Here is a 72,089-nt window from a genome sequence, read left to right as displayed (position 1 = left end):
CGCCGCTAAGCCCTGGGCTGCACACTGGTGAGACCGGTCAGTGACTTGGGCGCAAACCTGGTCCTGGGGGGACGGGGGGGTCGGCTTCCGGTGGCCGAAGAAGGTAGCCTTCGGAAGCAGGATCGACGCCAGGCTCTGCTCCAGAGGGGGGACCGAAGGAAAACCTGCCTCTGTGTCGCCATGAACCCGTGTGAACGGGGCATAGCGCGAGACTGGCGCCCTCAGTTTCCCTGGCTGAGAGAGAGCCTCCTCCACGAACGGCCGAAGCTCCGTGAAGCGCGGCCAGAGCGGGGCCCGTTTGGACGGCGGCTCCTGAGAATAGATGTCACCGCTCAGGAGGCCGCGAGAGGGGGCTGGAGGCTCCGCTGGAAGCGCTATGCCCCTCTGGTCCGCCGCTCTTTTTATGATCTCCGGCAGGTCCATAAAAAGAGCCTTGGTGGTGGAGGGTGGAGCCACCTGCGGCAGAGGGGAAGACCGCTGAGGCGGTGCCCCTGGCCGTTCTGGGGACTGGGAGAGCCGTAGCGGAAAGGCGTCGATCCCAGTCTCCAGATCCAGTCCTCCCAGTGGAGAGGAAGGAAACCCGGTGAGAGAGTCGTCGTTCGGGGGAGACGAGTCATCAGACTCGTGCCCGTCGAAGACGCTCTCTTCCAGCGGTTCCAGGGCGTCGACGGTGTCGCGTCCGGTCCGCCCACTGCCGTCCCCTCTCGTCGACCTCAAAGGCCAGAAAAGCGTCCGCCCGCCGTTGAAGCTCTTTAGAAGGCGAAGCGAGCGCAACGGGCAGGAGGCGTCGGGAGGTGAGAGCCTTGCCGCGGCGTGGGGCGCCGAGGCAGGTCTGCGCAAGGGGGTGGAGGTCCCGGCGAAAAAGTATGTAGCCGGTCCGGCAGGTGGGGAAGAGACGGCGCCGCTGGAGCTGGTAGTCTTCATTACCTTCTTCATAACTGCTCTTGCTTGAAGAAAAAGTGGGAGCAGAGCAACGGGTCCGCCCTGTTTTTATACAGTATTTGCGGACGTAGTTGAAGCCCGTGCGGCACGCAAGGGCGGGAAAGAAAATCTTCACGACTGCGCATGCGCGAAGGGATAAACCCATAGCGTGGCTTAGAGGGCGAAGCCTATACGAAATAGAACCTGTTCAGTTGTTGAGTACTGATTCTAAAAGTAATTATTTATAAGTCGTCTTTTGGTTGTTATTGTCTACTTACTGCAAGTGAGCAAAAAAGATGGTGAAAAGATTTCTCAGCTATTTGATTGTGACACCTCCTCTCTTCAATTGCCCTCTTACGGAAATGGGCCCATTAAAATTGAGAAACGAGATGCTTAACAAGGTCTCCGCTCTTCAGGATAACCTATTTAACCCAAAGTATTTCTACTTGACTGTGCTCAGCTGTGTAGTTCAGAACAGAAATGCAATTATTTCAAGTCTGCTATCTGCATTGGCTCCTTACATAGTCTTGAACTCCAGCTCTGTCACACATGCATCAGTAAAGTCTATTTTTCTCAGGAGCATATTTAAATGGAAAGCTTACACAAGAGAAAGGCTTTTAACTATCTGATATTGCATTTTAATTCCCCATCACTTAGTAGCACAACGAGCAAGAATATTGGCCTTTTGGACTTTTTCATGAATGAAAGGTCCTTGCTCTGAGAGCTTGCAATTTTATTCACAACGAACATTTTAACTTGTTATAGCAGAAAAATACCAGGTGTAACTAATAACATTATCTAAATACATTACATTACACCTGTGTTTAGCAAGGCAAAATGCTGTGAGAAAGGTCCGCCATTTCCCCTGCCAAAATATTACACGTCATGGACTCAATGACTTAAGACTTGCTCTCCTGAGGGAAGCTTTTGATGAAATGAAGCACCCAGATGAAAACAGTTGATGTGGAGTCAACCAACCAATGTGGAGGAGGAAGCATCCAAGAGATGGAGAGTATGATGATGATGAAGATGAGGTGAGTAGCAACGGTTCCGATAGTGGGAGGAGTTTGCTAACACGGCCTCTGAAACTGACTCTCTCTGCGACGCTGGTACCAATATTGATACTGATAATAATTCAGATGCAAACAGTGGTGCTGACGATGGGGTTGATGGGGAAGTGAATTCAGTAACTCTGAGGAAGATAACCCACATCCTGGATCATCAATGAACAGGGCAAGGGAGGAGGAGAATGAAGATGAGGGAAGCAGCAAAAAGTGCAGGCGCTGAGATGAGTTGGCTGTCCCCAGTGATGATGATTGACACTGACAATTGCATAATGGAGAAGATTTTAGTAGAGGTTATCCTATGTCATCCTGACTAATGATATAATAATATCAATTAATAATAGGGTGCATGTTTTGTACATTAAACCATGCTTATGCACAGGACAATAAAACAGAGGGAGTGATTACAGTAACAACTAGCAACCAGCCCACTGACCCATCATCCTGGAGGGGGATCCCTCTTTGAGCAGGCCCTGCCAGGTTTCTAATAAATAATAATAATAATAATAATAATAATAATAATAATAATAATAATAATAATAATAATAATAATAATAATAATACATTTATTTTATATAGTGCTTTTAAAGGTACTCAATGCACTTTATAAGGAAAGAACAAAGACAAACAATAACAAGATCAGTATAAACAACAACAATAACAACTAGAGATACATATTAAAAAGGTTAAGCATAACAGCATAGAAACAAAACACATTTCTTTCTTTTTTGCCTTCAAACTTTTTAGGCTTTTTTGGGAGCTTTTCCTCATCCTCATTAAGGGTCCAAAGTTTTCAATTAGTGTGGGCACCGTAAGACCCTGTGTGCATGCAGAATTTTTTTTTGTTAATTTGCTGAGTAATAGTCATTGCTTTTAGAATCTATAATCGATATCTCTAATCTCTAATCTGAGTATAGTAGTATATACTATGAAGGCACAGAATGCACTGGGATGTTACCTGTAAACTTTGATTCACCTACATGTTTCCTTTAAAAGAACAACAGGATCTTGATCAAAACTTTGACTGGAAAAAAAAAAAATCTCAAGATAAAATGTCTTAACATTACCCAAATTGGAGTTGAGTTGTTGGAGTTAAGGGAAACAGAATATACAAATGACCCTGAAACTTGATGGTTCAGTATTAGAAAACTGTATGCTTCTAGTCCCCTCCCGTGGATACGGATATAGAACATATGCACTGTAGATCTTTCACTTTTCATTCACAGAGCATGATTTGCATTTTAAGAGCATGCCGACGTTACAAAGTTCTTGTAGACCATACTACATGTTGAAGCATCCTGTGAACCCCTGCTTGCCCTCTTACTGATAGCGATTCTGGATAAGAGCCGATGCTTAAAATGCAAATGATATTCACAGGGTAGAGTTCACCTCAGCTGTTTTTGCAACATTTGGAACTTTGAAAATATGTCAGGGATGTGAAGTTGAGTGGAGAATGTTTGAGGAAGATGAGCAGGTCTCTGTCGGCCTATGGAATGTAGTCTGGCAATCAGCTTGATGAGGCCTGCAGTTGTGCTTGTGAATGGTTTTTGCCATACCGTAAACACTTGGTGCTGAAAGTTAAATGATGCACATGTGGATGCACATATGCAATAATGCACAGCTGATAACAATTACACTACTTAGCTGAAATCTGTTGCAAATACACAGCAGCAATACACATGTGTAACACAATTACTTGGTTAGTAAGCCCACCAACTAGGTTTTATTCTAAATGCTTGGGTATGCACATACCCCCACTACTCTCTCTACTATTCTGCATGACAAGTTCATGATGCATCATCTCCATCCAACTCTGGAAAGCACAAGATTATTGTAATTACATGCATGTGCTCTTCCACCCAAATTAGGAGCATTACATTTGTGACCCCTAAAATGAGAGAGCAACTATCTCTTAGCAACCCATACCAATAATAAAAAACCTCTAGTCAAAGGGGCTCATACTGGCAAATTAGTTGGGAATGTGCTTTTACTTTAATCTGCCTGCACAATTAGCATTTCGATAGGCTGCTGGAAAATAGGTGAAGGAGCCAGGCAGATGGTTCAAATTGATTCTTCCGTTCATATAGATGGAAGTCTGAAAAGTTAATCCTGAAATATACTGCCAGTGCCAAAGCTTGTCTCCTTCTGGCATTACTGCAAAGGCTATACACAGAGATGAAGCCATGCATTCAATTTATAATCACAGTGTTGATTGTAATATAAAACGTCAATGTGCAAATGTGTAGCATACAGTTGCCAAAATACATTTGTTAACAAGTAATTTATATAACTGTTTTTCTTTTTCTTTCCAATTCCTGTAAAAATCATTTTCAAAATAGATGAAATTATCTTTTGTAAATTTCTGAGATTCGGAGGTTTACTTTTTTAAGTGCATCATACAAAGTTCCCTATTAACCCTTACCTCCCAGTCTGTGAATCCCTGTGGGGATTAGCCCTTTACCCTGTAAGCTAACATTTTGGAGGGCTCCAAAAGCCAGGGCCATGAAGTTCAAACAGGCCCCAGGCCCCAGACCCCAAGCCAGCTCCCTGAAGGAAACTTGGGACTCATTGGCTCTGCATTTCCTCAGCTTCCTTGACAGTATTGGACCCCGTCAGGAGCATGTCACGTCAATGAAGGTGACTCAGAGGCGAGCAGAAGCAGGAGCATGGCGTCGTCACTAGGGAGCAGTGGTCCCCGGTGTAAAGACGAAGGGGTCAGAGGTGGGAAGTCTGGGAAACTCACAGTTTTGTTCTGTGAGTGTGAGTTGTTTACATGTTTATACTGAAAGAAAGAACACGGAGGCCATCTATCATACAAGCATTCATATTTTAGGCATTTATCTGGTCCATAATAATCCACAGTGAATTAGGGCCTTGGTGTCTTGCTCCAGGATGCTGGGATAAAATGTGTGGATGTTAATGACCACATTAACTGTTGCAGGAATTTGGTTGACCGCAGTGGAAAGGAACACTGCTAGACGTATTGCTAGAGCAGTGGCACATTGTTTTCTAACTGCGAGTGTAGATTGTTTTGTCTTTGGGTGTAAGTACTACGTGCTTCTCATTAGCTAACTTTTACCCAACCTTTTCAAATGTTATGAGGAGTTTAAAAGAGGTCACTTCATTAGAAAGATAAATGCTCCAGGTTCAAGGGCAGAGTGTTCTACTTTGCTGTGTTGTTTGTGCTCCACAGGCTTAGCCAATCCCTGGGTCAGCCTCATTTGCTCTTTGCTTCTCCCACTGGTGTTTGTCCTCCCTCCTTTTTGACCACCTATTAACAAACAGTGAGATAATGTAACTAAATACACATTGCAATAATAAAAGGGATTTATCAAACACTTGGAGAGAATCAGGAAGATGCTTCCTCTTGCTCTTGGCTTGCATGCTGATTAATGGGTGAAGCAGATTTTATCTACTTTATTAACTTCTCTCACTCCTCGACTCTTTTGCTCCCACTTCATCTTCCTCTCACACGTTCCCAGAGTCCTACCTCATCTAATGAGGACGTGCCTCAAATCTTTATTTTCAGCCCTGTCTTTTCTTCTCTCTCCAAATTGCTCCGGTGATGATGCGTGTTTCTTAAATAAACCCAATCTCCAAGATGCTCATTTTTCCTATTAAGATCCCACTGTGTTTGTCTCAGTGCAATTCACATTTCCTGGCACACAGACTCGGATCAAGTTACTTACGAATAATAGTCAAATCTTTTTATAAGTAGAAGAAACACATTTTAATTTTCATGCAAGCCAACACGGTGTCAGTCAGAAAGTTGAGGAAACACTATGAAATGATTGGTAAAACTTGGTTTCAAATCGTAATTTTTTTCTATGTGACATTAATAATTCATGACTAAGTAAGCAACAATCAAAGATAAAGTTTGTAAGAGCATAATATTTATTGTTGCTAATAGTATGGTACACACAATGGAAAACTATATATTGAAGGGTAACAAAAAGGTTATTGATTAATGCCATTTACTGTAAGATAAGTTATTCAGGCTCTGAGATTTAGTGCTTTCAAAACTCTCGTGTCCTGCTCAACTACAACTCAAAACCACTTTAAAACTGCAGTCTTAATCTGTGCTCTGAATACAGTATTTACATTTTTTTATTTATTTATTCAGGGAAGGTCCACTGAGAGGAAACCTCTCTTTTGCAGGAACACCCTGATCACATTCACACAGTTACACATTCATACCTGGAAGCTTCCCAGTACAACCACATTCTGATCTGCATGGCCACTGAGCAGCTCCACTGCACTCAAACATTTAGTCATCCCTAACATGTTGCCTACTAATCATGCTGCTGTAAAGGGCAACACATGCTGGCAATGTATGATGCACATCAAATCACATTTCTCCCTGTGTAAGTCCACGTGTGTTGAAGTGCCACAACCTTGTGTACCTCAAGACACGCCCCTGTTCTATTTCCCAGTGTTAACGTGAACCAACTCTTCAGAATAGCAGCACTTTTATACATTTGCTCCCCTGACTGGCACACAGATCAAAGCTGTGTGTTGCACTCAAGGGTTAATGGAGTGGGAAGACTTGTTTTGAATAATGATATAACTTAATTCCTACTTAGGCCTGTAGATGTCAATAATGGTGATAAATTACTTATAAATACATTTCATAGACTTCACTGTTTTCATATGATACTGTGGGACATGTCATGATGGTCTAAATTTCGTCCATCTGGTGCCATAAGGCTGTTGAAATAAATGTTGACAGTTATTTGCAAATAAAGTATTTGATCCAGCTTTGCATGCTGGTGTATGGTGTCACTCTCATGACTCTCACTACCTCCGGACACACTCTCTCTCTCTCTCTTCTCTCTCTCTCTCTCTCTCTCTCTCTTTCTCGCTCTCTGTCTCCCTCTTGCTCTGTGTGAGTCTCTCTGTCTTCTCAGTTTTGTGTCTTGGGTTACAGGGTAACTGGAGCTGTGTTAGTGTGTGGCGTTCCTCAATCCCCCAGAGGACCTCAGCTCCATGTTATGGTTTCCATCAGTCTTGTGCAGAGCTGGAAATAAGGTGTGTGTGCGTGTGTGTGTGTGTGTGTGTGTGTGTGTGTTTGTGTGTGTGTGTGTGTGTGTGTGTGTGTCTGTGCGTCCTATTCAAGTTCATCGTAGCAAAGGGTTGCCCGTTATTTCTTAACCACGATGATTCAGTTGTTTTACTGTAATAGTCTGAGACGGCGGATGTGCTTGACAAATGCTGCAAGTCAGCAGCCTGATTTAAACACTGCTACGGTTTATATCCGTAATACTTCACATCAACATATGACCTCATTCATTTCTTATTCTCCTACACTTATTTCTGACCTATAACATTTTCCCTCAACCTTTTTTTACATTGCATATACAGTAATAATGTCTCTGGATTTTGTTAAATGAAAGTGTGTGTGAAGCATGCTGTACAGTCTGCCCCACTAAATTTCACAAGGTCGATGGTACATTATGAAAGGAATGCCGTTCACCGTTGATCTCAACCTCTGACCATCAGTGTCATATAGTGGATGTTGGAGCTTTTAAGTCAACACCAATAAAGCATGAGTAGGTGATGAAACAACAAACAAAACTGCACTTTGGCCTGTGCTTTCAACATGCTGCAGGACGAAAGGTGTGGTGGGCCTCACACATGTGGGAAAACGACTACTTCCCTCTTAGTTTATCGTGGAATTTTAAAAGAGCAGGGGGACCACAGAGGGTGCCTCCATTTTCACTTTCTGGCCAACCCTCTATATCCTTCTATAAAGATAGCAAAAGTAAAAAATGCAATCTCTATTTAACATTTTTAGGCACAAGCTCTCCAGTGAGGTCACAAGTAAAACATGCAAGGTTTTCTTTTCCTTTGAAGAGGCAACATGTGCTTACTGTTCTACTCCAGTTGGTCAAGTTCCCTCCCCGTCACCTGCCACTCATATTGATGAACCAATTTACCTTTAAACAGCATATAGCCTGAGGCTGAGGCACATAAACATCTCCAAAGCCACCACAGGCACTGATAAAGCAGACAGTAAATGCAGGAAATCAGCAATAAAATGGCAATTATCCACAGGTTTCTAAGCTTCCTCGTACTTTTGATCTACTGTTGTTGCATTGAATAGCCACAACTCAGATGATCACTGACTAATGGTTTATGCTCCAGAACATCCTATAGGCCTACAGTTTTGAAAACAAAGATGGGTTACATATAGAAATGTATGCTGTTCATGTATATATTTTCAGGTCATAAACATTCAACATTTAAACTTAAACTTTATGGATGCGACTGAGGAGTGGACACAATCCTTTTAAAGGGGTGATAGAATGATTATATAGGGTATTTTACACTGTTCCTTAAGGTCTCCTAATAGGGTATGTAACATTGGTTGGGCTTAAAATTGCCCGAATGCTATTTTATTAGGCCCTTAACTACCCTGTGAATATGGCTCTATTTGGAACAAGAGCTTTTCTTCCAAATATGGTATGCTCATTAATATTCCGAATGAGCTACGTGCTGTTTGGTTTGAGCAAACTACATAGAAACACATGGGAGACTCTCATATTTCAGACACTGCAAAGTTATACATTGTTTATCTATTCCATTACAAAATTCACTTCTGAAACTTTTTTATGCGAGAAATCAACTATGTAAAGCTCAAATATGGGCCGCTTTACGAAAATGGATGGCTAATTGCAAATTTTGTCCGAAATTCTGCCTCGCCGCCCGGCCTGCCTTCCTTCACAGACCCCGGCCTGCTATGAGGTACTTGGAGCTCCGTCACGACTGGCAGCCCATTGCACTCCATACCTGCGCAAAGTCACCGTCTCTTGGGCTAATGACAACCAAATGCCCCTGCCCTGACAGAGCTCCAGAGCCTGCAACTCCCCTCTTCCTGCTAGCTAAATGCCCGGTGTATGTGAGTGAGAGCGCGGTCAGCGAGCTTGTTACGCCAGCAATCTCTTACCACAGGTTCCAGTTACTCTTTTAATGTGTGTAATTATAATGTGTTGAGTTATTTAAACAAACGATTGGGGAAATAAACGCCGCTTGTCCGCGAGTCCCATTGATAGAGCCTGCGGCTGGCTGTAGATTTGTAGCTACAAATCACGGATAGTTAGCTTCATTTTCAGCGTCATTCCGAGTATATTTACAGTTTGAATTTCATAACGCCAAGTATACAACATCTAACTAAATGTCTTATAAAGTTAACAATGGTGTCCGATTTCAAATTAATGAATATTTGTGAAGAGTAGGGCTTCCATTAGCTGCAACTGTCCCTTCAATCCTAGCTACCTGTGTAGCTACAAATCACGGATAGTTAGCTTCATTTTTGGTCGTAATTCGAGTATATTTACAGTTTGAATTTCGTCACGCCACGTATACAACATCTAGCTAAATGTCTTATAAAGTTAACAACGGTGTCCGATTTCAAGTTAATGAATATTTGTGAATTTTACAGGAATTTTAAGAGGAGGCTAGCTAGCTCTCATTGATAGAGCTACATCCAGCCGCAGGCTCTATCAATGAGACTCACGGACAAACAGCGTTTATTTCCCCAATCGTTTGTTTAAGTAACTCAACACATTATAATTACACACATTAAAAGATTAACTGAAACCTGTGGTAAGAGATTACTGGCGTAACAAGCTCACTGACCGCGCTCTCACTCACACACACCGGGCATTTAGCTAGCAGGAAGAGGGGAGTTGCAGGCTCTGGAGCTTTGTCAGGGCATGGGCATTTGGTTGTCATTAGCCCAAGAAATGGTGACTTTGCGCGGGTATGGAGTGCTGTGGGCTGCCAGTCGTGACGGAGCTCCAAGTACCTCACAGCAGGCCGGGGTCTGTGAAGGAAGGCAGGCCGGGCGGCGAGGCAGCTACACAGCACTGGCGCTGAACTCCGACACACAGTCGGACAAAATTTGCAATTAGCCATCCATTTTAGTAAAGCGGCCCATATTTGAGCTTTACATAGTTGATTTCTCGCATAAAAAAGTTTCAGAAGTGAATTTTGTAATGGAATAGCAGAGATCTGTGTGACCTAGCTATATTCAGAAGACTACCTGATCTCAGGTCAGTTGTGTAGCCTATGTAAATGTTGCGGCGTGACCGTTCTCTTAATACACCCAAGGGCTGACAAAGGTTCCGGTTTTTGGTAGGTTGACGTCAACTTCCAGCTTTGTTGAGATTTGCCCGTTTTCAGCGGCAGTTTCAAAATATGAGATTTTCATAGTAAAGGGGTGTCAATGGGATTTTGAGCTTCTATGTACAGTGCCTTGCGAAAGTATTCGGCCCCCTTGAACGTTTCGACCTTTTGCCACATTTCAGGCCTCAAACATAAAGATATAAAACTGTAATTTTTTGTGAAGAATCAACAACAAGTGGGTCCCAATTATGAAGTGGAACGAAATTCATTGGCTATTTCAAACTTTTTAACAAATAAAAACTGAAAAATAGGCGTGCAAAATTATTCAGCCCCTTTACTTTCAGTGCAGCACTACTCTCCAGAAGTTCAGTGAGGATCTCTGAATGATCCAATGTTGACCTAAATGACTAATGATGATAAATAGAATCCAGCTGTGTGTAATCAAGTCTCCGTATAAATGCACCTGCTCTGTGATAGTCTCAGAGGTCCGTTTAAAGCGCAGAGAGCATCATGAAGAACAAGGAACACACCAGGCAGGTCCGAGATACTGGTGTGGAGAAGTTTAAAGCCGGATTTGGATACAAAAAGATTTCCCAAGCTTTAAACATCCCAAGGAGCACTGTGCAAGCGATAATATTGAAATGGAAGGAGTATCAGACCACTACAAATCTACGAAGACCCGGCCGTCCCTCTAAACTTTCAGCTCATACAATGAGAAGACTGATCAGAGATGCAGTCAAGAGGCCCATGATCACTCTGGATGAACTGCAGAGATCTACAGCTGAGGTGGGAGACTCTGTCCATAGGACAACAATCAGTCGTATACTGCACAAATCTGGCCTTTATGGAAGAGTGGCAAGAAGAAAGCCATTTCTTAAAGATATCCATAAAAAGTGTCGTTTAAAGTTTGCCAAAAGCCACCTGGGAGACACACCAAACATGTGGAAGAAGGTGCTGTGGTCAGATGAAACCAAAATCGAACTTTTTGGCAACAATGCAAAACGTTATGTTTGGCGTAAAAGCAACACAGCTCATCACCCTGAACGCACCATCCCCACTGTCAAACATGGTGGTGGCAGCATCATGGTTTGGGGCGCTTTTCTTCCGCAGGGACAGGGAAGATGGTTAAAATTGATGGGAAGATGGATGGAGCCAAATACAGGACCATTCTGGAAGAAAACCTGATGGAGTCTGCAAAGACCACAGACTGGGATGGAGATTTGTCTTCCAACAAGACAATGATCCAAAAACATAAAGCAAAATCTACAATGGAATGGTTCACAAATAAACATATCCAGGTGTTAGAATGGCCAAGTCAAAGTCCAGACCTGAATCCAATCGAGAATCTGTGGAAAGAACTGAAAACTGCTGTTCACAAACGCTCTCCATCCAACCTCACTGAGCTCGAGCTGTTTTGCAAGGAGGAATGGGCAAAAATGTCAGTCTCCGATGTGCAAAACTGATAGAGACATACCCCAAGCGACTTACAGCTGTAATGCGCGCAAAAGGTGGCGCTACAAAGTATTAACTTAAAGGGGGCTGAATAATTTTGCACGCCCAATATTTCAGTTTTTTATTTGTTTAAAAGGTTTGAAATATCCAATGAATTTCGTTCCACTTCATGATTGTGTCCCACTTGTTGTTGATTCTTCACAAAAAATTACAGTTTTATATCTTTATGTTTGAGGCCTGAAATGTGGCAAAAGGTCGAAAAGTTCAAGGGGGCCGAATACTTTCGCAAGGCACTGTATGTCCTATTTACCCACCGAACTGTCGTTATTCAACTATGACAGGGTAAAATCGGTTTTGCATTCTATCACCCCTTTAAGATGTTTTAGGTAATTTATAGCAATTCTGATCATGTCTTTGGCAGCCGGCTGAGCAGTGTGGCCTACGTTTTTTCCCCATCTCTGTAGGCCTATCAATATATTTGGTCTTGTATAATGCATAATGTAAAAAAAAGAAGCAAATAATAAAAAAAACACGTGATGGTTTATTAAAATACTAGGCTACTACTACTACTACTACTACTACTACTACTAATATATTACATAAATATAAGTAAAGCATATTAATTCAGGCAGAGCATAGAAGTCGCGCTTGGTTGATTGGCATGTTATCAGTATGCTTTCCAATGGTTGGCTCATTGTGGCTACTAACGTCCAATTAAATGCATGCAGGTGTACAGCGCGGACATTTTAAATCGACACTTATCACTGGTACTGTGATGATGATGCTCATGCTAGCACCGTTTATTGCTGCCACAGCTGACTTGACAGGGTAAAACAATCGCCTTGGGCCGCCGCTGCCAGCTTTCCGGTGATCAGCTGGCTGTCAGACATCCATCACTTTGGACGAGCCAGGACAGAAGCCGAGTTTAACTGCGTTTGCTGTTGGACCACAGCCACTCTGCTGGACCTAGTCACTGGATTTCGACTCGCCATCATACCGGGGTCAAAGCTAAGTACCTGCTGCGGCGCTGATTGTGCTTTCATTCATTGGTAGTTGACATTGCATGTTTTGGCTAGTGCATCGATAAGCTAGCTGCATGCTGGCTGTATTGCTGTTAGCTTTGTCTTGGTTTAGCTTTGTTGCTCTACTGATGCTGTTCAGATTCAATTGGTGATGATGAGCATGACGCAATTGCTTGATTGCTCTAGCCTACATGCTTGCTGCTGATGTTGATGCTGATGTTGATTGTGATGATGATGATTGTGCTGCTGGCTGCTCAGTTTGCTATGCTGCTGAATCTTTTTGTTTTCATTTGCAATGTAGGTTTGTGTGTGTTCATTTGAGTTGAGATCAGTTCTTGTAGTTGTGTATGGCATGTGCTTGCTTTGTTGCTAATGCCCAAAATGAATTGCTGATTTGACCATGGGCGCTTTTTACCCTTGCACTTTGGTGTGTGTGTGTGTGTGTGTGTGTGTGTGTGTGTGTGTGTGTGTGTGTGTGTGTGAGAGAGCTCATGCATCTAGCTGATCACTGGGAATGCTCTACTCAAACTTTTTTTATGGTTGTATATGATAATGTAATCTATGGCAAGCACGTTAGCTTTAAGAGAGCAGAGGTGGCCTGATATTTTCCTTGAATCGGGATACTGTTGCATGTTCATCTGAGGGCAGCCAGGATGTTGTATGAGTTTTATTTTCGAACAGAAGGGCTTTGCTAGTATTTAAGGGAAATTGCAACATGCTTGTTGAACTCCCCAACGTCTGAAATGTGTATTTCCTTCAGCAATATTATCATTGTTATTATTAAGCTAGTAGGCTAGTAATGGGTTTCTGTTATTACTATAACACATGTAGCACATGAAAACATCTTAAATCCCCTGTGACCTCAGTGTCACATGACCTGCATGACATGTGTAAGACCGCCTCGGCCTTGACAGCCAGTGTGGCCTGCTTTGTTGTGGTCATCGTTGACAAATCAAAGTTCTCTGTTAAGTCTGCGGTTTGCAAGGTCATGGTCTAGATTGAGGTCTTTCTCTCATAGGATTAAGACAGCAGAACAACCTCCTTATTTTTTTAAACGGATGGCGTGCTAATCTGAGAGCTCCCTCTGTGATCTTGTGACCACAGTTTTGGGGTCGAGGTAGCGGGCCACTGAATCGCTCCTGGTAAAAATAAGTTTAACCCCATAATCCCTTGTGCAAACCACCACCTCCCCAGAGGCTCGGTTGTGTACAGAGCACCTGGCTCTTCAGAAGTACTGGAATAGTACCCATATATCTTCATCTAGGCTATATCTACTGTTTGTCAACACTAATATTGCAATCATTTCGCCATAATCAAGGGAATCCATTGTGATACAATGTGGCAAAATAACTTCTTGGTTAAGTGAATATAATACATTGTCTAATATCGGATATTTATTTCTCTGAAACCTTAACATAAGAGAGAGAGCGAGAGCACATTGTGAAATCAAACCTAGTTTTCATTGCAAGTAACACAAAACTGACAAATCATAAAAGCTGTTGATAATTGATACATAATTGATGCTTTGTACTTTTTCAGAAAATATTTACTCAAGTTCACTCCTAATGTGTGCATGTGTGTAGTATGAAACCTAATATTTGGTAAATTTGAAGCTCGGTATCAATACATCTTGTCACGGTTCTACCATATAGGCTAGTGATTTGAAAGGTTGATATTGTATCCAGTGCTTGTCTGTTTTGAGTGAAACCGTGTTCCTGCTGACAAGCTATGTGGAATAATATAACGGTGTGTAAAAAAACGTAATTAATGATACCCCGAAGATTCTTTTTCAATATGTTTTATCTGTTTTATATTTCATTCTATTTCTCTGTACTACTATTTGCCTGATTTTATGTATTGTAGTGCTGAATTGTTTTTAATTTATGGGATTACTATATTCTAAATCTATTGGTAGATAATGGCAGCTTTAACCATAGTAGTCTAACCCTTTAATACTCAATTACAAAAAGAAAAATGGTTATAGAATGTAAGCTTCCATATCATGATAAAATAGATTGTCCCTCCTATGTTGAAATCATAGACTGTATATTAATATTAACAGTCTATGGCTGAAATGTCAATACAAAGCCTATTACCTGTGATCAATAAGAAAATGTAACTTGTGAAAGCAGAAAAAGCACCTGCAACCAATAACTCTCTAAAGACTCTTTTTGTGCATTTGTTTTTTCCCCATGTTCTCCTAATTCAAGATGACTACTTTCCCTGCACTGTGGTTCATGTCACTGCTAACTCCACAGTTGGCCTGCGGCGGGTGTAGACAGACATGTGCTACCTCCATAACACATGGTGTTGCCAGCCGCTTCCTTTCCCCTGCCAGCAAGGCACTTCACTGGGGGGGTGTAACATGCTGGAGGCTCGCTCTGCTCCCCCCAGATCCTAACCCTGAAAATCCCCAAGTTAATCAGTAGGAGTCACTAGAGTAGCGATCCCTTGGAGCCTGCGAACATGCATGACCAAGCAAAAGGTAAAGGGAATTGAACCTTGTCCTCTACTAGTCGGAGAGAATTCAACCTGTAAGCCACCTGTGCACCCCTCAGTGGTGGCTTGGCTCCATTTAGGTGTGCCAGTGAGCCATGCCAGTGAGCCAAGCTTACATCTACTGTAAGTGGAAAGCAGCCATTATGAATTTGAATAATATCTGTTGTGAGGAAAGGCTGTAGTCAAACATGGGCTTAAAACACACTACCCATTTAGCTTTAAAGGGTTGATAGACTGGTTATATACAGTATTTCACGCTGTTCCTTAAGGTCTCCTAATAGGGTATGTAACATTGGTTGGGCTGAAAATGACCCTTTTGCTGTTTTTTTGGCCGTAATGCTACCCTGTTAAATGGGACTGGACTGAAACGAGAGCTTTTCTGCCTTATAGGGTCTGCTCATGAATATTTCGATGAGCTGCACGCTGATTGGTTGAGCTTAGCGCACACACACACATACACACACATACACACACACAAACCCTTTTTTCCTCAGCGGCAGCTTTCTTCACACTGTCCGTTAGCGTTCCAAACTACAGACATGTCCAGGCATGCCCGCTATGCCTCTGGCTTCAAACTTGATTTCTGCCCAGAGTCCCCGACACATAAACTCATCAACTAATCTTACTGTACAAAGCACCAGATACAGAGTTTCGTTACAGTCTATTCATCCTCCTGTGTGTCGCGCACACAACATGGGCACACACACACACACCTATGCTTTCGGCACTGTTCGCTGAGGATCCATGTTGGAAAAAAAAGTTAACGTACTGTGAACCGCTGCTGGCAGGCAGCTCCTCCACACCGCCCATTGCGAGTCCACTGCGCCACTGATTTAAATCCACATGTCCCGCTCAATTGTCCGATATCTACTCTACTACTACTACTACTCTACTACTCTACTCTTTCTCTGGGCCAGTATTCCGTATCTCCTGAGAGAGCTCCAGCCGGCGTGCAGCGGGGTCTGACAGTCCAGGCAGAAAGCCAGTGATCTGGGCAGGCACAGCGCCGCTGTCATGGCAAACTGTGGAGCTCCTGAACTCCGAAACAGTCGTACTAAATTTGCAATTAGCCATACATTTTTGTAAAACTGCCCATATTTGAGCTTTATATAGTTGATTTCTCGCATAAAAAAAGTCTCAGAAGTGAATTTAGTAATGCAACAGCAGATGAACAATGTATAAAATTTCTGAGATTTGCGCAAATGAGATTTAGAAGACTAATTGACCTCAGTTAGTGGCCTATGCAAATTTTGGGGCGTTACAAAGATAGAAGGTAGAGCCAAATGAGAAGGATTTGGGATGTTGACGTCAACTTTTAGCTTTGTTGAGATTCGCCCATTTTCAGAGGCAGTTTCAAATTGTGAGATTTGCAGAGGAAAGCAGTGTCAATGGGATTTTGAGGTTCTATGTATGTCCTATTTACCCTCCAAACTGTCATTTTTCAACTATGACACCCCTATATATCACCCCTTTTAAAGGTATTGCGCTTAGCATTGTGTCAGTGGCATGCTGTAGTCATACACATTCTCTTCTTTCTCCCACATGCAGACAAACAGATGTGGATTAGGTGGCTGAATAACCACAGTCATTGCCACTGGAGGTCTGGGTAGATGCATCATCCATTGTCATATTGCCATAATTTATGAGTGACAGCAGAGATATGATAAGAGATGTGGCAGAGTAAATCAGATTCCCAAAGGTCACTGGCAAGGTCTAGGGGAGGGGGTTCATTATAGCAGATTTTTATCAATGTCCTTCAATCATGTTTGTGTATGGAGGGACACAGGAATAAAGATGAAGAGAAACACCACAGTATTTGGATAGTGAACTGTGTGAACTGCTTGTGTTTACAGCAACTGTTATGTTTCCTTGGTGGCTCAAAATATGCGTGCGTGTCTGTGTGCCTTTGCGTGTTTGGTTGTAGGTGTGTTCATCTGCTTCTTTGCTCTGCGTATAGGGCGGACGGCCACAACTGTGTGGTTAACAACATGTGCTGGTTGCACATATCTGTGTGTCTGTGCTGTGTTTTCCTGAGATGGAAAGAGGAAAGGATTTGGACCACTGGTGGAGGGCAGCCTAATTCCTTCTCCCTCTCCTGGCCTTGATTCACTTCGCTCGCAAGTGTGACTGCAATTTGCGCGCTGTCTTCATGTTCAAATTTACGACCTCTCCTGGCTTTGCTTAACAAAAGAGGGGATTGAAGGCAGAAGGATCCATCGGGGCCCGTCAAGCCCAGTTCCTCTGAAAGCCACTTAATTGATGCCAGATCTTCTCAGGGGCCAATCCTAAATGTATCAGGAGAAGGAGGTGGATCTCCTCAGAGTAACATACTCCATACGTTCATGATGCGGAATTAAGCGTTGGCATGAAAAAATCTCAGAGCCCATCCTCTCTGCAAAGTACTAAAGCTACACCGTCTGGGCCTGCTGCAGACAATCACACTGGTAATGCATGTGTGCATTTATGTGTGTGTGAGTCTGAGCAAGGGCTTTCTCACAAGTGTCAGTGCCTCACTGTGGCGTGAGTAAGTAGGGTGTTGACCCCATCTATCCCTGGAGAGCATATGGATGCAATCACGCAGAGTGAGAGAGAGAAGGAAAGAGAGAAATTATAAGAAGAGGAAAGGAATAGTAGGAAAGAGAGAGAATGAGAGAAGAACGTTACATTGGCGTCTGGCTTGTGTATTTGGAAGACAGAAAATCTCCCTAATTCCTTGTTCTTCCTTCCCTTTATGGATTTGCCAGTGGAGGGTTTTGGTTAAGTCAAGCTGGTGGTTTCCTCACCCGCTCTTGTTAAGAAGGCGAGGGATGATTGCGGTCACTTTGATTCCACTTTTTGGACATAGCCAGTTGCTACTTAGAACAAAAATAGCACAATGCTATCCTTGTTTTGAATAATAGGAAACAATAATTTGGTAGTGACATGTCACATTGTGTGTGTGTGTGTGTGTGTCTATTTTGACAGTGTTTGGGAGTGTGATGAAAATGATTGCTCCAAATGATCAACCATAGTTTCACTTCAACTTTTATAACAAATTCATGGCAGCCATCATTCTGTATCAGGACTCTTTCTGGCATGTTGTCACACATGCAGCGGCCTGCATTTCTCCAGTGTGATTCTGTACTTTTAGTCTGATAAACATCTCGCCGTTCTCAGAGTCCATTACTTGCAATTTACTTCTTCCCCCGGCATGTGGACACTGGCAATTCTTATTGAAGTTACCTCACACGCTTGCTCGTCTCAGGCTGCAGGCTTCGTAGTTTACCAGAAAGAGAAGTTGTTAAACTGACTGGCTAAGTAATCACCAGAGAGATAACTCAATTAGTGTATCAGTGTAAACATACTTTAGGCCAGTTATGCTTTGAGATTATTTTTCGCAACATTAGCCAATAACACTCGCCCCCCCAAACCCTAAACTGCAAATGATGGTCTTTGAAAATGCCACATGTTCAAAATGCCTTGGAGTTTTTCGGTAAGACTTGGATTTTATGATTATCAATCAACACCATATGCTAATTTCTCAGTAAACGCAAGCTCTAATTATATCCTGCCACACTCAATGAAACCTTCTCCTTCCCTGTTGTTAACCCACATTTCAAGCCTGTCTCCATCTGAGCTAGCACAGCTAAAACAATGAAGTATAGTCCTTATTTGACTGGTAGGGCCTCTTAAAAAAAGTGACTTGTTTTTGGGCTATTTGTATGTCAGTCTGAGGAGAAAAATCAATGATGCTAATTAGTGTTCCAAAGGCAGCCTTTGCTGTGCGCTGATTACTCTGAACTAAGTGCCAGGGGATTAGGGTGGACTTGCCTCACAGACTCAGGAGGCAGAGGAGCTATTAATTAGAGAAGTGTGTGTGTGTGTGTGTGTGTGTGTGGTGTGTGTGTGTGTGTGTGCCTGCTTGCACATGTGGGCCTGTGAGAATGTACCATTATTTTTGCCTCAGCTTTTCTTAGTTAGAAAGACTGGACCATACAAACACTGCACTGTGCAGAGCTCTACTCCCACATCTACTCCTGTATGTCGATGCATTGCAAACATTTACCTGCCAGAAACAGATGGGTCAAGCAGGGGGGGCTCTCCAAACGTACTGCTCAGGAGGAGAGGTGTGTTTACATATGTGATTATCGCTTTGACCTCTCACCCTACACGGGGCCATTTGTAATAAAAACAAAAGGAGGCACCATGCAGATTTTGTGGCGCTTCACAACGCACCTCTCACGAGTAAAGAGGGCGGCTCTCGACTCCTCAAAGCACCTTGCCACTTCGAAGGTCACATGTTTCCCATTGAAAACTGTTAACTTCCATCGAGACATATTTCCGTAAGCCTTTGATTCAAACCAGAGATGAAGCAGGGTCTCTCTCTTTCTCACTCGTATGTTCCCTTTTCGAAAACGTCCATCCTGAAATCATCTCCACCAGCAGGAATTCCTGTGCTCTTTTTTTTTTTTCAGTCTGGTACCTCCATAGCTTCTCAGACGACGGATTGAAGGTTATTTTACACTTCATTGTAACTAATGGACCCCAAAAGCTTGACATGTGGAACGTTGCAAGACTGGGAATGAGAGGAGGCATGTTCGTTTTACAGAGCAGTTTGGGTTTACATATTTATTCCCACTTGTTCAAAACCAGCCCGCTTTTTAGAAAGAGCTTGGATTTCACAAGCCGCTGCACCCGACCATCTGTCCTTCCATTTGAATTAGACAAGCCCTAATCATCTCAAAGTTTGACAAATTTAATAACGTTTCCATGCTCAGATGTGTTGTTATAGGCCTTGCACTTCTGATGTATCCCTTTCATTCTTACTGGTCGTTTCGTTTAGTTCTCCATTGTCTGATCACGCTCATAGCAACGAGCTGCAGAACTGCGTTGTGTTAAAAGGATGCAGTCGTTCACCTTACCTCAGAGCACTGCTGCAACATCAATGTCAAGAGGGGATCTTCTTTATTATAACATTTTCAGTTGAACATATTGTGTCTGATACTGTCCATGTTGTTTTTGTTGTAGCTGAGATTTAATGGAAAATAGGACATGTAGCTGAAGTTGACATAATTTAATTTCTTTTTCCACATTTAACTGGTTAATCAATAGCTAGTGTTTGGAAAATCTGAGTGCCTCCCAGTCAATAACTATAACCCTGAGAATAGTTTTTGTCCATAGAGAGATTTATTTGCATGCAAATACTTTTCCATCTCTTTCCTATTGTTCCCACCTATTCTTCATGCATTTAAAAACCCCACATTTGGCTTTTGTGCAAAAAGTAGATATTTTTCAGTGCGTTAATAGTTATTCAAATCGCACAGTGCCTGGAAAAACATTCCAAGTCTGGTGTAAAATGAAGATGGAATCGAGTTTGTGAAATGCATGAGCTTGCAGAATTCAAATGAGTCAGTTGATAGAAAAACATTTGCCTGAGCCGAAATTGTATTTGTTTTATCTCCAGTTTTGACCGGTTTTATGCAGAGAACTGAATAGTAAATAAATTGTATGTTGCAACAAATTATGATTTTTATCTTCATGCCTACATGTGCTTTTATAAAGGCATATAATATACATGTGCTTCAGTTTAAAGGCATTACATCTGTTTTAAAATAATTCCAGAAAACTCATTTAAATCCCTTCCAGCAAAACAAACAGAATATCTGACGAGTCTCACAAAGTTTTTCTATCAAAGCCAGTGGCTGCAGCAGCCTCACACCGATGAAGTTGCTACTGTAGTGCAACTCTGTGGTGGAACTACTTGAAGTAGGAGTGGATGAACTTCTCTTTGGCTGCGAGTCTGTGGTCTTGGGATTTTCTTAAGCAGACTGAGATGCTTTTTGATGTCTTGGTGCAGCTGTACCCCGTGGTGTGGTGCTGAAGCTACAGAGAATCAGCTCAGAAACCCACTGAGAGGGAACACACAGTGCCACACAAAGGATGGAGGTGAAGGGAAAATGATGAACACAGTTTAATTGTTTTTGAAATAGAAGACCTTGGACTGCAATGAACATTAAGTGAGTGAATTCCTGACTGGCTGGAACTGTATCTTACTACCAGTTAATTTGGCTGCAGTGATCAAGTGGTAATTGAAATGCTTTCTATAGGATAAAAGTCAGACAATCCTCCCATAACAAACCATAAAGTTCTACTCACTGAGAAAAAGGGTTAGAATACAGAATTGCTGAGTACATAGTGTGTGCGATTAGACTTAAAATAATTCATGGCAATTTCTTCATTTTAAAAGAACTATGAAGAAACAATTGTTTTCATTGTCAACGAAAATGTCTTGTCTTGTTTTGTCCACAACTCAAAGATATTAAGTTTACTGTCAGAGGAGTAAAGAAACCAGAAAAAAATCACATTCATCCATTCACATTTAAGAAGCTGGAATCAGCAAATGGTGACTTTTCTTAAATGACTCAAACCGATTTATCGATTATTTAAATTAATCTAATAGTTGAGGATTAGTTGATTAATCTTTGCAGCGCTAAACATGTCCTCTTATTCTCAAAGCAGGTGTGCCTGCCTGCCTGCCTTCCTTCCTTCCTTCCTTCCTTGACTCCTTTTTGGGTTACAATTTGGTTTTGGAGAATTCTACAACCAGCAATACCACAGGCCAAGCAATCGGCCCGTTCCAAACATATTCAACGGGCTCTGTACTAGTAGTGCAAATAAGGCACACAACGTTTCGGCCCACAATTTGGCCTTCCCGGGGGCCACTGAGCAATGTTGTGTGCCTTATTAGCAATATTACAGTTTTTTTCAGGAGCATTAAGCTTTTGTGCGGACTTTACCTTCTTTGATCATTTACTTATTTGTCCTGCCACTACATGGATGTGCACAACATCGTCTTTTTTTAACTCTTCTTATTCTCCTCTCAGTCTTTTAGAGTTCGTTAAGGCTTTTATTGGGACCTGACTGGTAAACAAATTCTCATGCAACATGCATGTACAAGATGTTGAACTTTTTCATATATTATATGTTCAATTGATTTTATCATCATGGATCCATTTTTCTGGATGGACTTCAGGAGCATTTGCTATTCTTCCTATCAGTAAAAGGGAATTAGACAGCAATTTTGGGGGAGGTTTGGCACATATTACTTCTAATTGAATTACTCCTCCAATCCCTTTAGGCGCCCTCCCATTTGAACATCAGGCAATACTACTTCTGCCACAGTCGGAGGCCCTCCCTCAGCGGATTGGACGGTGCTTATTCAATAAAGCCTGTATTAAAGACGCAGAACTTACACACCCCTAATTGTTTTCACCCTGCTTTAATAAAAGATGTTATTAAAGGGGAAGAACATCTCTAAGTTGGCGTCTTCTCTGGAGAGACTTGGCTATGTTTGCATTTCGCCAAGATGGTGGAGATTACCTCGGAGGGCTCTTTTTAACTGAAGGCCTAGAGACAATATTCCAATTATGGAAAACACACAGGAGGAAAGGGAGCTGGGACAAAAATATGACCATTTACAAAGGCCTACATTATTAAGGCCACCTTGCGACTAAATGTGAATTCTTATAGGTCATATGTGAGTGGTAGGGCGGTACAGATAGTATAACATTTACAGGGTTTTCAAAGGCCTGTAAAGAGGCATTTTGTGTTGCAGACCCAGCGCGGTGTCTCCTTGAGATTGAAACCCTGCAGAGGTGTTACTATAGATCTCAGTGTGTATGGCCATTTGATATAGCCATTTCCTGCTTTATGGAAAGTCATTCTTTATTTTATGTGAACAAGGAAAACGTCGAGGAATTCTGCTTTTAGGGAGCAGTATTAACAAAATCAGCTTTTAAACCCCCATTCAAAGGCTTTAGGAGATCATGAATATACAGCAGCGTGGTCGCATCCCAGTGGACAGAAAGTCAATACAGACCTTTAATCCTAATGCCAAACCGAACCAGGGTTGTTTTTTTGATGTGTGTTTGTGTGGTAGGTTTGGCTTTGGTTGGCAAAGGTCGCGGCATGGCTCCCATCAGGTCATGGCATGTCTCCCATCAGAGGACAAAGAAAGGGAAAACAAACAGAGAGAAAGATGAGGAGGGAACCCAGAGAACATTAGTGGACAGAGGCAGGAATAATAGTTTTTTCTGGATGTTTATTTGAACATGGCACAGAAAAGAAGGAGGTCACTGTGGGATTTAAGGGTGGGGAGTAATAAAGTCAAGATGTAGTTGAAGCCCCCCTGCTGATTCAGGTCGCTTTACCTCAGTAAGGCCCCCAGAATTGAAATAGGAGGACGCTATTTGTCTATTTGCACACACGGGAGGAAGCTGGCCTGTCACAATACATTATCCTGGGGGGTTTGTGTAGTATGTAGTTTAATTGATGGGGATACATTATTGTATTAGAAGCAATTCGCACAAAGGTCGGTTGTACTGTATACTAGGGATATAGTTTAAATAGCTACTCTAGCAGAGTAATTGATCGCAAAAAACATAAACCAATAATGGAATTTTTTAGCCATGCTAGGTATAGAGGGAATGTTGGTCTGTCAGTCGGTCCATGACTTTGGTCCCGACTGAAATATCTCCACACCCATTGGAGGGATTGTCATGAAATTTTGTACAGACTCCTGACTTTTCCTTTAGGCCCTAGTGAAAATTCAGGGCAGGACATCTTGCCGACTTATCCTACGAAATATTTTAACATCTCAACATGAATTATCACAGTTTTTTGTAGTCCTTCATTCATGGCTCCCAGACATCTGTGTTGTTCTCCCAACAACTCTGAGAGCACCACCAGTGTCTCAAAGTGCAGCTACTCTACTCTCTCTGTCATTAGCTGCAGACTGTTTTTTTTAAGTTTATTTTGAAAATGTTAAAATGAAAAAATAAATATGTACATTTCAGTACAAGCAAGAAAACCAACAAAACAAAATACTAACAAAATGCAAACATGTCTTTCAAAATTATTGTAAAAATATTATATTATAAATTTCCACTGGAATACAGCCAGACTAGCTTTTCAGCATTTTAACCGTATTTAAGCCAGCTACTAGCTAACTTTACCTGCTGTGAAGTGTAATGTTAACTAACGTCCTATGCAGAGATGCTTTTGGTGCCTCTTATGTACCAAAATCCGCCTTGCTATTCGCCCTGGTAGATACCGGCCGTTTAGGAACCGGTGCCATATTGGCAACCTAGTTGTGAGTAAAATATAGCTAAACAACTAGTAAATTAATTGCCACAATATTTGACACAGACATTTATGTCCTCTTCATGATTAATTGTTTGGTGACCCAAAGTTACTGGTGACTTTTATATTGTGCTGTCATCTGGTCCAATACTTTGGTTTATGACAAAATACCTGCAAATAGGGATGCAAATTATCGATTAATTCATTAATCATTAGTTGATTGACTTTATTGATTGATTAACGATTAACTGATAAGCGGCTTTTTTCCTGAGAATGTAAATTTCTCACGGTATCAATAGTGTCTTTAACATAAAAAGAAAAATAAAGATGTAGATCATGTCAGCTAGCTAACTCTAGAGACAGTAAAAGAAAGGCTGTTTCTCCAACTTTGGTCAGTTACAAGGCAGGATTAGCTGGGAGACTTCTAAATGAGGGCGCACATGTAAGTAGTTCTTTTGTATATTATGGTGAACTTGTGTGTGTTGTAGCAGTGCTTTGCTATTGAGAATGAGGTAGCATGCTAGCTAACGCTACAAGCTAACTGTTGTGGTTAGCCAGCTCGTTTCGGATTGTGACGTCACAATCCGGGCCGATTTTGAACAGCTCACCAGGAGACTGAAGGCAGGACATATTCAGAAACCGTATCTTACTCAAAACAGCATGGATGGATTTTTTTCAAAGTTTGTATGTGTGTGTAAGCACCAGAGACACAAAATAACACCCCAAATCCCAGAAAAAGTGTTTTTTTCATAATATGGGCACTTTAACAAAATAAATAAATAACATAATTATGCACAGAAAATTAAAATACATAAAAAATAATTGTGCACCTGTTGCATGTGAAACATTAAGCAACATAAAATACATTTTAAATAGAAATCTAAACAATATGAGTAGGCTTAGCCTATCTGGAAACATTAGCAGCAACACTTATAATCCCCCTTGGTCTGAGAAAGGTAACAGTAAGATTACTAGCCCTGAAAACTTCAAATATAGAACTGAGCACAACTTAAATCATCCCTGAGGAAGGTGACAGTACAATTAGAGGGTGTCCCTTAGAACAGTCAAATGAAGATATAGGCTACCTCTCCTGAAACAAAAACATTCCTGTCTCAATGTGTTTTGAATAGGCTCCTGACCTAGACCACTATATTTTTGTTCAAGAAAATAAGCATATTAACATAGTGTACAGCCTGTTTACAGTGAGGCCAGCTGCTGAGAATACATGTTCAGATGGGACAGACGTGAGAAGCACTGCTGACTTTACCTGCCAGTCGTTACGATATCATCGTCCACCGTGATATTCATCACAAGAGAGAGAGCCACCATCGTGAAGCCACGCCCCCCACCCTGTCCAACACACTAATCCTAGTTGCGGGCGCTGGACGGGAAATTGACAAGTGCGTCGGTCTTAAACTAGCAAAGAGACAAAGACAAGACATAGGGCTCCTTAAGTGGAAGTTACTTTTTCCCCCTTTACGTGCAACCTATTTGTGAAAAAGACCATCGCTTTGAGCAGACTGGATTGGCTGTAGTCTACTTTCACTTAAATACGGTGCAGTAAAGTCAATCAGATGTCCGTGATCTGTGTAACGACAGTACAGTGCGATGTTTGCCTTCAACAGAGCGACAGTAATAACCTAATATACCATCATTACTGAGTTTAAACTACATTCTCGGTTATGTTTGCACTGAATAACGCATTCAATAAACAGAAACATAACTCTTGCAGCGCACATGAACAGATGCGCAATATTAGCTCACACATAAAATAGCACCCTCGTGAATTAGCCTACTGTTGCTAACGTACATTCATAAATCCTCAATAACATCGTCCCGTACCTACAGGACCTCAGACTTACTTATTGATGCACGCACAGAGTAATGTCGACAAACTTAGTCCAATGAGGGGAGAAAGGAAAGTGTGATAGCGTTCCACGTTAACGCTTTTTTCTCTCTCACTCGAGACCGCTGTGTCCAACGTTACTAGAAGGTAGAGCAAGCTACAACTGACAGGGAGAGAGAGAGAATGTATCACTACAGCCAATCCAGTCTGCTCAAAGCGATGGTCTTTTTTAGTGATGCACCGAAATGAAAATTCTTGGCCGAAACCGAAAACCGAAAAAAGAGGAAACCAAGACCGAAAACCGAAACCGAAACACCGAAAGAAATTAAGCCAATTATTAGTACCATTGCATTTATGGCTATGACTGTGTACTAACTTTACTAAAATCAAGGCATTGCAATTGTATAAATTAATATTAAAGTTTAATTAAAAAAATATCTAGCAGAAATATGGCTACAATCTGATAGTCACATACAGTATACAGTAGCCTAAGAACAGAATAGCTTACCTATTGTTATTATTATTATTATTATTATTAATTGAGGCACTTTCTTGCAGGATTTCACTGAACATATCAGACAACGAGGGTGCATGCCCCTCATCTGGTGCAGCGAGACAAGTCTTTTTTTCTGCGCTCTGATCTCCTGCGCTGGGCACTGCTCCGTCTCCGTCTCCACGCAGGTTCTCCGCATCCATCGCGGCCTGGATCATTTCTCGTGCGCCCTGCTTTATTTCCGCATTCAAGTAATGGTCTTTATAACGCGGATCAAGTACAGTCGCGATGAAGTGCAGAGGATCCGAACAGATCTCACTGAAACGTGTGCTGACAGACTCTAAGAGCGTACTTTTCATTGTTTTCACTCCGTGGTCCGTCTCAACCTCTTTGCTTAGGAGACGCTTTGCAGGTGGAACGGATCGGGTACTGACACACGTGCAGGTCGCGTTTTCTGTTTGCGTCATCACAACATTTTCGGCCGTATTGTTTCGGTGATAAAGGTATTTCGGCCGAAAACCGAAAATGCCTAGTCTTTTTCACAAATAGGTTGCACGTAAAGGGGGAAAAAGTAGCTTCCACTTAAGGAGCCTTATGTCTTGTCTTTGTGTCTTTGCTAGTTTAAGACCGACGCACTTGTCAATTTCCCGTCCAGCGCCCGCGACTAGGATTAGTGTGTCGGACAGGGTGGGGGGCGTGGCATCACGATAGTGGCTCTCCATAGTGATGTCGGCCAGCCATCACGATGGACGATGATATCGTACACAGCAGGCGTAACAGCAGGCAACAACAAAGGGCAGCATGTCATGGGACCTTTAAGCGAGAAATAGGCCATGCAGTTGCTGAATCTATCTTCATTTCAGATCGACAAAGGTCAGTTTAAAAGATTTCGTCAGATTTTGAGAGACTCTAGTCACGCTCATTCCGCTCCCCATTTCCGGGTTAGCACTCTACCAATCAGATGGGTCATTTGAGTCTGACTGCCGGCAGTGCCCGCCTAGCTAATTATACATGTCAAATTGGCCAAAATTAAGGCAGACAGCCCCTCGGAGCGGACGACGGCACGGAACACACCGACAAGACTCGAGTCACTGACCTCGCCAGACTGTCCAACGGCCGATTATCGGCTTGGTGTGTCTCGGGCTTTACTGTGCTTCAACTGTAGACCTTGCAGAATAATAGTGACCATCTTAAATTCTAGATCCTCTATAAAGTGATGATTTTATTTTTCTGGAAAAAAAAAGATAATTTTGGAAATAATCTCTTAATACAGACCAGTACTATGATTGATGATGTGTCAAAGGGACCTTGTTATAATAGTCTAATTCTAACCATTTCCAATCAAGTGTATTCTTCTCCCATTTTTCATTCTTCTCTCTCAGGACAGCATACTACTTAAAATGCAGTGTTAATATTGCTGTCCAGTGTTACGTTTCACCCTCACCACCTGTGCCTCAGATTGATAGGTGAAAACATCTGCATCCATAATCACGCCTGTTAATCCAGTGCTAGACTGCTGAGACTTTGCGCTTCATTTGTGTACTACCACGTTTCCGATTCCATTCAGCATACATTTAGCTCTGTCTGAGCCAACCACGCGTTCACCCTTTTTGCCTGGTGCTCATCTCATGTTTTAATCCCAGGGTGAATGCATTATTTATTAGATGTTAAGGGCTCCATTGCGAACTTTAAGTGGCAGTGTGTTGTATTTGCTTAATGAATGGGGTTAGAGGAGATCAAAGCTGAAAATATGACAGATGAAGGGGAGGGGGGAGACGAAGAGATTCGGCTTGTCTGACTTAATTGCTGCCTTGCAAGAAGAAATCTCATCAAGTCAGATTTTGAAGAATTCATGCTTGGTTTCAAACTCTGGCAGAGCATTTTTAAAGGTCTTAGAACAAATTGCCTAAAGGATTATTACATAAATGATTACATTGATCAACTTTCATTTGGTAGGCCAATATGACAAAAAAATCATAATACATTAATTAACATGTTTACCTTGATAACAAAATAATTGAATTGGGGTCATATACTGTAATTATTGAGTTATTGGTATTATTATTATTGGTATATATATATATATATATATATATATATATATATATATATGTATATGTATATGGATGAATAAATAATATTATGGACAGTTTGAGCTGTGGGCCTGTAATAGTCCAACTATTTTACATTGGTTTGTTTACCATCAAATCAAACGTTTTGCATCCATTGCAGCACCACTTGATGATATGGCTTAAAGTATCAAATGACCCTCCAACAGTAGCAGAAACCATGACCTCGTTATAGCAAATATTCCGTAGCAGAGAAAAGTTTTCCACGGACTTTGTGCTGGATGTCCTTGTCTGCATGGCGCCTATGAAGCTAGATCGCTGGCTAGCCACTCCCCTTTCCTCTCTCCACAGATCATTAGCAGTCATGCTCCTGCCCTTTGAAGTCTGTGAGGTCTGCTGTGTCTGTCATATCCATGCAAATCCAGGGGACAACCCCAGCCACCTGTTCTCAGAAACATCTGTCCAGGGGCTGAGGCTTTACTCCGGCACCGTTCAGCTGCCTCGCTCAACTCTGATCCTCAAAGGGCTGGAGGATGGCATAGAGGCTATTTTTAGGGGCTCGCTTGATATGCTAGTGCAAACCTTATGCTCCCTAACGAACATACGTTTCAGTATGAGTGCTGGCTTAGAAGAGAAATGTGTTACTTTGTGAGAAAGCTAGTTGCTGCCTGATTCAACAGACTATAGAGAACTTTCATAAGGAATTATGCATGCCAACTTTTGTATTTTTCATAAGGCCTATCTGACTTTTCATTCTGTTTTTATCACAATCACATTACTCTATTCTGATTTAGTTTAATATGATTTTACACCCACACATCCCCATTTCATGTATGCCATAATAATTCACTTTATAGACCAGCACTGCATTTTTTGAAGGAGATGTTAAAAGAAATAATGGAGAACTCCTTGTTTAGAGAGAACAGTTGATGTAAGTTTCAGTTTGATGAGATCCTATCAGTACACAACTGTTGCATTGTTTTTAAGTCCTTTTCTCTGCAAGTTGTACGAATTCACTCGCCTCTCCTTGCCCTCAATACAGCAATACTGGTGTCTCTCTCTGTTGTGGAGTATGACGTGATCGGAGCACACCAAGGGAGGTTCAGCTGCAGAGTGATGGCCACATTCATTACAACTTAACAATTTATTAGTGCTCAAGATTTCCTGAGAAACATTTTCTGTCTCTCTGGGTATGAGATTCGGCATGGAGCTGTAGGTAATATACCAGTCTTCTATGCCCTCTCATGGGGCTCTTCAGGAAATATTTGATATCTCAGCCATCCACTTGGCCTTCAGCATTTCATGGCACCTGGCATTCGTGATGAACTCACCACCCAGTAGTCAGGAAGCAGGGCAGTGTGACGTAAGAGCTGGGCAATGCCCGTCCTTCCAAAGCACAGCGAGTTTGCCATTTTCTACCAAGGGACAGATTGTTTTGCATGTGTCTCCTTTTTCACGACAGCCGGTTTGTGGTAGGAGACCCCTGAAAATGGACCCTGAGGGTATGTGCTGAGGGATGTGGGTGGAAAGCAGCCTTTTGATTGGCTGCCAACAGGATTGCATGTTTGAATACAGAATTGTAAAAGGCCACCTGGGAAGTTGTTGGAGGCGTTTGTGGGGGTCCTGGTGAATGTCCACTGGGGCGCAAGTGGAACAAAACCAAACTTGCTAAACAAGTAAACAGTGCAATGTTATGATTTATTTATGTGTGGCTTCCAGGGGACTCTGAGGCCAAACTGAAAACACACACCTTGCCGAATCCTGTGGACAGTCAAGTTTGCATTGTAGAAGTGTTTATTGTAACGCCAACATCAGGAACACATTATTAAACAAAGGCTTGTGGAGAGGAATACAAATACCTCAATGATAATTCCCTACATCTTCCATGCAGTATACTTTAAATGGATTACTGGCACAATTAACAAAGTCAGCCCTCAGGGGGTTCCGTTACTACTGACCCAGCTACAACAGGACACCAAGCATCTGTCAACAACCTATGTGGAAAAGTCTAATCCTTAAGAATAAAATATATGCTGTCACTGTACATTATACAACATGAAAAATAAAGTAAAACAATACAAGGCGGATATAACGCAACTCTAGACTCGAGCACAGAATCAGCGGATTGTTGGACGTGTTGAAACCTTTGCCGGGACTCGGTTACAGTAGCTCAACACTGTATGAGACTGAATGCAAAGTCTTGGGAAAGTTAGCAGCTGCATAACTTCTCCCACTGCAGGGGGATGGAGATCAGTTGTGTGTGTAAGGGTAGATGTGCATGAGGGGGAGACCTGCTGATCCAGGTGTTGAATGCTGCCTGGCAGTCTGACAGCTGAAGGGAAAGAGAGAGCATACGCTTTGATTCACACAGAGATATTGTACGAATACATGCACATGCATAACCTACAGGAAAACGCACATGCACGGTTCCTGTACACTCACACACAGGCGGTGATGTCCCATATTGCTTCCACCGGATGCATGCTGCATTATCCTGCCAACCATTCATTTGGAAAAGCATGAGAAAAAAAGATTCCTGTTGGGTGTTGTGCCAGGGTTTATGGCTCAACACTGTACAACTGTCCTCTGTGTCTGTGATTTGTGCCACGATGAATCAAAGCTCAGGCAACATGCAGTTGAAGTTAGCCTCACATCTCGGGAACAGCAGGCTGTTCTGTTGTAAGCCAATTACAACAACGTGCCTCAGCCTATTGTACATTCTCTCACAGCTCAAATCTGTAAGGAAAAACCCTTAGGCCCAGAGCTGACTATGCCTCTGGGCCCCATCTGTAAAGAATATAGCTGTAAGTGCAACCAGCTTCATGCCCTGTTGTTGTAAAGTTGTAGCCATTTTAGAATGTCAAACTCCCCTATTTCATAGTTTTATGAAATGATGGAGTTTTCTTTCATAATGACCAATTAAAGTTCTGAGTTACTTTTAATCAACTCCATCTTTTACACCTTTGATACAAAATGTTGTCACGTTCATCTTTTTTCACCCAGTCCTCTTAGGTCCCCTTTCTCCAGGGTGCATGTGTTCGAGTTTAGAACATTTCAAATTATTTGTGTAGCAGTATTTTGTTATTCTCTTATTTTTTTTTTTACCTTTTGTAATCATCTCACAATTTCTTAGATTGCCCACCACTTTGGGAACTAGATGTAGATGAAAGGTTCAATCAAGGAGGATGTCTCATGCTCTAAAATGTTTCAACAGTGAAAAGGGCCACAACTAATGGATTTTTATTAATTCTTATGCTTATGATTCTGCTAATTATTTTCTCTATCAATTAATTCATTCATTGGGTCATAAAATGTTAGTAAATAGCGATACATGCCATCACAATTTTACTAAAGCCCAACATCTTCAAAATGTTGTCTTGTTGTTGTTGTCTGACCAATGGTCTAAAACTCAAAGAGTTTTTATTTACTATTGCATAACACTAAACAAAAGCATACAATCCTCACAATAGAGAGGCTGGACCTAATGTTTGGCACTTTTGCTTGAAAAATTATTAATGTGGGGTGGCCCGGTATAGCTCACCTTGTAGAGCATGTGCTTTATGTACTAAGGCTGAGTCAGCAGCAGTCCGACCGTGGCCCTCTGCTGCATATAATGCCCTCTCTGTCCCTCATTTCCTGTCTCTTTGTCTGTACTTCATAATAAAAGGCAAACAGTCCTAAATATTATCTAATAAAATGTATTATTAAAATCATTTATTAATTAGCAAAATGGTTCATTTATTTTGTCGCTTGACTAATTGATTAATTTATTGTTTCGACTCTATTGCGACAAATAAGTGACCTTCTAGTTGCAGGATCTTTAAAAACTAGACTACCTGGCCTCTGAAAATAACTTGTTATACACACACAGTCTCATGTTTAAGTGCATGGTGCAGTGTATATATAGTGTATATTTTTTACTTGTAAAACTCTGGACCCAAAGTCGCTTAATTTGCGGCCGACCTTCACAGACAAAATTCAAAAGCTTGACGGTAAATTACTCGTCACCCATTATGTGAAGTTCAATTATGGCCTAGTTAGCAGACTGTGATTTAATGCAGTCCATTCTTCACACATGTATGACCACAAATGCATTGTACTGTTTACCCTACCCTTTCATTTCCAATTACACTAAGTCACAGAACGGTGCCTTTCACTTCAAATTATTTTCGGACTTCATTTTTGATCTCGTAATGACTCCACAGAATGACGTTAAGCTCATTAAAACTTGCCTTACAGTACATGATGAATGTACTTTCATTTTCCATGTCCTCCATATTTCCACATTACGCTGTCCAGACCTTTTGAGGTGACTGAAAAGTGGGCTGTGATGTTCTCCTGAAGTTCAGGGGTACTTTCCGATTGTAAGGCCTGCGGCTCCAAGGCAACCAGTGTGATGAAATCCATCTCAGGCAAGGTCATCTGCTCACTCTTTAGTGTAATTGCAGACAAACAAAAGATTTTTGATTTGAATCCTTACACCATCCAGTTGGTATGCCTTTTTGAAAAGCCGTCACAAGCGTGTTCGGCTGCTGGTAACAGTTAGGGAAACATCAGCATTCTTCCAATCAATCCCGCAAGAAAGGGCAACAGTGATTTGTCTGCAGCCATTTTGCCTGTCAGAGATGTTTAACTTCCTTGTGTATAATGGCTCTTGTACTCTAGGTAAACAGCCATTACTAGCCTGTTTATTTGGAAGGAGGGGCTCACCGTGGATCTGACCCGGTTTTCAAATGACAACCCATACCAGAGAGATGAGGGGATGAGGGGGAGAGAGGGAGGAAGAGCAAAGCAGGGAATAGAGAGGAAGACCCAATTTATTTTGAGTAATTGGCTCCACTTGAGCAAACACCCCTTGCTTGCCCAGTGGTCGTCTCAATCCAAGTCCGTGCCAGACAGCAAAAAAAGCAAAATATCCCCTTCTGTGTTCAGCTACACAGATTAAAGGAGAATGAACTGGGCATTTTTTGAGTTGGTGTACCTCCTCCACAATAATCCATTTTTATAACTCTGGCACAGCTCTGAGAGCATTCCCGACACTATATGGATTTATATTTCTCTGAAACATTTACACATAGTACTGGTTTGAGTGAATTTATATATAGTTGCTCCATGTCCTTTTAATGTCTTACTTGAATCATAATCTTGACTCTTGATAATTTATTAATACGATCCAACTGACACCTTTTTAGATTGTCAAGATGATTTAAATTGCCTGTTTCAATAGAGCAGCTTAATGACTTACCTTGGAGAACCCAATTTGGCCAACATTCACCTTAATTTCCCCTGTAGATAAAGAAAGGAAACTCAAATTGTAACCATGCACAGCTTCTCTTTTGAGACAAGCAAAACACTAAAGAAATGAATCAAAATCTGATAACGCCAGCCCAGCACTTTTAGCAGTGAAGTGGAAAACACACCCATGTTGAGGCCGTCACATTGTCAAATGACACGCTAACAGGCAGGGAAAGTCCGGCTCTTTCATTCAACCATATACACCTTTCATAGTCCAAGTGGCCCCAGGCGGTTTGACGGCCCCATGGTGGACCCCATCAGGACTGTCCTCTACAGGAAAGAGGAAGCCCCCTGAAACAATATGCCTCGCCTATTGATAAGCGAGACATCTCTGGGCCTTCTGACAGATTGCACAGGGCCAGTGGAGTCCTTATTCGGGAGACGCCTGTGGGGCGACGTGGGGGTGAGGCAGGGGTGGATCCCCTGAAGGGGTGTTACTGCTGGGTCTCTCTGCTAAGTTAGATGTCACTGTAAACATGTAGGGATGTGAATGCATCATGTTTGTGTACGTATAGACGTGTGATCCAGCGTCAAGTTTATTTTTCTGTTTATGTGTGTTAGGGTGTACACTACATTGCACTGGGAGGACTGGTTTCTGTTATGGTTCTGATATTGGACAGTCTTGTGGCTTTTCCTCCCTGAGGCCACCTCAGATGTCACTCACCATGTGTGACTAACACTGCTCTCTCCCCTCTAAATGGAACACACGTAGCTTGTTAACCTGCATTTATAGGCTAGAGTGTCCTAATACGCACGCACACAATGCATGCACTCACACAGAAACGGATAGGTTACAAATGCTTGAAAAAAGAAAAAAAAGAAAGAAAAGAAAATATATATATATATATATATATATATATACATACATACATACATACATACATACACACACACACACACACACACACACACACACACACACACACACACACACACACTCTCGTACCCATCTGTCCGTCTGGACCACAGATAGTATTTCTGATAAAAAAATTCAGATGGTTGCCCCTTCCTCTCTCCACTTTTTGTAACCAGTCCGCTCATTCTTATCGCCCTGTCCTTCCATTAGCATTGCAATAAATGAGAAAAGGAAAAGGCATTTTCTGTGGCTGCATAAAATTGTTCCTGGGGTCAAGTGGCCATCCCCAAGGCATATTTAACAGCCAAAGCTCAAATGAAGACAAACGCTTGGCCCTAATTGTTGCTGGAAACGCTCATTGGGTGGTAAAGCGTGTCCTGTAGCTGCTAATCACAATTCAGCAAACCAGCTGCTCACTGGACTGTGTTCCTGAACCTTTACAATGTGTGTGTCTTTGTGTGTACACACATTGTCTGGAGCCTGGCAGAGCATTGAAAAGAGCGGCTAAGGCTGTATATTAAAATCGACAGAAAGAAGACAGAAAAAGTAGGCAAAAGTGGGTCGAGTATAAAAGATTTGTCTCTGATTCATGGTTTGGTGTTGCAGTATTGAATTAAATTAGACAAACAGTCAGTGCCTCCATATCAAGTACAGGATATGTGTTGTCACAGTATGCAAGCAAAACAAATTCCAACATGACACAATTTCATACGATCAACCTTAAAAACCTGGAGGACATTATACAACATCTGAAAACCTCCTCCTGTTGCCTTGATATTCTACCAACAGGTGTTTTCAAAAATGTTTCGAAGTGTTTGGCTTCTGATCTTCTACAGATTGTAAACACATCTCTGCTCTCAGGTATCTTTCCACAGGCCCTGAAAACTGCAGTCATCAAGCCACTCCTAAAAAAGAACAATCTAGATACGACACTAATGAGCAACTATAGGCCAATATCAAACCTTCCATTTTTAAGTAAAATCATAGAAAAAGTGGTTTTTCAACAACTCAACCTTTTGTTATTGCTAAACAACAGTTTTGATGCCTTCCAGTCAGGTTTTCGACCACACCACAGCACTGAGACGGCTCTTGTTAAAGTCTTTAATGACATCCACTTAAACACAGATAGTGGCAAAATTTCAGTCTTAGTATTACTTGATCTTAGTGCTGCATTTGATACAGTAGACCATGACATATTGCGCTTGACCGATTGGAAAACTGGGTTGGTCTTTCTGGCTCAGTACTAAAGTGGTTTGAATCCTATTTAAAGAAAGGGACTACTTTGTGTCTATAGGTAATTATACATCTGAGCATACAAACATGACGTCGGGAGTTCCCCAAGGCTCAGTTCTGGGGCCTCTTCTGTTCAACATCTACATGCTTCCACTGGCTCAGATTATGGAAAACAACAAAATAACTTACCATAGCTATGCAGATGACACACAAATTTACATAACCTTATCGCCAGGGAACTATAGCCCAATACAACAATTAAATATGTGCATTGAACAAATTAATGATTGGATGTGCCAGAACTTTCTTAAATTAAATGAAGAAAAAGGGGAGGTGGTTGTTTTGGAGCAAAAGAGGAACGATTGAAAGTCAGCGCTCAGCTTCAAAACGACAATGTTAAAAACAACAGACAAAGCCAGAAATCTTGGTGTAGTCATGGACTCAGACCTAAATTTTAACAACCACATTAACATAATTAAAAAATCAGCATATTATCACCTTAAAAATATATCAAGGGTTAGAGGACTTATGTCTCAGCAAGATCTGGAAAAACTTGTCCATGCTTTTATCTTCAGCAGACTTGACTACTGTAACGGTGTCTTTACAGGTCTCCCTAAAAATCAATCAGACAGCTGCAGCTGATTCAGCAATTGCGCTGCTGCTCGAGCCCTACCTAAAACCAGGAAAGTGGATCACATCACTCCAGTACTGAAGTCTTTACACTGGCTTCCAGTGCCTCAAAGAATTGATTTCAAAATACTTCTACTGGTTTATAAATCACTAAACGGTTTAGGGGCTGAAAATACATTTCTGATGTGCACTACACTATGACCCACCCAGACCTCTCAGGTCGTCTGGGACAGGTCTACTTGTTGTCCCCAGAGTCAGAACTAAACCGAGGGAAGCAGCGTTCAGTTTTTATGCTCCACATATCTGGAACAAACTCCCAGAAACCTGCAGGTCCGCTGCAACTCTCAGTTCTTTTAAATCTAAGCTAAAGACCTATCTTTTTGATGTTGCTTTTCTTTAAATAATCTATTTTATTAACTTTAATTTCTTATACTGCACTATCAATTTTATTCTTGTTTTAATGTGTTTATTAATGTTTTAAAATTGTTTAAAATTGTTTTCTAACTGCTCTTTAATGTTTTATGTAAAGCACTTTGAATTGCCCTGTTGCTGAAATGTGCTATACAAATAAAGCTGCCTTGCCTTGCCTATTGTGTGGTCATCTGGATAGGGTTTATGCAATTATTGTATTGTAACCATAGACTGTATAATATTAATGGACAAAGCATGACAGAGTGCTGCAAATGCGGAAGTGCCTTAAACCTTCATTCTATCTGAATTCCAGCAGGGGGCGACACATGCGGTTGCAAAAGGAGGTCGATTTCTGTAGAAGTCTATGAGAAAGTGACCCACTTCTCACTTGATTTATTACCTCAGTTAACATTTTCATAATTAGTTTATAGTCTCAATCGCTAGTTTCAAGTCTTCTGCAATACAGAATGATGTTCATTTTTTGAATTATGGTCTCGTTGATTTTAAAATTGTCGATAAAGCAGGGGGTATTTTAGGGCGTGGGTATGATGTTGCCAGTGAAAATGTGTAACGTAACGTAGAGTATAAGGGCTCCTCCCTCACTCCTCCCTCTCGTCTAAAATCGTCACATCCTCAACCAGGATGACTCGACGACTCATAGCAGATCTCCACAAACCAATGGGGGACGTCACACATGCTCTGTCCATTAATATTATACAGTCTATGATTGTAACTCAGCATGTTGTAAGACAGGAACACACATTATACATCAATCACTTCAGATGTACACCAGTAATCAGACTTGTCACCAGCCTTCAACTCAAAGTTGAAGCTTTTCCATTTTCCATTAAATGTTAATCTCTTTTGATTTCCCTCCACATCTTTTTTCATTTGTAACTCGCTGTTTCTAGGAAGGTGATCAACAATCAGTTTTGACCTCGGATTTCATGCTGTCCAAGTACTCTCATGAATACAATTCAGAGAGATAACTTTATTCAAAGAAACCATTCTATGAACAAAATTCAGTTTCTTTTTCAAAGGCCGGTTTTTGCTTTTTCACATTTATTTCTTAAAAAAAAATACTTCAACATTCTGGGAAACATTCTAATTTGCTTTCTGGCAGAGCGATATGTGGAAAGATAGATACCACTCTCATATGCTACATCCAGCAGTCAGTTAGCTTAGCATATCACATGGTTTAAAGCTTCCACATTACGCTAGTGTAGCTTGCATATTGGATCACGATTGGCTTTCAAAGTAGCTGTGACGTCACAAATCATGTTGTAGGTACACACCCTCAAACTTCCCCCTCCCTCAGCAGATGAATGTCAAAGCAGCCTTCTAGTGTCAAACTCTGCACATGCATCACAAAGTGGAGGCCGAACAATCAAGGTAAGTTACAATAAGCAAAACACATTTTTGAGTGGAGGGGGACTTAAAGGACCGAGTGGAAGTCTTGCTTTCTAGTATGAACATAAAACGTAGCTTGCATCAACAGAAGTTTTACGGCCAACACAGACATGATAAACCTACATCATTACTCTTCTTTCTCTCTTCTGACTTTCATCTCCGGCCTCACAGAAAGTTCTTCACTGCTCCGCAAAGCCACATAAACATCGGTCAAACCAGATGTCTGCTACAGCACAGAATCCCATGCAGCTATAAATCTTCTCTATTTTGTCCTCGTTGTCAATCAAAGCCACATCCTAAGTGGGGACTCATAACAGCATGAATCCCTCCACACTTTATACCGCCCTGTTCTTCTATTTCACAGGTTTTACTCTTCTCACTTGGTGTGTTACTGTAATGTTAATAGGCCCACTGCAACATTGGCTACAGCGCTCTGAAAACACACTGCTCTTCACTTGGACGGAAAGCATGTGAACGACCAGAACCTCAGTATTTTTCTTGGAAGTGAAACCGACTGTCACATTTTTTCCCCCACAGTTAAAAGTGGGTTTTGTAAACAGACAGAAAAACGTTTGACAGTTTCTACAGCGAGCACAACTCATCAGAGGTCTTATTGAAACAGGTAAAAATACCAGCATAAGGATTTTGCCCCACATTTCCACAGGCCAAAGAGGAAGAGGAATGCAAGGATGGAGATGGACTTGTAGCCCACGCTCTGTATGGTGTGGTTTAACCTGTTTATAGCTGTTGGATTCTTTCCACCACATCAATTTCTTGATTTCCATGGTTCAGCTTTGTCTGTGCACTGTCACTTTTGAGTGCTTACATGAACCATTGTGGTCAACCATATTCACTTGGTGCACACACACTGCAGTTCTACAGAGTTTTTATCCTAGCACGGCGCTTGCAGGTTTCAACAAAAACACAAATTGCTTGAAAAGAAATAAGATTTCAAAGGCTGATGGGTCAAGGCCACATATGATGCAGATTATATTGGTGCTGGCTGCAGGATCATCAAATAATATAACAACTACATATTTTCTGGAATTGTTTCATAATTGCTAATAGAAATCCCAACACTTTTTGTAGTTTCTACTCTCCCTTTTTGGAATTTGTGGTCAATCCATTGTTCATTACCTTACATGTGTCTGAGGATATGATTGATAGTGTTTGGGCCTGCTGGGCTGTAAAAATCCTTAGTCCAGTGATATCACTGCATTCTGGGTCCAGGGCTTCCAGTGTGAATGTTGACACAGGCCCAGCGCCAGAATGCTGTCTGCTCCTCAGGACACCCTTGTCTCTTTCCTCAACTGGCCTCGGGGGCTGAAGTGTGCCGTTTCTTTTGGCAAACTAGATGAACCTGCGGCCATCAAGCGGAGAGAACTGCCGTCAACGAAGCGCAGTGGGGAGTCCTCAGTGATTCTTGAAGGGTGCCCCAGGTTCAGATAAACAAGTGCGACAATGTTGCATAATTGCTTGAGCATGTTTCAAAGCTGCTCTAGTCAATAATCTTATATTAACAATGGACTAAATGGCCATGTATATTGTGAAAGTGATTTCCCATGGTGACAAATCCACAAATAATGATCATCCATATCTGCAGTCTCTATGGAGCTTTTTAGTTTCAGCTTATTGTATTGTCTCACTGCCCGCAACTTTACTGTTTTGGTTCACTCTCAGTGCTCTCATAGGGTCGTTTTCAGACGCAGTTTGTAGATGTTTTCAGCGACAAAACAGATAAACCCAATCAGTGTTTCCCATAGAATTAGATTCTATTTGCGGTGGTAGCTGACCTGGGGGTGGGGATTCCACGCGCGGAAAGAGGTGCAGAATTCTAATATTAATTGTACTGCAAATATTTTTGGCAACTTTGTATAACAGCTTAAATAGACAATCTGCCCACAGTCTCATCCTCAAGGCTATAAAGGTGCAGGGGCAGTTACAGCACACAATGTAATCTTTCAACAAAAATCAAAAAAGAATTTGCTCTTTGACAACACAAAAAGATACCACAAGTTGTAATTCTGTTTGACAGCCAGATGCTGTTCACCTCTTTGTGACCTTCTGCATGCAAAAAAATGTTAATATGTGTTGTTTACTTGTGGAACACTTGAACATGGACACAATTGAAAATAAAATATTTGCAACTCACCCAGTTATCCTAGTGGTACCCTAGTGGTTACCCCTGTAGTTTTATGTCTCATACACATAAGTCGATATTGACTAGCAGGTAATGTTAACGTTACAGCATGGTAACCTCGACAACTCAGCTGATAACGTGCTAATGTGATATCCTTACTAGCTAACGTTAGGCGTCTTACACTTCACACTCTTCCACTAACCTGGAAAGAGTTTTAAACAGTTAGCTTCTTGTCTCATCTGCGGTCTGATAAACAGTGAATTTATCAAATTCAGTGTGTCCAACGCCATTTTCCGATAAACTGTAGCTGTCATATTTCACGGGACCCGCGTGAGTGCGGTTTTCATGTTCCAGTTGTTCAGCCTCAGAGGGGAGAGAGAGAGCGGCTGACCGTTCGCCTGAGATCAGTGGAGCAGACTGCTCTGCAGAGCCATGTATAATTACGTCTTTATGACATTTCATAAACCGCTGAAGGAGCGGCAGTGCAACGCTGCTACATGCATATAGTAGAAACCCTGCCAATGCATGTGTGATGCTGATGTTGCGCGATGTTAATCATACGGTGCCCGAGTGCATTTGACCGATGTAAAATCGGCATATGTCAGACTGACCGACCGGTTGCCGGTCATGGCCGATCATGTGAAAATCGGCCGATTCCGGTCACCACCCGATCAATCGGTGCATCTCTACTTTATAACTGTGATGGCATTGCGATAAAGTGATACTATGAAGTGCTGTCATCTGCAAATGACAACTGCGACTGGATTAGGCATTAGAGACAAAAATAGAAAAACGTGCAGAATGTGTGTCCTAATAAAGGCTTTACTGATAAGATCTCAGCAATCATGAGTCCACAATGAGGAGATATTATGCCAGTTAAAGTCCTTTTTACCTTATTCGATTTCCAAAATGTGTTTAAGGAGTTGAGAATCCCTGACTGCTGGTATGCCTTGGTCATCACTGCCCAGTTATATAATGAAATATATTATATTAATCAATATTAATCTAACCATTGATATATATTCTGGTTGCTTCATTTACATGTGCCGCAAAGGACATTATGAGTAGCCTGGCTCCGCCCTCCTACGTACTTCCACTCAATTTTCATTTTCCTTCAGTACTCGTCTGGGTTTGCGGTATATTCTTGGGTTTTCTCCGGCCAAATATTTGGCGGTCCAATCAGCGAACAGAGGGAGTGGCTGAGAACAATGACGTTGAGGACGTGCGCTAGAAAAATGCGAGCGAAGCCATTCGGTCCGTTGTGGCAACGCTGCCGAATATCCAGAATTTAAAGCCCGAGCAAGAACAATATTTGCTGAGTTGTGTTTGTGGGCATGATGTTGTGGCCCTCCTCCCCGCGGGGTTTGGGAAAAGTTTGGTTTTCCAGCTCGCTCCGTTAGTGGTGAAGGAGTTGGCTAAGGCTAACGCTAGCAATGCTAATGCTAAATATAAGCCGTTAGTTTTTGTCGGTCTCCCCTCTTGTTGGACATGCGCATGACATACGTCACGACCAAACGTTAGCGATTGGTTATGGCAGATCCAGAGTGGCTCTGGGCAGATCCAATAGTTTTAAACTTCAGCAGAGTACCCGCCTTCAAGAAAGTTAACACTTGTCAATGGAGAGTGGCCAGACTCTCTGTACAAATGAAATGTACGAGAGTCTGGTAGGACCAGGCTAAGTTATGAGTGCCACAAAGGACAAAAAGGCATGTGGACTCTAATGTGGCTTCTACTATTGCACAAACCATCATAGACGTGTACTCAAGGACTTTTGACTTAACTGTAGTCTGAAACTTAAGACTTGCAGCATTCCTAGATTTGTATCTATACTGTAAGCTTGTTTCTTCACCCAACTGCCAACTTCCTACTCATACTCAGGGAAATCACTGAAATCTTAACCTTCCATTGTAAGTTTATACCCCCAACTTCTTGTCCAGTCATATTATGTACGTAAGTGAGAAAACCGGTCAGGTTAGCTTTACTCTCATCGCTCTTGCCTTGTCTTCAAGCTTCCTTCAGGAGCTGCCTCTGAATACTTCCTGACTTCGGATCAAAGTGGGATACACCGAACCTTCTTCTCTCTCCCAGAGCCTGGGTACGCTTGTTTTTGGAGCCGCACCCTAACCCTAACCCCCTCCCGGCAGTGATCTAATCAGGCTAAAGCTGACTCTGTGGTGCAACGGTGGGTTTCACCGCCAACACGTACATTGTCCAGTTCCCTGATGAAAACTGCAACTCAACACTGGCTGTGACACACTGTGAGAGAGGACATGGGATGTCTGCACCCTGCGGTGATCTCTTTGAGGAAGAACATAAAAGTGCGTGTGTCTGAGTGTGTGGAGGCAGCAGCATCGAGGGACGGACTTTTAGAAATATACATAACTAAACATCCTCATGTACACTGAGAAATAAGCAAGATTCAAATATAGACAGGACCATCAAAGAGTGGTTCCAGGATGTCAGAGGGGGTGAAAGGAAAAGGGGGAGGAGGGTCTGGAGGGGTTTCTGAAAGCCTCCCTGGTTGCACACAGCGAGAGCTTGACCTGAAAAGAAGGAGATTGCCTTTCAAGGATGAAAGGGTGGCAACGCTGAAAGTCAACTGAGTTCTCAGGTATTCACGCACTGCCCTGAGTCTAAAAAAAAAAATGAGGCTGCAACATTCAAAGCAGGAGGGAGGGAGAGGGGGGTTGCCTCCCTTCTTGTGTTTTAATTAAAAAAGCTGGGCGAGCACTATTTAGGTCTTGCTATGGCCGTGTATTCCTGCAGGCCACAGTTAGGTGCAGACGTTGAGGGAGCGTGCATTTTAGTTTTTTCTTTTATCCTAAAGCTTCTATCTCAGCCTGCCTAGCCCTTCTCTTTGCTCTTTTCTGCTTGTCTCAACGCCTCCGTGCATTACCCGCAGTGCACTGCGTCCATCTCGAGCACTCACTGAAAACAAAGAGAGACGGCAGACAAACAATATCAACTTCAATTTTTCGTTTCAAAAGCAACAATCTGCAGGAGAGTGAAGGGTTCCTGGAATGTGCCTTTCCGTTTTGATATCTCCCAATAAAACGGTAATGATATGCTCCCTCCATCTGGATCCAGTTGCCAGTCTGCTCCAGAGGTAGACGTGTCAGTTGTTATTATTTTCCCTCTGTGATGTTTAGGTCTGGTCGCAGATGAAGGAAGGTCACTTGGCATACCTCTTCTGTAATTATGAAGTCACTTGTTGAAGGTCACTTAATATGGCTTCACAGGGCAATGCATCGCTAGGCTGGGTAAATGTTACACAAAATAAAATCTTTATTTGGGTTGTGGTCGTGGTGATAGCTGAAGTACAAGAGAAAATGGATTTTGCATTTTGAATAGTTTTATTTCCCAAATGCAATTTATATTTTTTTATTTGTTTGTAATTTTGAAACTGTTACATAGTGTGTATACAATATTTGAATCTCTACATTTCCTTTTATTCAACCACAAGACCTTTTCTTTAGTTATATTTTTCAAATTGTAGTGATATGCCATTTTTAGGCACAGAAAGGGAAGTTGTGAGTTGCCATTCAAGAACCATTCCACAAATTTTGTTTTTGTTTTTTAACAAACATCCATTAAAGCTATAGTGCGTAGTTTCTGTTGCCCCCATGAGGAATTCTAAGTAATGACAACAGAACTGTCAGCGCGTCCACATGATGCGCTACGCGCCCAGTTGCTAGTAGGTAAGGAGGACACGGAGGATTAAAAAAAACACGATGGACTCTTCAACTCATTTGGCAGTTGCTTGAATGTAATGGACGTTCATTAATATAAAAAAAGTTACGCACTAAAGATTTAAGGACCGTGACAACAAATTACTACGATGTTTTTTAATTTTTGTTTTAGGTATGCAATCATGAGTTGATTGTGATGAAGCCTGCATAATTATAATTTGGGTGTCAGCCATTTTCCTTTGTCAGAATTCATCCTTCCCTAAGAAGACACACTCAGCAGGAGAGGCCTATTCCAGTGACAAGGCTGTCTGCCAGCCTGCTAACTCTATGATTGTTTCCAGACAAGTGTCGTTGCCCTCTGGACAGCACGCCTCTCAATTCTAGAATAATGGCCAATTATCAGGAGGCAGTTTGCTGAAAGGATGCAGCCAGGAACTACATCTGCCTTCAAACAGCCCTCAGATCCAAACATATGCTCTGGAACAAACTACCTTCAGAGATGAAATGCATTCAAAAGAACCAAAACTGCCTTCAGAGCCTCATGTGACTGTTGAGAAATGCCTGAGCCATGACTGACATGAGAACTGGGTTATTTTTACCAGATATTGTTTACAAGAATGGAATGAAGAAACGGTTGATGAAAGCTTGTGAACACAAATGACATGTGGTGTGTATATAATTCAATGCTCTCAGTTTTTATCTTTGTCTCGGTTTAGTTCAGAGGTCTGAAATCAAACGTGGCATTTGACTGGGAAACCCAACAATGTGGCTCCACACACACAACGCGAAACTTGAAGTCGCAGCTATAAATGACACATCGAGGAGGCAGAAATAAAAATGTGCATTTGATTTTTTTGTCTGACGTCCTACATCTTTGCACTTGCAACAGTTGTGTGAAAACTGTTGTGACGTTTACAGTCATCACCTGCACCTGCAGTCTTTTTAACAGGCTTCTGTAAAGCCAAAAATAAATAATTTAAGTAAACCAACAGGGGTTCCAACCAGCTTCTTTTGTCACTTTGTCAGCTCAACATATCACCCGACACAGACTTGCTGCTTCTACAACCACCCTGAAAGCACAAGACAGTGTCAGGACCCAAAAATATTAGAGCAGGACATCTGAAGGGGGAAAAAAATCCTCTTGCAGCCCTTTACTCTGGTTTAAGTGGTCACTGTTGTAAAAACCAAGTGTCTACCAGATGTTTTCCTGAACCTCTGATATATTTACTGGTTTACTGGAAGCTATCAAAAAACAGCATATGAAAAACTTAAGTAAAGAATAACTCATACATGTAATGAAAGTAAATAAAAAAATATTGTAAAAGTAACAAAAAAAATTAACTAAAGCCCAGATCACGATGAGACGAAACGGTTTTAGAATGTTGCAGCGGTCTGAACTGGCCCGTCTCAGCTCGGCTCAAGCCGACTCTGATGGTGTCGCCTGAGACTTAGTTTGTCAAGTCGCCAGAGGCTGGTTTTAGAACGTAAGGGCTGTCACCTGTTTAAACAGCCAATGGCGAAGTCAGCTTGTAAAGTCAGCTACAAACTAAATGAATAAAATGATCTATAATCCATTTTATTTCTATGTTACAAACTGTCAACTGGTCGAATTGGCAGAGTTTAAGACGGAGGCTCAACGACCGCCCGCGAGCACAGCATTTGGTCAAGCGAGCTAGAGAGTGACTGAAGAGTGGCATGGGGCCGAGCGGCGTTGGAACAAAGCAGTCTCTCGCATAAATAAAATGTTTTCACTGATTCATCACTAGAAATGCAACTGTAGCAAGCATCTCACTATCACTAACGTTATCCACATTCAAATTTAGACGCAACAAGATATATCCAGCTACAAAAAAGCATAAACGTTGGAAGTTAGAACGAAAGTACAAAGAGTCGTTTCTACGGAGATGAAACACCGTCTCGTCTTGTCTCATTGGTGTAAACTGGCAGGTTTCAGAACGTTGCAGACCAGCGCGTTGCAAGAAGTTGCAAGTTTCAACTCGTCTCATCGCAAATCTTTGGTCTGAACTGGGCTTTAGAAAACATGCTGGAACTTAACTGATACTGTGGAATTCAAAAATCAGCACAATTAATAAAATCATTGCAGACCTTGTAAAATAATTGAATACATTTTTTTTAAATACAACTCTAAATACAATATCTTTTAAACTCTATCATCTAAAATTCACATTAGCAGTTAGATAAAGTGGGGTAACATAATACAGTTTAAATTTCCTATAAATTTGACTCATTTGATAATAATGTAGGTAACCCCAACCCTAACCCTACCAGTACATTACCATGTAAGAGATAATGTTAATGTTGCAAAGATTTAATTTCTTCTTCTTTGATGTTTTTTTGTGTGTTTTATATGATTCACAGTATCAGACTAAACAACAAGCTCTTTGACATCTAACCTGGTCATTTTATCAACCGGTGTGTTATGAAGATGACTTGAAATGCTGTGTATCATGTGTCAGCTCGACCCCATGCTGTCACCACAGCTGCTTCCTCTTACGGCTGATACAGAGCAGGTGGAGACATAATCGGCTGTCGGCCAGATATTAAACTATCAATCTTATGCCCTTAAATACATGGCATTTATATTACCCAATGTATAGTGTAGACATAACAATGATTTAGGCTTATTTGTCCAGATTTTTTTAAACATTTTAATAATATACATATGTGCATTAAATGGCTATAACAAAGAGACTCTGGTTAATAAAGTCATATGCATATGTTGTGACCATTTCTACACATTTCTTCAGGAAATCTGAAATGATAGATTATCCATAATAATGATGTGTTTGACTTCCTGAGGAATAGACTTATTTCTTTTTTCTTTTGTTTAACCCCCCAAAATAAAGCAGCTTTCTCTCAAATCCAATCATATAATTGTGGTAAGAGTTTGATCTCATTGTGACGAGCACTTTGAAAATCTGTCATGTGAAACCAGGACATCCATCTGGACGCTGCGGCAAACCTCAAAATATTTCTCCATATTTTTTATGGAACTTTTCCACATTTATATTATCTACAATTTTCTTCTGTTACAGCCCCGCCTGAGTGCTCCTTTCCCCCCCAAATTTGGACAAATTAGCAGTCTCCTTTAATCTCTTGATTAGGTGCTGTTGTGATAGTGGATATCCGTGGAGGATAAAGATTGATTGACTCCTCTGATGCAGTTGTGAGAATCCAAACAGTCCCGTTTCCACCGGTGATGTCACAGCGTTGAAACCAGGTGCAGAGGCCACTGAGTGCATCAGGGAGGCCCACTGTAATTCAACGCACACTTTACAGAAAGTCAACATGGCTCAATATGATCCAGTAGAGTTTCTTAACAGCGTTAAGTTAAATTCCTTGAGATCATGTGTTTCGAATTCAGACAGTTTCCATTTCAATCATCTAATTGTGCCTGCCCCTTTTTTATTGAGGATTTTGCTTCCTCTATTTATGAAAATAATGGGACTTCAAGTGTTCAACATTTTTGAAATGGGGCCTGGGGGCGAACTTAAACCTCCACCTTCGCATGCACGTGTTGCTGTGTTCCTTTGATGATTTTCCACAGCTATTGCAGCATCCCTACAGGAAGTCAGAAAATAGAAACATCAGGTACTGTAATACAGGCAGCATCCTGTTTTTCTGCCTCCATCGTGTTAAGATCGGGTTTCAGGTTGCTGTTTTCGATTCAAATGAACCTACACAGAATCATATAATCCCATAAATTTACATCCAGGAGTAGTCACTAGTGCAGTGTAATAAGACATGACCCCTCACTGGTTTCTCACCAACCAACACCGCTAATACTGTAATTCAGTGGTTCTCAACCTTTTTTGTGCCAGCGCCCCCCTATCCATTATCCAGGTCTCTAACGCCCCCCATCAAATATTATGTAGGCTAAATTCCCCCGAATATTAGGGATTACGCCCCAATATAGGCCTATTATTGTTGTTACTATTGTTATCAAAAAATCAAATCATTGAATGACAAACAACACATGTATTAGTTTCCCAGGTATCAAAAAGGCATGTGAATAGAAATTATATATATTTATAGTTTTTTTTCTGGCCGGGAGTTTATGGAACAGCTATATGTTTGCCAAACAACAAAGCACCGTCGATATCTCTTGCACGTTTCTTTTCTTTCTCTCTTCTCTTTCTCCGTGAAATGAAGCTGCTTTCAGGTACAATAGGAAACGTTGTGTTTAATAAACCATCTGACGAAAAACTGTTACGGTTAAAAATAAAGTCTACTTGTGCTACATTGGGGGGTTTACAGAATACAACCCACAACAGGACGTCGCGGCGATTGTTTTTTTCTTATCTGAACGCAGCTTCACGTAGTAGCTACACATGGTAGCTACAGAGCTCATTTAAGACGATGCTCTGACGTCCCGTTTCCATGAAGGCAGCACGGAGCTGCGCCAAACAAAGCTGACAGAAGCACAGAGAAGTTAGGATACCCGTCTGGTCCAGTCGCAGTGCTGTAAACTGGCAGCTTTTAATGTTGCAGACTACTTATTCTTTAGTAGTTTAAGTGTAAACATGTGTTGTTATTGTGAATCTTTGGTTTAATCTAGCTTTCAAACAAACGCCCCCCAAGGGCACCTCAACGCCCCCCTTTCCAAAATATTGCTTCCAACGCCCCCCATCATCTTCTGAACGCCCCCTGGGGGGCGGTACCGCCCCCGTTGAGAAACACTGCTGTAATTGAACCGCAATGGTTAGGCCAGTGCCTTGCATATAGCTGCCATCAAGTGTGTGAATATGGGGCAAATGATTAAGTACTTTGGATAAACTTGTGCTATAAATGCAGTTAATTATCCAGGAGTCCTCTGTGCTTCATTGGTGGAGAGAATTATTATTGGAACCAGCAACTCCAACTTCCACCTTCCAACTGCCACTACTAAATATTTTTCAAGTGGCAGAAGCAGGATCATCCACTCTATTTTATGTCAAATAACCAGAGTAAAATAACATGTACACATATTAATTATTAGTAGCAGCAGCAGCAGTATTACTGTTGATAGTATTTGTACATTTGTGCATTTATCTTAGCACCAGATGAGGCAGAAGGGAGGTCTGAAAGGGAGAGTGGGGATGTATAACCAGACTGCTACCATGCTGTCTACTAAAAACTCCAAGTACATAATATAACAATATAGTCTGCAATCCGGTCTTTAACTGGCATACATATAATGCCTGCATCCCCATTGCCATCTCTGTTCATGTTGTCAGGGGAAATGTTTACCTGCGCCACAGTGTTGCTACGTCTGGACTCTGTAGGGCTTTTCGGTGCTGAATTAAAGATGCAGGAGCTCTGGCTTGCGAGGCAGCAGTGTGTAACTGTATACTCCCCCCACTGCCCTGGCTCTATCAATCAAACCTCACACTGGCCGACCCTATGATGGGATAAATGATTCCAAATCTGACTAAAGCTGTTGCTTTGACACTGGGGTATAAATCTAGGCCTTTAATTTAATAATGTGAGCTCAAAGGGGTGAGGCACCTGGACTGTGATTGGTCAGGGGGGAGGGCGTCCCAGAGGGGAGTCCTGGGTACTGTTTTCTCTTTCGCAGCCCTGGGTCGCCATTCGCCTGCATCTGTAATTCAGCCCGCATACCCTCTGTGATAAACACGGTTTCATTTTTTCATCACTTCCCTTCTACCTGAGCTTCTCTTTCTTTACTCCTTCCTGTTAATCTGTCCACCGCTAAAGGTTCAAAGCGTTATGTCTCTGTTTAACAGAATTCTGATTAATCTGCTCTTTAATGTGTACTGTTGCTGGGGAAGCAGGGAGAAAACAGGAGTGATGGGGTGAGCCAAGGCTTTTATTCGATGTAACTACCATAATACTTCTCGCAGTCTCAGATCTGGTTTCTCCTTGGCTGGTTTCAATTCAGTGGCCAGTAATCACCATTCCTGAGGAGTTTCCACTTTATGTCCCCCTGTCCTCTTCTCATCAGCCAGCAACAGCAGGTACTCTCATGAAACTACTCCTGAAAAGCACTGGCTGGCCCAGTTCTTTCTGATTGCAGGGAAAACCTGCTGATAGAGACGAAACAGAACACGTTTTTGCTTCTTTATATATACTTCCTTAGGTTTTGAAGGCTGGACAGTGTTGAACTTGAGTTTGAAGGATCTTTTTAGAAGGCTAAATTTCAAGTGCACAACTTTACAATTGGAGGTCACAGGAGAGGGGGTCAGTTTTTGATACTCCGACAGTAGTAATCAATGCTTAGGGATGGAACTAACTGCTCCCATATGGCAGGGGTTTGTATTGGAGTGAGGCAGACGTGCGGCTTCACAAATGACAGTTGTGGGGAGCATTTCTGTAATGGAAACACATGTAGTTTCCCTCTGATGGTCAGGTGTGGGGCAGCGCTCCTTTTATTTAGAGATGTTTTACATGAAAAGGAGCCTTACTTTCAAGGGACGTCTCATCTTTGTGGTCTCCCTGGGATTTGTTCGGTGCTTGCCACGTGTTACTACAAATTGAGAACTTTGACAAAACACAGCACTCGGTCTTGGTGTATTTTGATCCTACATTTTTCTCCCCTAAAAAAAACATTTTCAATAACGGCAACATTTTTATGGTGTCTGTGAGATTGGACCAGGTTGGAGACAGTGGTTTGTGAGCTACATTGCCTGCCTTATGTATGCTTTGGTTTAACGTTTCAGAAAAGAACCATACTGTATAACCTCACGTGTTAAAAAGGTTTTTCTTTTTGTTCTTTGAGATCAAGCCAGCCATTTGCAAAACTGGTGAGTGATGACAATTCTCCTCTGATCAATAGTCATTTGCTCATCACTTAGCAAAACTCTCAATCCCTCTCAATCAAGACCCTTTCATCACTCCTTAGGAAGTTAACTGACCATCACAGCTCATACTGGCCTGTGTGAGCACATGCGTGTCCTCATGTGCATCAGACACACTGATGGGTGGTTAAGTGAGACCTAATGGATCATTGCTCTCTCAGCTGTAGTCCTTTTGTTTTATTTGGAAATCCGGCAAGGATGACCTCATCTCCCTTAACTTCTTTTAGGTCATCAGGCTGTGCAGAGCCCCTCTATCCCCTTATTTGTTTTCCCATATACAGAGGTCCCACAGTGTGCAAGCATTCCGTTGCCTGCAGAGTGACCCTGGAGTAGTGGCCAATTAACACGTCACACAACACTGCTATTTTCACTGGCGGAAATGAGCACAGAGGATGCTAAAAAGACTCCCCGCTGTGTCAGCTACTTTGCGAAACTCCAAGGGAACGGAAACCAAGGCAAATAGAAATGGGGTCTAACAACTGCAACAATGTCAATTGTTTTTTCACAAACGGAGGAGAGAAAAGCATTTGACCATAGGGCTGGGCGATATGGCAAAATTTTTTATCACAATATAGTCCCATTTTGATTGATATTTATCACACTATAATTGTTTTTATTTTTGCTGATACTCCTCTTTCGGAGTGCATACTGACTGAAGCCTGAAGAAACCAGAGGTTTAATTACACTTAAGAAAATTTAGTTTATTAATAAAAAAAAACATGCCTTTACAAAATTTAGAACAATGTTTTTTTTTGAGGCTCAGTCTCCATCACTTTCATTGCCCTTGGCTCCATTTTGGCTCATTTCTTCTCCCTTTTCCAACTTAACCGTCTTCCCTATTCTTAAACCGGAACCAACCCTTATCCCTAACCATAACTATGGATGTGGGCGCTACACATTTTAACAGGAGGGAAACACTATTCAATAGGGGAACACACTTCGACACAACACCGGCAACAGACTCTGGCAGTTGTGTTATCGTTATCCACCTGAATATTATTGCTATCCCGTTTCAAGATTGTTTTATCGCCCAGTCCTAATTGACCATATAGGTATAATCATAGTTTCCTGTGGGCTGTGGAGAGAACTGTGAAGCTAATATTGGAGAGAATAATGCAGTGCTGTATTTGTGCATTTAGGGCAAAGAATAGGAGTCGGTCAGTAAATAAGAGGGAAAACACTTAAGTACCCTGAAGACATTTGTTTGTTTGGTAGCAACTTTGCATCACACGCATTGCATGCATCTCGCCCACTCATGAAAAGCCACCATTGCGTTGTGGGGCCTGAGTAAAATGACCCATGTGGCACGCAGTGGTTAACCCAGATGGCTTTTTTTGAAGTAAAGTGAAGAAATGTAGAGAAACAGATCCTCTAAAGGCAAAACTATAGGCACAGGCCTCAATTATGGATTCGTGAAATCTCCATGACAATCCAGTATTGTCCACAAACATTGTAGATGGTAAGCAAATCATACAAAACTGCTCAAGGCTAAATCATGAAGTACACAGTAACCAGCTTTTTGGTCACATTTTTATAGTGTATAGTTTAAGGAAAAGGGGCATGAGGAATATCTATTAAGATATTCCACAGGAACTAACAATAAACCATTCAGTTAACCTCATGGTTTTCTGATAAAAGTCCAAGGTTAGGTTTCTTCAAAGTAGGTCAAAGAGTGGAACTTGAACTCAGGATCACTATATGAGCCTTAGCTTTACTCATAACATCTAAATCAACGGCTTGACAAACTCAGGGAGGGTTTAAATACGACAGCAGTGTTACTTACCAGAGCAATGGTCGAACATCTAAATGAAGGCTTTAAAAATAACGAAAGGCTAGGTGTCATCCTTTAGAGCAGGATACATATTTCACAATTGGTGTTAGGGAATCACAGGAAAGAAACCAGTTAAAATGTGGAAGGCCAGAATACACTATGAGGCCCATTAGTGGCTCAGCCAAGGTATCTGGTGTCTCATGCATTCATGACGATCTGTGTGTGGTTATTTATGCAAGCTTTCTTGCAGAAGACGGAACCAAAGCATTCATTTCAAAGGGTTTCTCCCTGGTGGACTTGTGATTGTATTCTGAGTTTCTTGGAGAGAATATGCAGGTATGACGAGAAAACGGATAATAGAATACTGTGCATACAACTGGAGGCGAGAATAGAGTCTAAGGCCCTGTTTACATGAATACGCTCGCGGGTAAAAACGACTAAATATTTTATCAGATGTGCCTTTCGTTTAGACGGTGACGGCGTTTTTGGGGCTTAAAAACACAAAAAAAGTGAAACCACCCTCCAGAGTGGAAAGTCTTAAAAACGCTCCACCGTTGTGTTCCCGTCTAAAGGGTAAAAACGGTGTGTGTGTGCGTGCCGTGTGTGTCTGTGTGTGTACCATTAACATATGTAAACTGGACCAACAGACCCCGTTGCTCTGGACGAGACCAGTGAAGGCTATTAGAAGCACTTTTCCGGTGAGCGCTGAGCGTTACTGCGCAGCCTCCAACTGAGAGAGACAACATAAATGTGACGTGAGCAACGTGTCTGAAAGTTGGAAGTCTTCTGGTAGCTGTGCCAAGAGAAATCTCAATCATTCCCAATCTTACAGAGATGGAGAGCGTAGGTATATGTAAGGAGATAACATGGGCACAGGCTAATTATTGCTAACTAAAATGCTAGTTAACATCAGTAATTAAACCTAAACAGCTCATGTAAGTCCAAACTGCCTGCAAGCTTCTCCTGTACTGTACGGTAATTCCTCTACTATGCAACAGTAAGTCGCTTGGTTATGACACAATCGTTAGCCTATTTTTACAAAAATGTCTGCTACGGAGCCATAACGTGAGGTACAAGGTATTGGAGCCTTTTATACATTGTTGTGTTTATTTAGAAATGAACAATGGACAAATAGAGTCTTTAAACGCTTCAGATGTAAAGTTATTTGTTGTCAAAGTGACGTCAAAATGAATGACAGTCAATGGAATGCTAACGGCGGGTGATCACTTGTTAGCATCAAAATGGCGCCATAGGAGCTAAGCATTCCTGACGCTCGCTTACCCCCTTGGTGTCTACGCGCCGCCTGTGTCTGTGTGTGTGCATTGTTTGGAGCAATAACTCCACCTCCTCGTCTGTCCTGATAAAAATTGTCAGCTTTTGTTGTTCGCTTCGCGCTACTAGGGAGAGAAGTAGAAGGAAGGTTCTCCGCAGGCACGTGGACTTGGTGGTGCTTCACAACACCACCTAGCCACCTGGTGTGCATACTACATGGAATTTCACACACTTTTGCGTCACCATATGCACGCAGATTTCCCCCCCAAAATGCTTGTCTAAACGCGGAATAAAAAGTGAGAACGCAACGCCACTTTTTTCTCTTCAGATCGTTTCCGTCTAAACATAGGAAGAGTACAGAAATTATATCCAAACATGACTGAGAAACTAGGGGATAGTTTTGATTTTAATTGATTAGTGATCCAACCTCCAAGGGAAGAATCCAAACCATATTTGAAGGACTGTGTGATGTGTGCATAGCATCGGGGAGACTGACTTTTACATACTGTAAAAAAACAGCGTATCTATCTTTATGATTTAACCTGCACATTTTTCCAAATAACATCTCTACAATACTATGTCATAACTACTTTACTTATATTTTATTAATGCTCGTATTTCAGGATTCTTGTAGTGTACTGTAATTTTAAAGTTCAAAGGTTTAGCAGCCATTAGAAAGCTGTCAAAGTGTCCTTGAGGAAGATGTTCCACTCCTACTTATTCACTATTGAGCTTAACTATAACAGTGGAAGTTAAAGCAGGAAAACCAGAAGCTCTAGCATATAACTGATGTTGAAGTCTTTATTTGGTTTGGGCCTTGTTCAGCCTCCTAAAGAGACTTAGGGGTCCACCTAATCCCTGGCACGCATTCCCTCCGAAACACTCCACACCACCTCCACCAACTCCCACCCAACAGGACATTCAGCCCTTCTGTGGTCTTCACTGAAGCACACATTAGTGGAGGAGAGATTTATCCGCCCACCTTTTTTTTTTTTTTTATAGCATATCATACCAAGACACGCAAGGAATCGATTAGCTCCTTCCCTCTGCAGGGGCTCTGTGTACACGTATCCATATATTTCCACACCATACCACCTTAGGCCTTTTTATCCTTGGCTGCCCTCAAACTCTGAAAAAGAACTTGATCCAAGCCTGAATCTGGACAGGCTCAGTTTTGATGGAAACCAGGACCCTGTTGCATGGGGTAAAAGTTAGCACATTGGCCATTGGGGGAACAGTGTCTGTATACATGTTTTGAGACACTGCACCCCAGAGAGTGGAACTTAACTTGGGTTTCTCTGCAAGAACTGAATATCTGCTCAGGGAACTCTGATAACTGCCTCAGGACCACATTTTGAGATTTTACTGAGCTGTGGAAGGTTTCAAATTGGTTGGAGAGTCTCAAGCACACATGTTAAATGTTGTGAAATAGAAAGGTCAGCCAAACCTGTGTTTGCTTTTCTGAACATTGTATATTATGAATAAATGATGCATTATGCTGGTCAGAAAACTCTTGTCCGAATCCAATGGCAAAATTGCATCCATTAAAAAAAACATTATACAATAATACCGGTACGGTGTTTTGAAATCATTACTTACGGCATTATTTTGTGGTAAATCAAATTGTTAAAATCTTTATTTTTCAGCTTATTTGTTTGATTTATTAGGAATTTACCTGGAACTTTGACATGCAGTTAAAAAATATTGTAACCAAAGCTCTAACTGCAAAAGAGCTGCATGTGTGATAGAGACATATACTCAACTCAAAAAGATCTCTATCGGGACCAAGGTTCCAATTGTTAATGAAAATGAACAAAATAACAAAAACTAGGTGGGGAAAAAACATTGTCGTTAAATAAAAATAAAAACGAGGTATTACAAAAAAACGATAACTAACTTAAAGTGTAATGTCTGTTTGCAAAACTAACTAAAATAAAATAATCAAGTAAATGTTAAGTGGTAAATGGAAAGTTTTCTTCTTTGTCTTTCATAGAGCAAATAACGTTATATCTTGTAGTTATAGTATAGTTGTTATTTCCGACCATAGACCTATTTTATATAGTCTATGCCATAGACAGTTTTCGACTGGGAACCCAGAAATTCCGACATTCCATATCAAATTGAACACAACATAGTCCATGCCCCTCATCTGGCATCATGGTGGTCCCGAAAGTCGGAAGAAAGCGGCAGAGACCTATTTGATTATGACTGTGTCAGATAAAAGCAAGTGCCTTGCAGTGGAAGGTGGTAAAATATATGGACAATTTATTAAAGGGACAAATCCCAAGTATTTTTAATTATTTGAGAAGCGCACTTAAGGAGGCTAACCTAGCTTACCATAACAAGGTAAAGGAGAACGCAAAGCCCCCTTTCCCCGAAACAGAAGCTAACCCCGGTACAGGGCATGGATGTATGGGCCAGGCAGCATGACGGAGACAACAGCAGGACAGAGAACACTACAGGCGTGCTTTCCCCAGCAACCCGATATCTATGGAATGCCGTTTTATTCAATATTAAATAAATGAATAAATACATAATAAATGAATAAATACACGAATGAATAAATAAATAAATATGCCTTTTGAAATACATCACAAAATAAATAAATGAGGCAATAAATACATTCAAAATTAAATAAATGTAAATATTCATAAAAAAATTAATCAATTAGTTAAATAAATATATTAAAAAGTTTTACTTTTAATTATTTCATGGTACTTTTATTTCATAAATCCACATTTATTTATTTCCATGGTCCGTGGTCCGTGTACTTTTTTGTTCATTCGATTTTCATTTCATAAACAGGTATTAAAAAACAAAAAACGAATGGTTATTTGATTTTCGTTTTAAAACACGACATTTGAAATTGAAATACAATGCGTTTTTTCTTTTTCATTGTCGAAATGGGATGGGAGAAATTTAAAATATGCTGTGATTTTCATTTTCTATTTTATATAACAAAAATAAAATCACTCGAAAACAGAAACGAAAAAGGCTTGTTTTTTCATATTCAGAGACCGGATGTTGTCATTTCCAAGGCAACAGAGCGCCAGCCTAGCCTACCAGTGTTCAGCCCAGGGCACAAAATTACTTTGGAAACCTAGCTATACTTTTGATAATCCTTGGGGGGAATTTTATTTCATAATGTCACATGTATTTATTACCCTTTCTCCCTGCCTCCCTGTCTCTCCCCCACCGACACAACTTCGCCCGAAGAGAGTCGAACCAGTGGAGCAAATAGACTTTTGGTTCACGCGCTGTAACGTGTACCGTTACGCCACCGTTAACAATCCCAGCAAACGTTCTGTTGCTGCCGTTAAGCTTGCTGATCTGGCAGAGAGTCACCGGGGTTCGGGATCAGATCATGGGGATCAGACCTCCGGTGCTGGGTCTAATATTCTAATATTAGCTGCTGCTGCGCAGCTAGCAGCTAGCCACCAGCCCTGTGACCTCGGTCCTCGCGGTTCGCTCCCCGGACTGACTCTGCAGAGCTGGCGTTACCCGCTCTATGATCAATGAGCAATGATCAAGGATTACCAAATTTCTCTCTCATATTGCTCCTCATAACCACTGAAAAACTAAAAAATCTAACCCAAAGTACAATTATTATGGACGTTAGCTGACATTAAGGGTTTCTGCTTCATTAAGGGAAATTGTAAGGAAAAAGCTTAACGTGGTTAACCATTAAGCTTTTTCACGTTAAGCGATTTTTTGATCACTGTTTATAAACAGTGATCAAAAAATCTAACCCAAAGTCGTTATGGACGTTATCTGACTGATAACTGACTGATATTTGATTGATCATTGTTTAGGTACATTAAAGTTAAGCTTTTTCACGTTAAGCGTTTTAGAATGTCCCTGCTGCTGCTGAGGGAATCTGTAGCCTAACTTCCGTTTTTTGCCCCCCTTTACATAAATATACATATGGCTATGAAATAGATCATGAAATACAGGCTTTAGTCATAATAGTTCAATAGCCTAAATACATGTATGTTTTACTATGTATTTCGAGGGACTTTTATTTATTCCATCTATTTATATGCACGTTATATTTAAAGGAAGTTTGGTTATCTCACAGACTCAGACTAAAAGCAGCAGCAAGCCTGCCTGACATCAGTGCATCATAGCATATCACTATCTGCAAATAAAATAAAATATGAATAAATCACGAGCGCGGCAGATTCCCAGCTCAGCTAGAGCGGGTAACGCAGCTCTGCAGACGGACCAGAGTCAGTCAGCACTGGGGGGCGAACCGTGGGGACCGAGGTCACAGGGCTGGTGGCTAGCTGCTAGCTAGCTGCAGCAGCAGCTAATATTAGAATAGACCCAGCACCGGAGGTCTGATCCCCATGATCTGATCCCGAACCGCCGGTGACTCTCTGCCAGATCAGCAACAGAACGTTTGGGATTGTTAACGGTGGCGTAACGGTAACGTTACAGCCGTGAACTGAAAGTCTGTTTCCTCAGCTGGTTCGGACGAAGTGTTGTCTGCGGCGGGTAGAGACAGAGAGTCAGAGGGAGGCAGGGAGAGAGGGGAATAAATAAATGTGGCATTATGAAATAAAATCCCCCCCCAAGCATTATCAAGAGCACAGGTTTCCAAAGTAATTTTAGCCTGGGCTGAAAGCAACACTGGTAGGCTAGGCTGGCGCTGTTGCCTTGGAAATGACAACATCCGGTCTCTGAATATGAAAAAACAAACCTTTTTTCATTACTATTTCCGAGTGATTTTATTTTTGTTATATGAAATAGAAAATGAAAATCCCAGCATATTTTTAATTTCTCCCATCCCCTTTTGACCATGAAAAGGAAAAAAATGCCTTGTATTTCGATTTCAATTGTTGTATTTTAAAACGAAAATCAAATAACCATTCGTTTTTTGTTTTTTAAGTCTGATTATGAAATGAAAATAGAATGAACGAAAAAGTACACGGACCGTCCGTGTACTTTTTCGTTCATTTCAATTTCAAATGTCGTATTTTAAAACGAAAATCAAATAACCATTCGTTTTTTGTTTTTTAATACCTGTTTATGAAATGAAAATCGAATGAACGAAAAAGTACACGGACCTTCCATGGACTTTTATTTCCTAATGCCACATTTATTGATTTCCCTCTCTATTTATTTCCAGTTCTTATATGCAAATCCGGGGGCGTCACCTATTCTGGGGTAACTGAACCACCAACTAGCGCTGACCTGACGGAGCACCACGACCGGCAGCTCGCCTGTATTTATGTATTAAATTTATTTATGTATTTATTTAATATTGATTAAAAGGGCATTCCATAGATAGCTGCTGGTTAGTAAATACGCAGGAACACCAAAAGCGGGAGGAAACGTGGGTTAATATGTGTATTGATACTGGGATGTCTACACAACTGTGTGAGTCGATTGACTTAAAAAGTTCGCCTCTTTACTCAAACCAAAGTTCAAAACACCTGTTCATGGATGTCTTCTTTAGTCTGTTGGCTATTTAAGTTTTTTCCTGGCACACGTCACATACACATTTTGTACTTACTGCGGCCACTTGTGTGGACTGTTACATATTTGTGCTCATCGTATGTACATTTCATGTGATGGTGTTATTGTTGAATACATTGTGAATACATATTTCTAAATTTCTATACTTTTTCTGACCTTTTTGAGTCTTGCCCCTGAAAAATACCCCATATTACAAAAAAGACTAAAACCAACACTAAAACTAATAAAAACTAAGCATTTTCAAAAACTAAAAACTAAACTAAACTAGCAAACCGCTTTAAAAACTAATTAAAACTAAACCGAATTTGAAAACAAAAAGTCAAAAATAAAAACTATGGAAAAATATAATAACCTTGATTGGGACATGAGAAAATGTCTGTTTTCCTAATACTAATCAATATACAGTCCAACTTGAGATAATATTTTGAAATAAAACTTGTTATTCAGAAAATGGCTAACAGGCATCTCTCAGCCAGTCCTGCTGGGCTTTTGGATGTTTAGAAGTCATTTGCTCCGATCTCACCTCAAAAACCTTTAGTGTATAAGAAACACACACAGACAGCTTTGCAAACATACACACATAGCAAGAGTTTAGCAAAGATAGCCATACTGCAGGTTTTGCCTCTGCTGTCTGCAGATAAGCACTGTCCATGGGTTAACGCTGCTCACACTCCCTGGGTTTCAGCCACTTTCTGTGTGCCTTCGCTTTCCAATGTCAATGTTTTGAACAAGGCTTCTCACCAAAAAAAGACAGCATGACTTTAAGGGAAGTGTAGATTTTTTTCCTCTGGCTTTCAATGCAATGCTACTGCAGTGAAAACCAGTAAAGAAAATCCCTGACATTAAAAACATTAAGATTAGTAGCTGCTCTGCGGAAACATTCCATTCAATGCTTGTTGTTTGATTGCAACATGAGTCACTTGAGATGTTTAATGGTACTGCATTATGAATAGAGAGACACTTTTCGCTGTGTGAAAAAAATTCTGGGAAGCTAATAAGACATGCATATTTAACATTATACTCATGTTTCCTGTTGACTTTCTTTTTGCTTTTGATTCATATCTGTGCGTGTAATAGTATAATTTAAATGTACGCTGCTGAGCGTGCCAAACAGTAGATTTCATGGCGCAGGGCGTGTGTGTATGTGCAGTCCGATAATAGAATATGACTTAAAAGGTTAAAGGAGCGTTCTTAACTATTTTCAAAGTTTAATCATGCACGCTAACCATTTGATGGAGTCCTCCCTTCAATTGCAAAGCTTTCCTGTTCATTACCCAAAATGGAACAGCTCACAAATCAAATGTGGCAGACCATTTTTTTTCCTCCTATGAAGGGAAAGGTGCACATTAATTAGCTTCTATTTATTTAGCTGGAAGCCTTTATAATTCCACAGGAAGAAAAAAAACCTTGGGGGAAGTACACTATGAGTTTTCTTTCTTTCTGTTTCAAAGCCGGTATTTTGTTCAACTCTTGAGGAGGAAAATGTTCAGCTCAATCAGAGAAAGACCCGTATTACATGTAGACCCCGTCAGGCTAACGTTGATGAGTTGCAAGATACAAAATCAGTGAGTACAGGAAAGGCGGTATGCATTTAAAGTGGAGAGTTTTGCTAGGAGTTGAAAATGAAGATGAAAAGGGACAACACAGCAGGAATTGGCTGGTTGTCTCAGCACACAAACATCCCCCATGCAGTTGCAAAAAAAGTGATTGATAAGTCTGAATGAGACTGGGGTTCTCTGGAGCCGGATTAGTGAGCGGCTCATCACTCCTTTACTTTGCAGAGACTGAGAAATTATGGTCACAATGATGGTCTCATAGGTAACAACATTTCATCGTATTTCAGGTTGAAGCAGAACGCTGGACTGGAACAAAATACAGGGTTGGATGGTGAGTGACTGTACAAAAATAGGACCATCCTTTTGAACAATTAATACATATATGAGGTGAGATGTGGTGTGACAGAAAACAAAATACACCGTTAGTCCAAGTTGACATTTATCTCGAGTTTAAAGTCTTTTAAATACAGGTTTTAACTGACTGGAGGAGGAGTAGGAGGAGGAGTGCAGTGTGTTGTTTTTGGGGGGCCAAACATACTTGAACATAATTAATCTTGGAGTAGAGGAGTAATTTCTTCAAGATCTCACAGATTTATCTCCCAGAGCTGTTTGAATTCCTAGAGACCACCATGCAAATCATTCTCGGTTTAATAAAAAAAGTCCCAACACAGGATGATTCAGTTAATCAACTCTGGTGTCTCAAAGAGTCAGAAACAATGTAATTATGATCCACTGCAGTGTGCGGACTGCTCCATTATATCCATGTGAGGTAGTAGGCTACTGTGCAAAAATGCATGTACGTTAAACCTTACTAGTAAAACTAGTAAAGAGTAAGTAAAAGGGCACTCTGGTCAGAAATGTAGTTCCTTCCTCATAGTAATTTTTTATTTAAACTATTACAAAATGAAATTCATGAAAAAAATAAAGAATCAATAACAATCTACAGATGTGTGAGTGGTCATTTCTGTACAGACAATCCTTGCCGTTGATAACGCCCCTTGGAAATGGAAAATAAGATGAGCGGTTCCAGACAAATACACATTTGCGAATTAGTCTGGCTATGCCAGGCTTCTGATTTTAACTTTAAAGTTGTCAAAATGAGATGAATCAAATGAAACCACAAATTAGATGGAAAGAAAGCAGTGCTCATAAAATGAAGCATACGGTGTTTCTTTGGAAGACAGACAGAGCGAAACAGAGAATAATGGATAAAAGGAGATGGAATGGCAGGTATAAGACACCTCATTACAGCGGCTCTCCGCCACTTGCTACAAACTTGGAAATTATGACAGATGTGCAGTAGGGTCTCTCTCTCTCTCTCTCTCTCTCTCTCTCTCTCTCTCTCTCTCTCTCTCTCTCTCTCTCTCTCTCTCTATTACCCAGTGCTGGTGCAATGTGACCCTTTGGCTGAGACTAAACAATGCAATCAGCCTTGTTTTATTGCCTTGCGCTGAGCCAGTGATTTTCCTGCTGTTGATCCCACTTTGTCTTGAATAAGCAGGTATTAATGGTGTCAGAAAAATCAACAGGCATCTGAACACATTTCTTTCTTTTGTTCTGTTTTTAATAACCTTCACATTTTATAAGTTCCACAGCATCTGTTATGGCTGCTGAGCTCTACCCGACTAAACTTTCACTTTTGGACAGAAGTTTAGCCCCTGTATATCTTCTGTGTTGGCCAGGATTTCGCTTTAACGTAAGTGACAGCTTGTCTAAGCTCAGTTGGGCCAGCTAGCTGATTGGGAGAAAACCAGAGAGCCAGAGCAGTGTAGAGACTGGCAGAAAATGGGTATTAGCAAAACCTATATGCAAAAAAACAACAACCTCAAAAAGCATTCAATGTTCTTAATTTAAAATGATTAGTTCAAAATGTTTGGGGAATGCACTTATTCAGTTTGTGGTGGAGATTTAGATAAGAAGATTGGTACCACTTTCATGACTGTATGATAAACATGCAGCTATGCCCAGCAGCAGCTTAGCTTAGCATAAATAATAGAAACCGAGGGAAACCGCTACCCTGGCTCTGTTCAACGGTTAAATATCATTAATTATTAATAAATAATCCTGTGCATAAGCCCTGTAAAATGGCAAATGTTCCTTTGTGTGCTTTTATAACGGTTGTAGCGGTTAGTTGGAAGTCTTTATGCTAAGCTATGCTAACCAGAAGCTGGCTGTAAATTCAAATTTACCATACAGACATGAGAGCGGTATCAAACTTCTGATCTAACTCTCAGCCAGAAAGTGAATACACAGATTTTCCAAAATGTCAAACTATTTTTTAAGTCGAGGACACCGCTTGGTAGGTAAACACAGGCTGTGACAAGACGCTGTACACATGTTTCTGCCAGGCTCTTCCCTCACTGGCTTTACAGTAAAGCTTGAAAGGATGAGAACTACACTATGAGGAAACACCTGCTATCCATTTAGAGTACATTCTATTGTGTTTGTGCAATGCAGAACAAAGGAGGATGTGGGGAGAGGAGAGCTGGTGTCCACAGCCAGTTGAGAATCTGGCCAAAAGCTGGTGTCATGATCAAGAGCGTAAAGGGACAACTACGTAATTTGGAACAGAAAGCAAAAATGTAATGCAGTGAGGCAAGAAGGTTAAGTTTTTGTTAATGGCAACTTGTCTTTGGGTTTCTCGCTAGAAGGGTGATGAAGACAATTTCCAAAGATTTTGTAATTTTTTAAACGGTTTTGGATTGCACACACACACGCACACACACATACACATACATACATACATGCATACACACACACACATACATACATACATACATACATACATACATACATACATGCACGCGCACGCACACACACACACACACACACACACACACACACACACACACACACACACACACACACACACACACACACACACACACACACACCCTTGAACTCTCAACTCACATCCTTCCCTGGGTAATACCGTTTAGGCCGTATCCTTCGTGGAGCCGTCTTACTGGAAATGTATCTGCTTGTCTTGTGTATTCAAGGAATCCGCTTATCTGAAGTTGACTTCCTGAGATCTTGCTGGTAAACAGACCTGAAGTCCGCTGCTCCGTCTAAAAAATCACCACTAGGTCTCATGGGTGACTGTAAGAGGAAACGGAGAGGAAGGAGGGAAGATGCAGTAAAGGAAGGAAAAGAAAGATGTGAAGGGAGGGGATGAGATGAAGAAAATGTACGATTGGAGTCGAGTTAAAAAGTCTGGACAGAAGGTTAGACTGTAGTTCGGTTGAGTGTGTGTTTCCTGAAGCAGGCTCGAGGCCTTATACAGCAAATTAAAAAGACCAATAAAAAATAAACCTCATGTATCACATCCTCTCCTTATCTCTCCTTTTCTTTCTCTCCTCCCCCCCCCCCTCCCCACCCCCCACCTCTCCCAGTCTTCTACCCCTGTAATGATGCGCTACTTCGACTGTGGTTAATGTTATTATAGCCCCAGCCGTGGCCGCTGTTCCAACTAAAATAAAACAACAATGCCTCCCAGGCCTGCAGAAACCTTACAGCTGGACCACGAGTAACTCAAGACTTCAGAGCTATGTCACTGTTTTCCAGTACATGTTACATTCACTTCTCAGATCTGCTCCAGACCCCTTATTAATGGAATTTTTTTATATGCTAATGTCGAGTGAGATAACACTTTGTGGGAGTGAGAGATGTGAGCAGGGTGGGAAATTAGTACCCGCCACCCGCCAATGGCGGGTATTTTTTCAAAGTGGCGGGTGACTTTGCCTTGTTTACCAGCCACATTGGCGGGTGGATTGTAAAACATTCCTTGTAACGGATTGGACAGTTTTTGTCAAAGAATGCTGTTGTTAAGTAACAATGCACAATGCTTATAGGAGTCGCGTTACGTTACTGCTAATGAATCCCCAAAATGTCCAGATTTTGCTGCTTCATAATAAAAACATTCAAATACCCACATAACGGAGGACCTTTATTGTGAAGAACTTACAGGAAATGAAACCGTTCACAGCCGGGGCTTTGACCACGCATAGTCGAGTAGCTAGTTTTCACCACGCTAGTCCGTGAGTCCGTGACACATGTAGCTAGCTAGCTGAGCTGAGGTACAGACGAAAGGAAAATGATCTGTTAAAAAATGTGGCGACATATCCCCGGTGTTAAGAGGCCCGCCGCGGAGTCAGCAGTAGCTATGGCTGTACAAACAGTTGAGAGCGAAGTAAAGAAAAAGAGGAGGTACTTCTCGAACAAGTGGCGCATTGACAAACGTACAGCGAAAGACCGTTCAAAACATTTCAGACCGTCCTGCCAACCCGTATACATTTTAACGTCAATGTAGACTAACGATGTTTAAGGAGCTGCTGCCGTTTTAATCCTGTCGGCTCTCTGCTGCTCGGTTCTACCCCGCGACTGACGAGACACACACACACACACACACACAGGATGCAGGAAAAACCGGAGATACAGAGAACCTGAGAGTACAGGATGACCTAAATTGAGGACAGCTACACTTGTTATTGTAAGACCAATGATAAGTTTAAGTCCAATAAGTCCTTTATCAAACCGTATGAATGTGTGTCTCAGGCCAGGATAGGAAATTAACTAACAATGTAAAGATCAACAAGCTACTGACACATAATTAATAAATTTATATTAATAAAATATGTATTAATAATAAGTAATTTAATAAAGCAATTAAAAGTATGCTAGTGCACTTTCTTTTATAAATTTGAATTCCGGAAAAAGTGGCTGGTAAAAAATTTAAGTGGCTGGTAAAATTGGGCATCCACCAGCCACTTTGGATTTTTTGAAATTAGAGTAATGGGTTTATGGCTGAAGTATAAGAATTCCTTTTAGCAAGGCACTTCACATGTAATGTCTGGTCCGACTTAGCAAGTAAGGGGCTATGGTTGTATTGGACAGTTCCCAGTCACAAATACATGCAATTGTTGATCTATAAAGCTGGGCATTGATTAGGAGAAGCAAACCTTTCCAAAAAAACCTTAGTAATTTAAAAGTTTTGTTGTTATGGAACTTGAGTCATTTGTTGGAGGCAGACCTGAGTTGAGCCTCAGTTGGCAGAGCTGAAGACCCACAGTTTATAAAGGCCAACTGGTAAACTTGAAACTGGTAAGAATATAACATTATAAGTGACGACCATGGCATTTGTGGTCTTGGAAGATCTGTAAACATGTGTTTGTGAGATTAGTTTGAAACTGGATGGTTACCTAATAAACTAATGCTATAATTACCCAGGATTAAACAGCATTTCATTTTTGGCTTTTTGGCTTTTTCCTTTATTGTGTTATGTATGTTTTTGTGCACGTTATAGGTTTACAAAGAGAAAAATCCCAAAGTCCACCCCAAAGGGACTTACCATCTTCCAGAGAAAACATTGTTCATGAACTGCTCCAAACAGCTCTGTTGTAGTCCTTTACTTCCGTGACAAATGTGCGTCACTTTGTAACACGTTATATTACTCACCTAGCTGCTAGCATGGCACGCCCTCATGCTCTGCAACTGACAAGCTAGCAGTACTAAATGCACATGTGCAACTCCCAACAAAGATAGTACAGAAGTGAGATGTCTCACTCTGTAGCTAAAACAGAGAGCTCAACACACAGGGTGAAGAGAGGAGCTGCAGCAATGTGCAGTACAACAAATATATGGTGTTTTCTGAAAATTAAACCACATAAACCTATTCTGGTACAACCTCTAAATACAATTATGAACATAATTGAAAGGAGCATAATATGAGCACTTTAATCAGTGGAATAGGTGCAGGACTTAATAGTAACCAGCTCCTTGCTTATATTTTGTCTCCCATTCTGCTTCACTGTATCAGCCAGAGAGGCTTAAGTGTTTTTGATTTGTCTTATCAGCTAACACCTCCAAACCAAACGACACAATACATTGAATGTAATTGCCTTAAAATGACCCACATTAGTGTTTTCTGATCTGATGCCCCAATGCCTTTGGGAGGATAGTCTCTCTACTGTATGCACTGAAAGCAGATAAGCTGCAAATTGTCTTCCACTTTGTGGACTCAGTCTACAGTCAAAACAAGCAGCAGTCATATATGTACTGTATGTGGGCCGATCGTCACAGAAATATTGTACACGCGCAAACAATGTTGAAGGAAAGGGGTGGTAACTCGCGACCTATCAGCTGGGCTGCAGCTGTCTGTGTTACTGGATTAGTAGTCACACCTCATTATCCTGTGTGCAGAGCTTAATCACAGGATGCCCAGCAGCCAGCAGGAGACCATTAGCACTCAAGGGCACCACAGTGGAGTACGAGGGCTGCTCCCCAGCACGGAGCAGGTATGGCCATGTAGGGCACTAACACGCCCGCTCATGTTCTCTTGGACAGTTGTGCACACATGCGATTACACACACACCTTACACGCAAACATACATACAGTCTGCAGTAGCTCAACATACACAGGCAGACAGTCCTCGGCAGTTGTACGGCGCCGCTCCAAAAGAGAAACTGAATAGCTTTAATCGTGGGAGAGCGGTGAATGGCCGGTTGATTTCAGCATGTGTGTTCATTTCCTGACCATCAATCCCACAGTCCATTTGGCTCAGCACACACCGGTGATGCAAACCATGCAATTGGAGGAAACCCAGTATCCTATTTTTTAAAATTTTTTTTTTTATAACACAATTACCATTCAAGAGGGAATTGCAAAGAAAAGCCAATGATTAGCTGTCATGCTATTTTTAATTCCACAACACATTATATGAAAACTTGCGTGCAATTAAATGTTGACTGCTTTCAATGTTGACTTCAAACACTGCAATCAATTAAGGAAACCAAAAACTGGGCCTGTCAACTACTTTGTTACTATTGTTAAAAATGTTTAGAACAATTGTGGATAGATAGAAATTTTAATTAATATTTTCCATGCTTTTGTTTCTATTTAATGTCATGCAAAGCTTTCATTGCTCGCATACATGGCAAGAGCAGTATACATCTTTTAAAAAAGAATGGTCTTTTGAAGTGTTTGTTTCTATGCAACTGCATCATCCCCTTTTTTATGCAAATTAATTTCATTATTAAGACTTCTCTGAGTGTCTGTTTTTCAGCAAACTGTTAAGAAACCAACAAGAATGCACACACTATCAACAAACAATTTAATGACGCACCTTCAGAACCAATTCACCCATTTAGTGTTCAAAGTTATTGTCTGGAGCAGCACATCAATAAACGCTTATTTTCTCATTTTACGCATTAATTTGCCATTCTTGCAGTGTGAATAAATGGGACAACAGAGAAAGAAGGAGGTGGAAGAAAGTACTTGTCTAAGAAAAAGCTGACAGATGACTGACATGACAAACTTCCTGAAACTGGTTCGCTGGAAAACCTTTTGTCATATAAGCTGTATAACAGAATGGACAATATGAAACAATAATATAGGTCAAATGGAATAAGGGAATTTGCCATGCAGTACATGTAATGACCCAGCCCTAAAGTAGCAGATTCATTAGTAGCAAGTGGTAGTAACACTATAATAGTAATGCTATTGGTAGTAGAAATAATGCAATAGTAGTTAGTGGTGCATGGTAAATGGTCTGCATTTATATAGCGCCGTTCTACGTTATCGGACAAAGTGCTTTACAATTTGCCTCTCACACCCCTTCACACACACATTCGCACACCGATAGTGGCGGCCATTGGTTCAGTGTCTTGCTTGCTTAAGGACACTTTGATAGGATGAGCTGGGGATCGAACCTTCACCCTTGTGTTTAAAGGACGACCCGCTCAACCTCCTGAGCCACAGCCTGGTTGTGGTAGGACTAGCACCCAAACTAGCACTAATACTGGTAGCACTAGTAGTCATATTATTAGTACTGTAGTACTAGGATCAGAGTTATTAGAGATACAGTACAAAAACATTCAAGGCACAGGCATGATAAAAACATCAAGCCCCAGTGTTTCCTCTATGTTGATTTTGTAGTGGCGGCCCACCATGGCAAAATTTCTGCCACCACGGTATCAGAAATAGGGCTGTACAAAAAAATGTAGTCGCAGTTGCCTTTTAAATGATCCTGCCGACATAATGCATCCCCCGTTGGCTGCCGCTCACATTGCAATTTAACAACAAGTAGAACTATTCAGAGGTTATTGGGCCCGTCCAGTTTAACTCCACATACGGTTGCGTTGATGTAGTTTATTGTCAAAATGTTTGCTTTCTTCAGAGTCGACTTTTAAACAGCTCCACCAAAAATGGGGGAGGGTTGGGGTTGTTGTTCGGACAGACCTGCCCCCACTGCTAAAAAAAAATCCTAAAGGAAACACTGAGCCCACTCGCTTGCGAGCCCACTTGCTGCGAATAATGACTCGGACAATGACCTGCTCTATTCACACGTGCTCAATCGAACATTACACGGTCTTAAGGAAGCTGGCAGGGTAAAGTCTGTTCAATGTCTGGTCAAACGGATTCAGACATTTGCACTTTCACATTCAGCTCCTACAGTTAATGTGTAGATACTTTCAGGGTTTCAGTGCATGTGTGACAGGGGCTATAAATATGTAAAGATGATACATTTGAATGGGATTTTTGAATGCTAACAAAGTAGCAGTTGTTCAGCTTTGTTAACAACAACCTTGCCAAAAGGTTTCACCTACGAAGCTTTCAATTCCAGGGTTTTACTGGTTGTATTGGTCTCTTTTTCAGAGAGACCAATGAAATGAATTTTCAATGAGAGATTGCTTTGAGTTACAGGAGTGAATAGAACTGTGGCTAGCCTGCAGGTGACGTCAGGACTTTGGTGATACGGGAAGTAACGAAGTACAAATACTTCGTTACTGTACTTAAGTAGATTTTTCGGATATTTCTACTTTACTTTTTTTTGTGGCAACTTTTTACTTTTACTCCTTACATTTTAACACAAATATCGGTACTTTCTACTCCTTACATTTAAAAAATTGGCTCGTTACTTTAGTTTTGTACAAGAGGTCGTAATGTCGAAGAATAGCGCGGACACGCGCCTCACAGTTGGAAGTTGGAAACCAGCATCAGCTTTAAATACGGTCCTAATCTAGTCCTCACTAACAACTTTCAAATAATTTCACTGGAGTAACCGTTATTATTTTTCACGTGATCAATACCGAATTCAATCTAATTGGATGGGAATATACTGTAGGCTACATTGCATGTAACGCACCACTACAAGACGACTCGACAGATTCGGCCGTATTCTGCATTCATTTGCGACAAATAATTGCAGCTTGATGGTGGTAACGTTAGCACATAGTAGTATGGACGGCGACATGATTGAAAATGAAGAAAACAGAGATCCCAGAGATTAGGCAGACAAGCAGCAAGACATTCCCAATCATCCTTGGCCTTATCTGAGAGAGATGTTTGAGATAGGCTAGGAGGCATCAAATATGACTCCTGGCCAATGTGCTGTGCAACTCTAAAAGTATGGGGAACTTCTTAATTAATCTATGTTTAGTAATTGATATTGTATCCTTTATTTTCTTTCTATATTTGAGCACACACACATACATGTAGACGATTAAAAAAGAGAAACTGGATCTGTGAATTCTCACAGAATCACAATAGAATTCATATCTTGCTACTCAGTCAGAATCTTATTAAGCTGGAGTCCCAGTCTCTGTCCCAATAATCATATATGTGATGTTTGGCATTCATCCATTTAAAATGTAGACAATGGCATATAAAGAGCCTTGTTTTTATGTCCACTGAAGTTTCTCATCTTGCACTCTAGTAACGTGTGTGGTCCAGGTAGCTTTGCATAAAAAGTGGTTGTCATTCGCAAGGCTACTTTTACTTTTATACTTTAAGTACATTTCAAAGCCTGTACTTTGTTACTTTTACTTAAGTAAAGAAGTTAAATCAGTACTTCTACTTTTACCAGAGTATTTTTTAACACAAGTATCTGTACTTCTACTTAAGTACGGGAAGTGAGTACTTTTGCCATCTCTGGTGATACTATATAGATACAAACAAGGTGGAATGTCGTGTTGGAGGTCTGTGCGCACGTGTTATGTGTGTGCATTTCATTGATGTACTGTTAGTGAGCTGTATCTTCCAGGATGATAATGTCCCTGTCCCCACGGCATGTGTGATGACTCAGTGTCTTTGTGAGGATCAAACCAATGTCAGCCATATATGGAGGTGTTGCAAATAAGCCAGATGCTATGATCCCAACAGAGCATTTATGTGGGATTTTCAAAAATATGTCATTGATGGTATTTTCCAGCACTATTCAGTCCCATCCCAGTTAAAGGACAGCGTCACTCTAAACTGTTCAGTCAATGACCTTGACTTGTATGAAATGAGACCATATCATAAGAAAGGCATTACGGAGCCTTTCACAATGCTCTTTCTGCTGGTGGTTTTGATGTGACTACAGATCGCATGTTGTTTTGTTGAAGTTTTAAAGGCATTCGATTTTAATGCTGTGGTCATGATGGGAAAATGAATAATTTTACTCTTTTTGCTTTTTTATTTATTTGAAAAGACACAAACTGACCATGCTGTATAGAGCATTTACCGATATGGCTGAGGTCTGAAAACCATGCAGACTCTCACTTGTGTTTCAAAGGTTTCCTGTCTTGCTGTAATCTGTGAGTAATGGAATTCAAGGGATGGTATTTCAATGTGCAGGACATGTTTACGGCTGATCAAAAGTAATTTACATTTTAGTGACTGCTGGGCAATCTCAGCCTGCTAACTTTCACTATCTTATGGCTACTCTTTGGTCTAGTTGCAGATTCTGAAGAGACCTTGCCTACAATGCACAATCCAGAGGCGCTTTTCTGGCACTTAGTCTCAGACATCTTTGATGCAGTCGGTTGTGAGGCGAAACAAAATAAGGGTGTGGGCAATTTGACACACTAAGCTAAACTCAGCTCTTTTTTCTGTTTCTGCACTCATTGAAAACACTCCATTAGTGAGCAAAATAC

The sequence above is a fragment of the Perca fluviatilis genome, chromosome 9 (assembly GCF_010015445.1).
Source record: "Perca fluviatilis chromosome 9, GENO_Pfluv_1.0, whole genome shotgun sequence".
In the NCBI taxonomy this organism is placed as follows: domain Eukaryota; kingdom Metazoa; phylum Chordata; class Actinopteri; order Perciformes; family Percidae; genus Perca; species Perca fluviatilis.
This window is presented reverse-complemented; position numbering follows the sequence as displayed.